This window comes from Glycine max, chromosome 12 (assembly GCF_000004515.6).
Source record: "Glycine max cultivar Williams 82 chromosome 12, Glycine_max_v4.0, whole genome shotgun sequence".
Lineage (NCBI taxonomy): Eukaryota > Viridiplantae > Streptophyta > Magnoliopsida > Fabales > Fabaceae > Glycine > Glycine max.
The window spans coordinates 35,350,007-35,417,863 of record NC_038248.2 but is presented as its reverse complement, the minus strand read 5'-3'; the positions used below and the strand labels follow the sequence as shown (position 1 = coordinate 35,417,863).

General features: G+C 31.1%; 4 protein-coding genes and 1 pseudogene across 21 annotated transcripts; 2 read left to right on the top strand and 3 right to left on the bottom strand.

The window, feature by feature from the left end:
- Positions 1 to 17,206: 17,206 nt before the first annotated feature.
- On the bottom strand, positions 17,207 to 22,659 carry LOC100804887 (uncharacterized). Of its 15 annotated transcripts, none has more exons than XR_005887619.1 (10): positions 22,490 to 22,659; positions 21,955 to 21,998; positions 21,017 to 21,834; positions 20,431 to 20,549; positions 18,820 to 19,692; positions 18,421 to 18,730; positions 18,121 to 18,286; positions 17,880 to 17,985; positions 17,601 to 17,791; positions 17,207 to 17,383 (listed from the first exon to the last, which is right to left on the bottom strand). XR_005887619.1 is itself a non-coding variant. In XM_014764995.3 (10 exons), exons 4-10 carry the CDS (start codon positions 21,839 to 21,841, stop codon positions 17,674 to 17,676), a joined length of 2,589 nt encoding a protein of 862 aa, XP_014620481.1. In that variant the 5' UTR covers positions 21,842 to 21,843; positions 21,955 to 21,998; positions 22,111 to 22,116; positions 22,490 to 22,595; the 3' UTR covers positions 17,207 to 17,673. The 15 variants fall into 15 exon arrangements, 9 of the variants coding, with proteins under 9 accessions (XP_014620481.1, XP_006592731.1, XP_006592727.1 ...); XR_005887618.1 differs by having other exon boundaries at positions 18,379 to 18,730; positions 22,490 to 22,630; XM_014764995.3 differs by adding an exon at positions 22,111 to 22,116 and having other exon boundaries at positions 17,207 to 17,791; positions 17,880 to 18,015; positions 18,379 to 18,730; positions 21,017 to 21,843; positions 22,490 to 22,595.
- Positions 22,660 to 40,475: 17,816 nt separating this feature from the next.
- LOC100803825 (uncharacterized) lies at positions 40,476 to 47,349 on the top strand. The gene is made up of 17 exons (XM_006592660.4): positions 40,476 to 41,702; positions 41,813 to 41,902; positions 42,013 to 42,232; positions 42,351 to 42,456; positions 42,819 to 43,046; positions 43,190 to 43,271; positions 43,359 to 43,471; positions 43,901 to 44,070; positions 45,059 to 45,272; positions 45,516 to 45,570; positions 45,669 to 45,725; positions 45,812 to 46,063; positions 46,205 to 46,269; positions 46,368 to 46,424; positions 46,513 to 46,606; positions 46,745 to 46,885; positions 46,974 to 47,349. Exons 1-17 carry the CDS (start codon positions 40,782 to 40,784, stop codon positions 47,055 to 47,057), a joined length of 2,949 nt encoding a protein of 982 aa, XP_006592723.1. The 5' UTR covers positions 40,476 to 40,781; the 3' UTR covers positions 47,058 to 47,349.
- Positions 47,350 to 52,673: 5,324 nt separating this feature from the next.
- LOC100803291 (uncharacterized isomerase BH0283-like) lies at positions 52,674 to 54,275 on the top strand (annotated as a pseudogene).
- Positions 54,276 to 55,357: 1,082 nt separating this feature from the next.
- On the bottom strand, positions 55,358 to 55,935 carry LOC100789702 (histone H2B.3). Its single transcript, XM_003540159.4, has one exon. It carries the CDS (start codon positions 55,861 to 55,863, stop codon positions 55,459 to 55,461), a length of 405 nt encoding a protein of 134 aa, XP_003540207.1. The 5' UTR covers positions 55,864 to 55,935; the 3' UTR covers positions 55,358 to 55,458.
- An 8,832-nt stretch (positions 55,936 to 64,767) lies between these two features.
- LOC100802769 (protein SENSITIVE TO PROTON RHIZOTOXICITY 2) lies at positions 64,768 to 67,402 on the bottom strand. 4 transcript variants are annotated; one of them, XR_003263664.2, is made up of 2 exons: positions 65,726 to 67,258; positions 64,768 to 65,390 (listed from the first exon to the last, which is right to left on the bottom strand). XR_003263664.2 is itself a non-coding variant. In XM_006592659.4 (2 exons), the coding sequence occupies exon 1, from the start codon at positions 67,018 to 67,020 to the stop codon at positions 65,788 to 65,790; it is 1,233 nt and encodes a 410-aa protein (XP_006592722.1). In that variant the 5' UTR covers positions 67,021 to 67,402; the 3' UTR covers positions 64,768 to 65,390; positions 65,786 to 65,787. The 4 variants fall into 4 exon arrangements, 2 of the variants coding, with proteins under 2 accessions (XP_006592722.1, XP_003539439.1); XR_003263665.2 differs by having other exon boundaries at positions 64,768 to 65,387; positions 65,726 to 67,256; XM_006592659.4 differs by having other exon boundaries at positions 65,786 to 67,402.
- Positions 67,403 to 67,857: the final 455 nt, after the last annotated feature.

Below are 67,857 nucleotides of genomic sequence, written 5' to 3'. Positions count from 1 at the left end.
GACCAAACCCCAGGCCCAATAGAAGCAAACCCTAGTGCCAACCCAACAACAATAACAAAAGCAAAAGAAATAATTGGATTCATGATAATTTTCTCGTAACCTAAATATAAAATTAAAAAAATAGTTAATGATATAATCAACCAACAAATTATGGCTTAATTTTTCAATTATCAAGATTTATTCAGTTTAAATTAATTAATAAGAATTCTGAATTGAAAATAATAATAGTTATTGAACTCTACGAATTATGACTTAATTTTTCAATTATCAAGAAATGATTTAATTAATTACAAAGTAAAATATAAAACTTAGATAAAATTAAAAATAAACTAAAATTATGAATTTTCTAAAATACGAGAACCAAAATTATAGATTTTCTAAAATATGGGGACCAAATGTTTGTATTTTAAAATAGGAGGACAGAAATTACGAATTTTTTAAAGTAAAAGATCAAGTGTCTCAATTTTAAAATAGAATGACCAAATTGTGAATCAAACAAAATAGGAAGATCAAAATTAAACTCAACCCATATATTAATCATACTCAAGATAAAATGAATTATTAATTAAGAATTTTAAACCAAAATCCAAAGAAATTCTTTATTCATATGTTGATACGTATTTGACCAAATTAACTATTGATTGAATTAATCATAAAATTCAAACAATGCATATATATTTTAGTAAGTTATTAAATTGGAGGTTATGAATAAATGAAATCATATTAGGAAAACTTTTGACTAAATATAAAATTTACCAATTTAGATTCAAGAGCAACGGTCTAAAAATTCAGGCATATATAAGGTAAGTTACCCACAAGATTTCGATGTGAAGGTCCTTATAATTACTCAAATAATAGTTTTGGAGGAGTGTCTTTGTTGCCAATGTATTGTTCTCACATGAGTTTGTCCTTTACAACAGTATTGCGTGGTACTATCATTCTTTCAATGTTCAAGCTTTAAAATCAAAAGTGATGGGAAAGTATCAGAAAGTCTTCCTAAAAAAAGGTACACATTACTATTTTGAAAGATTTTAATTATTTTTTAAGAAAATACATTTTATTCAAGATGAATACAAGTTAAAGGATATTCATACTCAATATTTAATTATATATTTTAATTAATTAATATTGAGTATGAGTACTCTTGAATTTTTGTAATTTCACCAAAATTTAGGAGTAATTAGGGTAATTTATTTTAAAATATTATTTAGCATGGGTTGTCGTCGTCGCTAACTTTTTTTGTTTTCCCGATTAAATTTGGGTAATTAAGAACTTAGCCGTGGACTTGGCCACAGCTAAATAAAAAAAATATCTTAAGAAAATAATATTTATGTGGGTCATGGTCACCGAAATTATATGTAACACGTATAGAAACTAAATTATATGTTTAAATTTTTTTAATAATACATGCAATGTTTGCAAATTAAATTGATTCGAAAACCCCATTATTCTATTTATTTTATATAAACAAATATGACTTAATTTATCTGATATATAAATTATTCCAAATATTGTATAATATGTAGGATTTTAAATCCATTTAATTATTTTTTTAATAAATAAAATTCAAGATACTATATTAAACGAATAAAAGAAAAGTACAATAAATAAAATGATTAGATCACATCAACTGTGCTAAGATATAAAAAAATTTTAAGAAAATATTAATACAAATCATAACTTAATTACTTTAAAATATTTTTTATGAATAATACTTAAATATAACTATAATTTATTTAAAATAATAATAAAAGATTGAAATTAGAAGATAAATTATTATTTTATATTTATATATTATATGGATTCATATGAAAGGTCATACTTTCAAATGAATTTATGTATCTTAAAATTATATTATTAAAAATGTAATTATTAATATATATGTATATATATGACAATTTATTAAATTTAGCAAATATATTAAATCTAATCATATATTATATATTACGAAAAAAATATTTATAAATAAGTATATATTAAAGTACTACATTGATACTTCTACTAAAAATTATTTTACCTTTCTGATTTATTTATTTTCAAATATGTTTTATGAACAATAATAATTAAAGATGGAATTTATGAGATAAATTATTATATATATTATTTATGTGTACTAAATTAATATAAATTTAAAATTTCCTATTTTAAAATATTTTTATGAACTTAGTTTTTTACCAAAATAAAAATAATTCATTTTTATGTAAGTATAAAATAATTAATTTTTATTTAATACTTATCCATATCATAATCTTTGTCGTGTTAGTTTTCAATGTAGTACTAATGATTTTTTTCATTAATATTCCTTATAAGTAGGGGTGTAAACCGATCAGACGGAATTTATAAATCTATTCAATCCAATCTAATCCAATTAGATTTTGATAGGTTAGATTAGATTATTGGATTAAATTTAGTTTAGTATAATCAACAACTAAATTTGATTAAATTTAGTTTAGTATAATCAACAACTAAATTTGAATTGGGTGACCAGTTTAAAGTTTTGGACTTGAAAAAAGTTCAATTCAATCTATCTACAATTAACTGAGCGCACCTCATTCTCAAGGTAATATATATCTTAAGGTAATATATTTTTTAGAATTTATATCTTCTATTTATTTTAAGGTAATACATTATTTTATGAATGATATTGTAAGTATACATTTTATGATTTATTTTTTCTTTGTTTATCATATGAATAATATATATATATATATATATATATATATATATATATTATTACTATTTTTTAGTTTGAAATTTTTAAAAAAAATTTTCAAGACCTTGAATAGGTGACAACTTTTTAATGGTCCAACCTTATAACCAACTCAATCTAATCTAATTAAGTTGGATTAGGTTGATAATATCAAAATGGTAAATTCAATTCAACCTTATAAATTTAATTGAATTTGATTGAAAAATAAATAAAACATAATCCAACCTGTGTCACTTATATCCCTGCTTATAAGTGTCACTTTGGTTTTTAAATATAATATTAATAATAAAATTAATTTTGTAAAATTATTATTATTTTATATATTTATTAGTTTTTCTTATATGTGTAAAATAATCCACTTATTTTGAGGCGAAGATAATAAATTTATACATACGGAGAGAGAGGGAAAGACAGAGCAAACGAAAAATCATACATTTTATAAATGCATAATATATTTATTATTAGATTTAATAAATACAATAGTTAATACCATATATGAAAAAAATCTATTTATACATAAGTAAAATATTCAATATTATTAATGTAATATATATATAGAGAGATTCTCTCGTGCAATTTTTGTCTTTCTTAATCCCGAAATATTGTTCCAGTTATCCAGTCTATCTAAGATTTGTTTTAAATTTCTCCTTAATAAACTGTAAATTAAAATAACTAGCATTCGCTCAAGTAATTATCAAGTCCTATTTATCACGAGATCGACATTAAAATTCGTAATCTACTTCTTTTTAAGTCTTGGTATTTTATTTTATTTTATTTATTTATTTTTATCATATTATGCATTTTCTTCATAACAACAACAATATTATTTTTTTGGGTATTCTACAATGACCATTATTTTATAAATAAAAATAATTCTCTACATTATATTAAAAAAACAATTTATATTAGTCTCTATATTGTAGATACAATGCGTTAATATCATTAATTATGTTCATTAACTTATAGATTAAAATAACGTGTGCCTCAATAAAATACTTTTTGGGTAGATTCGTATTGTTTTCGGTACATTCATGCATCTTGCCTCAATATAATGTGATATATTAATCATATTCAAGATAAAAAGAATTATTTATTATGAATTTTAAACCTGAATCCAAATAAATCTTTCATCCTTAATTATATGTGTATTTGACCAAATCAGCTATTGATTGGATTAGTCATGGCATAAAAAATTTCAAACAATGCATGCATATTTTAGGAAGTTATTAAATTGTAGGTTATGAATTAATGAAATCATATTAGGAAAACTTTTGACTAAATATAAGATTTATTATTTCTAATTCAAGAGTAACGGTCTACAAATTCAGACATATATAAGGTAAGTTACCCACAAGTTCCAATTTGAAAGTCTTTAATTACTCAAATAGCTTTGGAGGAGTGGTGTCTTTCTTATCTGCACAAAAGTGTCATTCCTTCAAGGCTTGAAAATCGAGAGACTTGAGAAAGTATTAGAAAGTCTTCCTGCAAGCAAAAAAGGTACACATTAATAGCAAAGAAACTGCCAATTATCTATTCTCTCTTTTGAAAGATTTTAATAAGATACATTTTTTTTTTGAATGAATACAAAGGGTACTCATGCTCAACATTTATATATGATTGTGTAATTTTGTTAAATTTCTATGCTTTGATAGTGAATTTCTCAATGAGTACTGGATCAAGTGAGAGGCAAGGTAGTCCACAAACTGGAGAAAAGGATTATTTGAAGCCAAAGTTGATGATTCAACCACAAAGAGTGATGGAGGAGGAGGAGATAGAAGAATGCAAGACCCCAACTTGGCAATCAGGGAACCAAATAACAACCATGTTGGAGTGCCCACCTGCACCAAGAAAGAAAAAGCCAACTTCACCAAATATGAGAAAATCATCAGCAATTGATGATCATGGTCAATTGAATTTCTTTGAAGAGATAAAGCCAGAGGAGGTAGAGTTCTTCTTCCAATCCATGTATGAGTTTAATAGGACTCACAAAAGATGCAAAAGTTTGTGAAATTAATTCTTATTACTTTAATTTGGTGCATAACTGTGGGTGGATAGGTACAGAATAGCTTCGCATGTATAATTTTCCAATTATGTTAGGATTTTAGTGGTTGCTTATGACTAGGACTATCGTCCATGTAAGATTAACTTCTATGACATAGAAGAACGGGTAGAAATAATATGAATAATACCAATGTTTGAATTTTAATCGATCATATCGTTTTATTGCAATTTTTGAATGTATGAAATTTATTGTCATTCTATTACTCGACCAATACCCACAGATTTTTATTAACTTGTCATGACTCGATTTTGGATGATTTCAAACGATTATTTGTTACAGTCTATTGTAGTTAGAATTAATTTTTATTTGAGTAAATTTGTTTAAAAAATAATATTTTTTTACAATTATGGAAAAGATACGAAGTTGTTGGATACAAAAGTTGAAAGAGAAAAAATGTTGGAAAATTTACGAATAATTTAGAGATAACGTTTATTAAATAATTGTTGATACACTTAAAATTTTAGATACATGAAAACAAATTTTAAAAAATTATAATTGTTAATTGATATTTCAAATACATTAATTATTTTTAAACATCTTTAATTTTTTTTCTAAATAAAAATAACTAAAATCTAATAATTCCATTTATGTGAGTGCGATACTAATTGCAAGTCCCATTTTCAAAGATAAAAGACCAAAAAAAATATGTTTTACAGGAACTCAAGCAATTAATTATTTTTACGATGTGTCTTTTGATTTTCTGCAGGTATCTCTCTCGGAAGCATTCTTGTTCAAAATACAATTCGACACTAAAGATGAACTCTTCTAGCAAGATTCAAACTTTAATTTGCAATGGCATGCGTAGTGTCTAAGATATCAAAATCAAATAAACTACTACAAGATTTTGTACATGGCCTCGATATACTTACAAGCACTATCTATTACAAGATTTTGTACTTCTTCCATGGTGTAGCCTGTTTGAATACAAGCTATAAGGTCTTTTAAGAGCTTCTCTATTGGATATATATTCAACATATGACTTGTATCCAGGACGGTTCCTAAAGGTCCCATAAAATACCCATTCAGCAACCCTCAAATTTGATCAAACAAGTACCTTGCCAGTTTAGTTTAGCTTTAGATTATATTTACATATCTAATGATGAGGGAAATCAAATGAAATGATAGAAAGAAATGGAGAATGCATTATGTTTTATCAGGCATATTGTTTCATTGTATGTTACCATTTATTCATTTTTGTATTGAATATCTTTCTATTTCATAATTTCATTCTACTCTATTATATTTATTTTTTATGTTTACTCTACTCTATATTAATCCTAACATTCCATCCAAAAAAATATTAATCCCAACATAGTTTTGGTATTAAACAGTAAACACAATCTATTCGTATAAGACATCATATTCAAAACGTCTAGTAAGGATGAAAAAAATCAGTTAAAGTGAAGGGGTAGGCTCATGTGTAATCTTTCAAAAATAAAAAAAATGAAGGAATCTTTCAAAATTAATAAATATTCTTCGTTCTCCAAATTTGAAGATTTAGGATTGTACATATTTCCAAAAGAAATCAATCTTATTGCTTAACCTTCCGTCCTTTTCCTTTTTTTTATTTCTTTTCTCTACTAACACTCAATTAAACAAATCCCATAATGAAATTAATGTGAAATGTTTAACTTCAAAACTCTCCTGTGTTTAATTTAGATCAACGATTAGGGTAAAGAAAAAACTACCAAAAAATACCTTCATTTGCGAACATTTTATTGTTTGGTTAGCCTCTATAAAATAAATATTTTCTTTAACAGAAATTAAACTACTAAATACATTAACAGTAAAAAAATAAAGTAATAACATTATTAATATAATATACATTATTTTTTTATACTACCAAAAATAGTTTTTGATATAATGTATCATAATATTAATATCGAGTCATAATATTTATAACAGCTTAATTTTATTAAATAAAAACTATACCGACAAAAATAAATCTAATAACAAATCATTAATAAATGGATTTTTCTTGTTCTTTTTTAATGATTATACAAGGAAAGGAGAAAAGACATACGGTACCCTAATATCTATCAAATAAAATAAATGAATTGGATAAAAACAAAATGTCAAATATATGAGCGAGTATGTATTGGTTTGAATTAAACTCTGATTGATTAAAATAAAAAATTATAATAAACGAATTTATTTCGCTAACTTATAATGTTTTTTTTCATCAAACATTGTGAAAATGAGAAGAGTAAAAATAATAAAAATATTATTTTTGTTTTTTGTTTCTTTTTTTTTTTTGATTTTTTAAACAAACACTATTTTTTAATATTACATTATTTGTTTTAAAAAATTACCCATTAATATTATATTATATTTTAATTATTTCATTATTTCCATTATTTATTTTTATTTTTAATCAAATATTTAGTTTTTAAAAAACAAAAAAAATATAAAATTAACTAAAAATCTTAAAATTATAATTACTAAAGTAACTCAATAATTAATTTTACCAAATACTACTCCAGTTGCTATAATAAGATGTTGTGGAGCTGACATGCTTGCAAAGATTGGGGCTTCATGAGAGGGGAGTTTTATTCTTCATCAAGAACCTCCTCATGCTATGAACGCCGCTTGTAATTCCGTTTTGTTGTTATGAGAGAATATCCTTTTAATTGATATTGTTTAGGATATTCAAAACTAATTAAAAAAATTATTTGTGGAATATTAATTGAATAATAGAATTTTTTTATTTATTTTCAGACCATATTTATTATTAATCTATAATCTTGCTAAAAGAAATAGTAAGTAATAAATAATTAAAATAAAATAAATTTTAACTGCAAATTGAATTATTCTAATTGTTTTTCGTAAAATAAATTTAAATTTTTTTATTTAAAAATAAATAGTTTTAGTAAAAAAATGATGAGGTTTTTATAATTAAATAAATAAAAAGAAATAACTTTATTAATTAAAATAATTGTTTGAAAGAAAATAGAAATAATATTTTATTTATTCATTAATAGGAAATAAAATGAAGTTCTTTTTTATATAAAAAAAATAGGGTAAATAAAAGGTCAAGATTATCCTAGCCATAAATAGAGACCTAATATATTTACTATACTTTTATGCGCTCTCTTTTCTCTTAAATATGTTTTTCCTTCTTCCTTATCCAAAATCTTCTCTTTTTCCTACACACTCAAATTTATCTCAGTAAAATGACGATATTATACTTGTTAACCGTTGAATCATCGTGAAATTTTAAGCCATGATTCGGAACTTACTTTTTCATATACTCACCGTTGGGATTTTTTAGATAATATCTGTGGTGGAAGAAATGTCTCTCGCACTTAGTTATCTTTTTTCTCACAGACACCCAAAATATGTCCAAGTAAAACTACGATCCCAGATTTGTCAACCGTTGGATTATTGTAAAATTTGGATACCACCTTAAAAACCGAATTCCACACGTTCTCATCGTTGGAATTTGTGGAATAATATTTTGGCAATGATAAATTAGTCTCGCATGTTAACAGTAAAATAGAGGCTATAAGCTCCTTCCCTTCTCTCTAACACTTGGAAACTCTGGCATAACAAACATATGAAAAGCTTGAGGAATCTTAGGGAACTATTAGAGACGCCTCTATCACTGTGAGACTACACACGTGAGCCTGCTTAGAGGTAAGATATGAGTTTATCACAATTGGTAATAGAATGAACATGTGTAGGGATCCTTAGGGGATCAAATTGGGATTTATTTTTGGATATTTATTTAATTATAATTTTTCTTTATGATTATAAATATGATATTGTTGTGTTTGACGGACCAACTGATGTCTTAATGCGAATTGGTTGATAAAATTGAGTGTTATTGGTGTTTTCATGTTTTTAACCTAGGATTTTGATTCATTGAATTTGATATGATTGTGCAAAATTATTTGAGGGGTTTTACTCTCCATATTGTGAGAAGATTTTTGTATAAATTATTTGTACTTTGGACAAGATTTGCTAAATTGGCATGATAAATTGTTATATTAAGATTATGAAATTGTGATTAAAATTATGCCTAAGTAATAAACTGAATATGTGATGAATTATGAGATAACATGCTACTTTGAGATCATAACATTGTTATTGGGATTAAGTATAAGTGCAAAGTTGAACATGCGTTGATTTGTGAGATACACATAAACATGTGATGGTGAATTGTGACATTGTGATATATTAAAATTGTGGACATGAAATTTGGTTGTGAATAAGTGTGTGGTTAACACTTGATTGAAAATACTTATGTTATGAGCTGTGAATTATACAATAATCTGACTCGTGTTTACCTTGAGAAAAGTGTTTATACACAGTGTTAAAGGGAAAGTGTAAGATTCCTAATTAGGGACCTAAAGTGTTAAATTAATGTACAATATGTTAAACGTGTTTGAAACACAAGTGTGAGGTCATAGGTATTGTATAATTCATGAGCAGTGTCTGTGTGCAAAAATTGTTTTAGGGGTTAGACTTGAATCAGGAAGGTGAGACCCTAATGGATTCTTCGGAGTCTAAGCCTTGGGGGTAAAGTCACTCGGTTTGAGTGCTCCTTTAAGCCTATATTGTTCTCATATAATTGAAGCATTCTCGCAAAACAGAATGATCCTGATTGGTCACCTTATGATTTTACATAGTAAGAGTGACCTGACATACTCATTGAGTAGTGTGTCTTGTTATGTACTCCTAAGTGTCCCAATGTAGTTTTTCATTGACATGGTACCACATTGCATATAGGCTTTAGTTTTAGTATAACTGCTACATAACGCTTGTTAATTGTCTATTATGAAATTGATGAGTGTTATTACGTCTTGACCCGAGTGTGTGATTCATATGTAATATGATTGGTGATTGAAAAATGAATTTTAAATGATAAAGTGGTGAAATGACGTAGATTGTATTAAGTTGAGTTATGTTATAAATACTTCCATAATTTATTTTGATTACGAATTTATTTATTTGTTTTTTTAGAAATGTGATAACTCACTCCTTGTATGTTATTTGTATTATGATCCTGTGATAATCTTGAACCTTGTGTTTGTGGGAGCAAATGACTAGGTGAATGACTTTAAAAAACCTTGTGCTAGAGGACGCTGAGACACAATGCTCTGATAGGATGTGACATTAGGGATTATTTTAATTGTATGATGTTATTTTATTTTATTTTACCTCACTGATTTAATAAAATTTCATTTGTAAACTTTGACGGCTTTGTTCTGAGCCTGATATACTTTTAATAAGTTTTATTTGATAATATTGAAGTGAATGTAAATCTTTTATCCACGTGAATTTATTTATCTGTATTTTATATTTTTATATTTTTATTTATTTATATGTATATCGGGGTATAGGGTGCCACACTAACATTGTCATTTGACATGCTTGAATTTGGGAATTTTTCTTTTATTTAAGCTATAATTTAAGAAATTCATTAATTATCATTATAAATTATATATACCTCTATTATTCGTTGTTGAAAATATGCAAAAAAAAAATCAATTAATTAATAATTTTAAAAAATAATCAATACTAGAAATTCATTGGTTGAACAAATAATTAAAAATAAAATAAATTTTAACAGAAACTGAATTGCTCTAATATTGTCATTTGACATGGTTGTATTGGTAAAATTTTCTTTTATTTAATTTATTAAAAAATTAATTAAACTAAATGTATATAATTAAGAAATTAATTAATTATCATAACTAATTATATATATATTTCTATTTTTTTATTTGAAAATATGCAAGACGATAAAAAATTCATATTTTAATTAATATTTTTTATAAATAGTTAATTTAAGAAATTCATTGGTTGAATAAATATTTAAAAGACAAAATAAATTTTAACGGCAAACTGAATTATTCTGATATTGTCATTAGGCATGCTTGTATAGGTAAATTTTTCTTTTATTTAATCAATTAAAAAATTAATTAAATTAAATGGCTATAATTTAAGATAAAAATTAATTATATATTTTTATTGAAAATATGCAAAACAATAAAAATAATAATCTATTAATTAATATTTATCATAATTAATTAATACTATAAATTTTATTCACTTTTATTAATTAAGTCAATTAATTTAAAAATTCATTGGTTGACTACCATAAAATATAATTCAGTTTTTCCGACACATCCTTACTAATATTTTAATTCCCTAATTTCAATTATTAGATGCGCTTAGACCCAAATATTGAATTAAATATGCAATATGCAATGCACACATAAGAAATTGTTGTTTTCTAAATTAAACATGTACTCTTGAATCTTAATTTTCAACAAGTGTCGTAAAAAAAATTATCAACAAAGTACATGTTTAAAAGTTGGAATTGAGTAAGTGTTAACAGAGTTTCTATTTTGAAACTAAAATAACAGTGTAAATTACACACATTTTTCCTTAAATTTAAGGAAATTATATATATTTTTTCTCTTCGATAAACATACACATATTTCATATAAGATTTAAGAAAATTATATATGTTTTTTTTAAGTTTAAGGAAATTACATACAATACTATTTTGTTTTTAAAACCTTTGTCTAAGGATTTGATAATAATAAGTCATGTTTGTTGACACTTTGGATTAAAAAAGACTAAAAAAACAATGTAAAAATGTTAAGAAAATCTGACACTCTTTGAATAAAAAGTAACATTTAAATTTTGCTAGCATAAAAAATAGATAAATTTTTTTGCAATGATGGATTTAAAATATTTTTATATTTATAAAGACGAAAAATATATTATAGCATTTTTTTAATCAAAAATGTGAATGTGTATAACTTATTAAATATTTAGATGACATTTAAAAAATTTATGAATATTTTAAAAATAAAAGGAAGATGCTTGTAAATTTTAAAGAAGACATGTGTAAATTTTACAAAAGAAAGAAAAATATGTATAATTTATTCAAAAGAATCAAAGTATGACATGCATATTTATATAAAATAAAATGCATTGTCATATACATAAAACACACATCACTAAGAGCATTTTTAGTGGTTGTTCTTAGGCTGGGTTCTTAAGGTTAAGAATTGTTCTTCTCAAGATCTCCCCCACTACAGAGTCCTATGAGATCTACATGGTGCAAGATCCATGCTTCAAGAAGACCCCCCAAGAACCCGTTCGTTCTTTAAAAAAAAAACATTTTTTAATGTTCAATGTTAACGACTTTGAGAAGGGGAAAACAAACGCAAAGAAGAACACCAAATCAACATCAAACTCAGTCCAAGAAATCAGTTCATTGAAGAACAATTATAAAAATAATTTTAAAAAAAAAAAGATCAGTGGTTATCTATCGTGCCGTTCTTTGAAGAGCACGAATCTGGTTGCATGTCGCCATAGAGAAGGTTTGAAGCTCTTGGAAGAAGCATATCTGTTGATTGCCACCATGGATGAGGGCTCCAAGGTCTTCAATCAGATTTGAACGGGCTTGGGATTGGGGAAAATTAGAGGAAGGAGTGATGGGGAAGAAGGGGAATAGAGAAAAAGAAAAAGAGGAAGAAAGGGGGAAGAAGAACGAACAAGGTGGGAGAAGAAGAGAGGAACCGCGGCAGGGGGGAAGGGGAAGGAAAAAAGAAAGAGAAAGAAGCGTGGGGGAGAGTGAAAGAAAGGGGAGTGATGCACTGTAAAATTTGAATGTTGCTTGTCAATAGCAAGTAAGAAACATAGGTTGATTTAGAGTAGATACACAGAACGTTGCATACAAAATTTTACCCATTTTCTACCTAGTGCATTTGATCATTAAACCAAGCATTTTTTTTACACATTATAATAATAAAATTTAAGCATACAAAATCCTATAAATTGGTAGATTGGCCTTCACAAGAGTCACACAATTTTCAGTTTCTTTGTGATTCTTCATTTCTCTATCTCAATTATTCAATACTCATTTCTCAATATTTTTTCCCAAATGAATCCAAATCAATTTAATCTCATTTTTTTCCCCTTTCCACCACTACCAAATAATTTTATGCCAAATAATTATCAATACCCTTCCACAGAAAATTCACAAAGTTCACAAACTTTTCCTACAATTCCACTACCGCCAAATAACTTCACCGTGTTTCCAAAGCCTCCAACAAGTTCTAGTGGTGCACAATCGTTGAATGATGAAGTTGATACGCAATGTTCTATCCAAATTGGGCTAGAAAATATTACACATGAGGAATGAGGGGAGAGTTTTGCTAAGAAGAAAACACGGATCATATTTACAAATGTGGAGGATACACATCTCATTGGTTTATGACTCAATGTGTTACAAGATCCAATTGTGGGTGATAGTCAAACATTGAAAGGTTTTTGGAAAAGAGTCGTGAAAAATTACAACAAATTTTAAGGCAATTTACGAGAAAAAGGGCTCAATCAGTTGAAATCTCAATGGCAAAAAATAAATCTTGGTGTGCAAAAGTTCAAGGGTCATTACAAGCAAACTGTTGAATTGAGGAAAAACAATTGTTTGGAGAACAATGTCATGCTTGATGCATATGCGATTTGGAAGCAAGACAAACATAGTGATTTTACTTTAGAGCATGCATGGCGACTGTTGAAAGATAAACCTAAAATGGTAGAAACAATGCACAAAAAATTATTCAAAAAGAACAAAGCTTTCTACTTCTAGGGCATACCCATTGTCATCAAATCCAGAGACACTGATTGAAGTTTTAGAAACTGACACACCATCACGAATCCCTTGCCCAAAGGGGCAAAAGGTGGCCAAAAGAAAGAGCAAGGGAAAAGGACTTGCTATGTCTTCTCAAATTGTAGACTTAACTGGCATGGAAATTGTAATCAAGGAAAAAGCTTTTGCCAACACAAAAATAACAGAGGAGAAGGATGGGGAGAATGTCAAGGTATGGTACAAAATTCTAATGAAAGACACGTCAATCATGTCAGAAAGTCAACTCAAAGACCACCAATAAACTTATAGTTATATTAGGCACAAGTTAGGTAATTAGTCGAATGTTGTAATGTTAATTAGGTAATTAATCATTATGTTTTAACCGTATTTTAATTGGTCACTATGTTGTAACGGTCTTTTAAGTCAATGTTTAAATTAGTTTTAATTAATAATTATATATTAGCTATTGTGACATTGACTGTTAAAAAATTAGTCATTGTGAAACTGACCATTAAAAAATTAGTGTACATTTTCTACACATTCTACAATATTTTTCTTTCATTTTCTCTAGCTTCAATCATTCATATAATGGATCCAAACTCTGATTTCGATAGACTTTGGAAACAAATTATTGATGAAACACTTGAAGACAACATTGAAGAAATCATGAGGTACTTTATGCGAGGTGCAACAACAAGCAAAAAATAGCAATCGGCCTAACACAATGAAGAAGAGTCATAAATCGGAATCGTGAAGACAGACAAAATCGATTGTTGAATGACTACTTTGAAAATTCTATATACACAGAGAATCAATTTCGACAAAAGTTCCGAATGAGGAAGCAGTTGTTCCTTCAAATTGTAGACGCTTTTAATAATCATGATGCTATTTCCAAATGAGACTTGATGCAACTGGTAGAATGGATCTGTCACCATTGCAAAAGTGCACTGCAGCTATTTGAATATAGGCATACGAATCATCTGCCAATAGTGTGGATGAGTAAGTTAGAATTGTCGAATACACTACAATTCAATGCTTAGAAGCTTTTGTAACGGGTGTGAACAAGATATTTGGAGATAAGTACTTGGGAAGGCCAACAACAAGGACATCAACCGCTTACTACAAATTGGAGAGGCATGTGGGTTTCTAGGTACGCTGGATTTTATTTATTGCATGCACTAGGAATGAAAAAATTGTCCAGTTGCATGGCAAGACCAATATCATAGAGGTGATCATCGCAAACCCACAATAATACTTGAAGTCGTCGTATCACAAGACTTGTGGGATTTGACATGCATATTTTGAAATTACAGGTTCAAATAATGATATTAATGCGTTAAACTAATCACTCGTATTTGATGACGTTTTACAAGGTCGAGCTCTTCCAGTACAATTTACAATTAATCAAACCTCATATAATATGGGGTACTATCTTGCAGATGACATTTATCGTAATTAGGTCACATTTGTGAAAACTATATCGATGCCACAATGAAATAAAATAAAATTATTTGAAAAATATCAAGAATCATGAAGAAATGATGTGGAACGAGCATTTGTTAGACCTGGAAAAACGGGCCAGTCCGACCCTCCACAGGTTGGCCCAGCACAGGCCGATAGATAAACGGGTCGAGCCAACCCGATTCACCTTCAAGAGTCATAAAAATACCAACCTGGCCTGGGCACCACGGGTTGGTGGGTTAGGTGGGTTGACTCACCAAATTGTTAAAAATAAAGTAATAAAAAAAACTTTAAAAATGTCTTTTTAAAAAAAAAAGTGACATTTTTTCATCAAAAACATTCAAATGATTGAAACAAAATTATGCAAATACAACTAATAGCAAAATGACAAATGTCTCAAATAAAATAACCACCCAAACATCTATATATAATATTATCATTGAAGTAGTCATTCAAATCTCTCAAATACATAAATATCATTCAAAAGTCTTAACAAATCATAGTTTTAAAATAAAATTCAATTATCCAAACATTAGTTATAGTTCAACAATATTAAAGTTTTAAAATTAAAAAATATCAAATTGTCAAGCCAACATACATAATTGAAATTACTAATCACTAAAGAAGTAGAACATTTGATTCTAAATTCCATCATTCAAATTCCAAAATGCCAAAATGAAATTGTAGTTATCCTAATCCTTAAGTAAATAATAAAATTATTGTAAAAAAAAGTAAATAATAATATTATATTTTTAATGTAAGTGGGTTAGGTCAATCAACCCAGCTTGAACCCGTCTAACCTGCGAGTTAACTGAATCGGGTTGAGTTTTCACCAATATTATGAAACTCTTGTTTTTTTTAGCTCAACCCGAACTTGTGGTGAATCGGGTTTGGGATCACTTTCACAGACCTAGCATTTGTTGTGCTCAAACCTCGATTAGCAATTATACGTGGTCCATCGTGTGCTTGGCACATGGATACGATGAAGGATATAATCCTGGCATGCGTTATATTGCATAACATGATTATTGAAGACGAACGAAATGCAAATGATGGTAATGTTGGTGTTGATTATGATCATATAAACGAAGAGATTTCAAACGTTGAGATATCTCGTGGTACTCCTTCCGACTTTGCGACCTAACTACAAACAAGACACTTCATGCATACACGAGAAAATCATCAACAACTTCAAGTAGATTTGATGGAGTATATTTGAGAATGTTTTGGTGACAAGAATGATGAAATTTAGTTTGTTTTTCTCAATGTCAATGTTTGTGTTTCTTTACCAATCAATGTTACATATTAATCGAAAGTTTAAATTATCGCCATAAATAAAAACTTAAATTATTAATATATTTTCTATTTCTTAATATTATTTATTATTTATTTCATAATTAACATATATAATTAATTGATTTTATTTATTTTAATTAAATTTTAAAAGGTAAAATGCATTGTAGGACCTACATAAAATGACTCAAGATCTTAAAGTTAGTTCTACCATTAAAACAAAAATGAAGATGAGTTCTTACATCCTATGAGATACCGTAAGACCTAGAAAAAGATGTCTAGGAACCAAAATGGATTCTATTGCTAAAGCTAACATTAGTATTAATAATATCAATTTGGTTCAATTGCAAAGGCACCAACTAAAAACCAAACAAATTTGTTCTACCAAAAACCAATCCAAAAAAAATCAATTTGTTATAGTATTTAACTTTTTGGATTGGATTTCAGTTTTTTTTATCGGTTTAGATGTGATCACCCTTTTTTATTCTTCATTACATACTCAAGATGAATTATACTTGTAGTCTCCTTTTTGGTTTTTAGGTGTATGATTGTTAGCAGCATGTTTTGGGCTGGCTTCATTGGGTTGGGCTTTTTATTAGGCTTTTTGAAATTATTGCCTCTTGTAGCATAGTGTTTGATGGGAGGGAAACAAAGAAAATGGGAGGGAGGGAAGGATTATTTTAAAATTTTGGTTGTTTGGTTTAACTTTTTGGAGTGGAGGAGAACAATGGAAAACAAAATCTCTCTTCTAATTTTTGCTCTCATCAAATATTGTGGGAATTTAGAAGGGGTGGAAGGGAATTTAAAATTTTCAATTGAAATGACTAAAATATATCTACTCTTATTTTAAAATTTAAAATTTAAAATTATAAGAATACAAAAATAAATTTATTTTAGAATCCCTCCCCCCAACCAAACACAATGTCTAATCAAAATCCGTCCCCTCCCTTTCCGTCTCCTTCCCTCCATTAAAATTTCTCGCATCCCCTGCCCTCTTTTGAACCAAAACAGTTAGTAAGAGTTAACTTCTCAACCTTAAGGAAAAAAAAATCCCAAAACGCACGAGTACCTTGTAAGAAATACTATATGTGGGGAAAAAATGTCAATTCTATACAAAATAATGCCAAATAGTTGTGGGAAAAAATTGTTTTTCTAGATATTACATAACCCAAGCGTGAACTGAGCCATCACTTGTAACGTAAATTCTGCTTATTTCTTCATCAAGAAACCTACACACAATACGCTGAAAACAGAAAATGCAAATTTACATGACAACCGATCTGATTTTGATTCAAATATAGAATTAAAAAAAAACGCAAGCAACCAAATGAAACAAAATACTTTTTTATTCCTTTCAGAATCATGGCCACAAAAAGAGACATCAGGTTTTCTATTGGTGCGCTCGACATAAATACAGTAATCACAGCAAGAACAGAAAAAATTATTAAAAATAAAGGTACCTGGAAACGTCCAGGAGATAGAACTTGTTAGGATCCTGTATTCTGTTATATGTGTGACCCTTTAATGTCAAAACTATTGTATAGAATAAGCTCGTATCACTTCCACCACTGGTGCTTGACACATTGGACACTTTCTTCTACTTTGGAGCAAATCATTGGCACATTTTGAACATGTGCACATGTGCCCACATCTATAAGACAAATAACATAGCAATATGTAAGTGATTAACACCAAGTACAAACAAAATTGCTGATTTTCAAAGTGACACTGAATAGCACCTGTACAACAAAGAATTAATATTGCTTTCGCAGCATATACAACAAAGTCCTTTCCTCACACATTCCCATTTAGATTTATCGTCTGGTGAAACACGGTTTTGTATTCCTGTGATGAATTCCATTTGGTCATCTAAGACTATTAATAGAGGAAAGTTATTTTTCTAAAACAATAATATTACAGATCAGGTAGAAAGGCTGTTGAAAAAGTATATAAAATAAAAAAGGACAAAATTAATCTGACCTGATGAACCAGTTGAGCGATTTAGGGCTGCAGAGACTTCTTGTCTTATTGAGCGTTGCAACTCAAGCTGCATATCCATACAGGCCTCCAGCATTCTCTGCATATTATTCATCCTTTGTTGTAGCCTAACCATGTCAATTCTCAAGTCATTAACAATATCCCACTCCTGACAGAAAAATCCAACCAGAAATTACAAAAATAATGACACGATTGTGAGATGGGAAAAGTAGGCACTTGAATGTCAAGACTAAAGAGTACATCAGCTAAAGAAAAGCAGTTATGTCCGGCAAATGAACGCACAATTCCTAAGCGCTGATTATTTATGTCACTCTGGGACCAATTGTCATGACGTGAGTGCCGATCCCATAAAGGCTGAGGCGGAGGCGTTGGTGGCAAGGGTCTGTTAAGTGAGCTATTAACAGTAGCCTGAGGACCAACAATTGGACCCCTACTCCGTTGCCCCGATACTTGTTCTGCCAAGGGAGAAGAAGGGGTTGTCTCTTGCAGCTCCCATTCAACGTGAGCATGACCTTGCCTTTCAACATATGATTGTATTAATTGATCAAGACTTTCACGAAAACTGCTGCGAAGGAGGTTTGAGACACTTCTCCTGCCAAAGGAAAAGAAATATTTATTCTAATTTACTTGTTTCATTTTACAAAAGAGATTTGTTGAAACTCTCCATTCATATCAACATACCTACTTAGCAATTCCCTGAGTTCAACACTGTATACATTGTCATCTTCAGGAAAATAAAATCCATGAATTCTACCAACTGGAGCTACTTCATTATCAGAAGGTCCTCCTAACCAAATTTCCACAGCCTCTTGAAAGCCACCATCCTCTTGCCACACTTCAGGGACTTCTTGCTCCTGCATACGAGAATTTTCTCCATCTTCACTTCCCAATATGTTTTGGGGCCATTCATTTGTTGTGCTACTGAGCTGAATATCATCCACACTTTGATGCCAGTCACTTCCGTCATTTTCAATAATAACTTCTTCCTGTTGCTCCCCTTCCAGAGCAATAGATTCAATCAAATCTACATCATCAACAATATTGCTGTATACACGATCATCATGATTTGAAAAATTGCTTTCATCATTATTTATATCACCCCGCTGAGATTGCTCAGTATGTACCTCACTAAACTCATGCATATTGTCATGCTCTGTATCTTCAATTTGCAAGCTTAGTTGACTACAGTCATTAGAAGGATTTTCAGTTGGCATCATATCAACATTTCCTCCAGTGCCATCTCCTCTTTCAACCCTGGTACTGAAAGATGATTCCAAATCTCTTGCTTCCACATGAGCAGTAGAGCCTTGCCAATCTAAATTCTCACAAATGGTTCCTTTTGAACAAATCTGATCACCTGATATCTCAAGTCCATCACTTACCCTGTTATTAGGTTCAGATTGTTGAGAATGTACAGTTGGGACTGCTTGTGAGCTGCTAGCTCCAGTGTCTTCAATTGTATTAACATCAATGTCGTTCTCGGATGAGGTATCAGATGTGTTACTGGTTGCATGACTACAACCAAAATTGTCCTTTCTAAAAACGAAACCTTCCCTGTTCAGAAGACAAGTTAACATCTTGAAACATAGCAGATACATAAAACAATTTAACATGGAGGAAGGAAAACACACTGGTAGCTATAAGCAACAAAGAACAGTTACACTTTCATTTGTTTAAGGGGAAATAAGGTAGAGAAGATTGTTTCAACAAATAACAATTTAGATTCATTTGACATAACATCTCTTTCAAATTGATCTTCATGCACTGGTTGCTTTAAGCCCTAGGTCTGTCATTTTCCAGCAAAGTACACACTACCAATATAATATAGTTCACAAAAAGAATCACCTTCATTTCAAAGTATGAAAATATTTAGATGATGCTTACATTATTCTTGCTTTACTGTCTCATTCAGTTAAAACATGCTTATACTAGCTGAAGTTTATCTTTTGTTATATCAAATTCAAGCAACCACATGTTTGAACAAATACAGAAGATGTGTACCAATCTGCCCCTATATTTTTAGGTTGGAAAGTGTAAAGGATATATGTCCAAGAATAAACTCATTAGACATTCAGAAGATAGAAAAAGAATAGCAGAATCTCAGTACACATCAGATATATGGATTCAAAATAGAAAAGAAAGTCAACACAAGATGTTTGACCTATTTAAGTAAAATAAAACAAAATTAGGTGAAAATATAAAAGTTAAGTGAGAAAGAAGGAAATCCAGAAGACTTCACATAAAAACAATATTTAGTTTCTTCTCAACTTAATGCCAATATGAACTGCTTACCTTAGACCTGATACAGTCTGCTTTTGTCTCAATAAGCCTAATTCACTTTCTGCAATGGAAGTGGACCTGTTATTATCAATCGATCTATCATTTCTCAAGAACCTGCCTCTAAGCAAGGCCTGAAAATATTTTAACAAATAATCATCAATGGCAAGAGCAAAGCTCAGATTCAAACCAAGTCCTAGATTTTAGATTCTTTGTTCAAATGGACTCAAATTCATAGTATTTCCCATTTCTTTCCTAGGTTTTCTCAATTATTGGCTTATCGCATTCCAGATTCTAGGATTTTTTCTATTCTATATTGCATACTCAGTTCTCCATTCACTACGCCTGTGATTGAATCATTAAACTTCATGTTCCTCTACAAATTCAGCATAGAAATAAAACCAATAGTTACAAGTTCCCCTAAAATTATTACAGTTCAAATCACTTAAGAGTACCTTCCAACACTCTAACTCAATTGAAGCAAATATTCTACTCATTACATGGGGAGAAAAAAGATCCAACGTTCACACATTGTACACGTATGGTACCGGAAAAGTAAAGAAATATGGCCTAAAATATATGAACCATTTAGTAGACAAACCTGAATGCGATTGCGATGGGGAAAATGAGATACAACTCGATGGTCCAACAGTTCCTGTACTTCTCTTTGTCTTTCCATCTCAGCCTTCTTAAGCATATCAAGAAACACCTGTCGACCCCATAATTTACGGATTCCCCTCCGTGTATGCTCAGTTTGGCATTGGCCCTCGTTCTGATTAACAACAAATCCATCACGAACACATTCAATTTGGGTACCATTTTCAGAAGATTGCTCTTCCCTATTTTCCCCAGAAGAAACACCTCTCTGATGGCTACTCATCTGTACCCACTCCCTTGTGGCACTCACCCTTTCCTGCTCAGTTTCCCCCAGCCATTCTCCCCTTGAATTATTTCCTTGGGAATTATTCGATGCATGACCCCTAGAACCACTATTCATCCATTCCCTGAATATTTGTCTCACTCTTTCCCTTTCAACTACTCCAAAATCAGAGGAGGTTTCACGGCTAGAATTGTTTAATTCCTCCTGTTCATCATGGAACTCATTCTGACTTTGCGACCAGGTTTCAGAATCATTCTCACCCAAAACTGCATCCTCTATCATATGCTCTTCTCTCTGGTTGCTGCTATTGGGCACATTTTCCTGTGAGAGGTCCACAACCAACCCATCACTCCTTTGTACCTCCCCAGGTCTTCCTTGAACTTGTCTCACTACCTGCTCATCTTCAATCTCTCGCCACATTTGCAAGACCGAAGGCGACCGGGTGCCTCCCCTCCCTCCATCTCCCTGCCTCCCAGATGATTGAGAATGGGATTCCCTTAGGAAAGTAGATTGCACAGCCACATTATGCACGCCAGCAACTGCCATTTCTAATTTAGTTTTATAACAAGCACACAGATCTTTTCAACCCATCTGACTCAAATGCACTAAAATTTGCATATCAGATGGGAAAATCAAAGAGACTCAGAAACAGTCCTTACATTTACATGGATTTGAATCACTTTTGCTATCACCATTGCTCTCCCTGCAATCATCATCATCGCAGTCAACAGTATTATTAGCCTCATCAAGGAAAATAATTGCAGACTCCAAATTTCACAAAATTTGCAACTGAATGGAATTACAGCTAACTATACCTTATCCTGCCAAAAAAAAATACTAATAATTAAGGAGTAATAAATCAATCAATTTATTCAGCTTTTATTCTCTAAATATTAGCTTTTCGATGATGAAACAATCAACTTGAGTTTGAGAGTTTCCATATTGGCTAAATATATAGCTATGCTAAGCTAAAATTGTCAAAGAATGAGAATCTCAAACTTTCCAAAAAAAAAAAAAGCAAAACAGCATCGCAGATCATTCAATTATCCGATAGTAAAAAAAAAATAAAGCAAAAGTGAAACAGGAATGTGATTCCACACAATTCAGCACAACTGAGTGTGAAACATTCGAGTATTGGAAGAAAAATCAACACTGAAGCGCGAAACTGAGCGTGGAACATGGCAAGGAACGTACCAGTGAAGTTCTGCCTTTGATTTCTAAGTAAAGAAAAAGTAACCTAATCTAAGAACAAAAATCAGAGAGATAGAGAATGAAAATGGAAGACACAGTAGCGAACAAAACAGCGAGAAGAGAGAAGGAAGAGCTGCGAATTTAGAGAAGTCATAAAAGTGGACACGTCAGCGTCTGCAAGACTTTTTCTTAGAATTTTCTTTTTTTATCATTCCGGTGACACGTGGCGGTTCCTCTTTTGTTCCGGGCAATTGACGAAACGTTCTAAATCTTAAATCGAACGTGAAGTTTGGTGGAAGCCAAATCCTAAACGACATCGTTTCAGTGTGTTATGTTGTACAGTTACACATATACATCGTAAAATCTTTTTCGATGATTCTCCTTTTAACCATAACAATTAATTATATTTTTCTTGTCCTTTTTCTTCACCAAACAAAACACTTATCAATCGGAACGTGTCTCAATAAAGCTCTTATCAATACCGTTTTTTTTTGTATTTTTTGAATTTGCATACTGATTAAATTGTTGAGTTTCTGCGATGTTTTAAAAATAGGTTTATCTATTTTTTTAATGTGGGCAATTAATATTTGACATGTGTTTATTTTATATTCATTGTGCCTAAATGTGATGTATTGCTATGTTTTTACCTTAGAATATCTTCTACTTATGACTATAGATATAAATAATTTATCACTAAAGTTTCACTTAAATGGATTTTTTTATTTTTTTATTTCACGAATATTTCTTTATAGCTTCTCATCATTCAGTCATGCTTACGTGTTATTTTTATATATATGATGATATATGATATCTTCAATTAATTATCAGCATTGAATTATTACCCTTACCCCAGGTCAAATAAAGTTAGGCACCACAAACTAGTGGGGGACTAGGTTAGCTATCAATAGACTAGAAATTTCACTTGTAAAGATATGTTCTACTTCCGGAATAAGAGGAAAAGCTAAGTAATTAATCAACTAGTTTTCAAACAGTAAAAAAGAAATACTATTGTCAATTAATCATGAAAAGAGATAAACGTCAATTGTTTCCGATAATGCATTCTTTAGATAATTGATGTAATCATGTGGTTATTCTTTATACTCCTGTATCGCATCCAATTCTACAACCGGTTTCCTCTTTATGTGGCTACATTGAGCATATAACTGCAAAAAGAGGCAACTTAATCATCACAGGGAGTAGTTACAGCTTAGTAAATGCCTTGTCCAACGTCCAAATTTTGCAAACTTGGTTTGACCTTGACCTATGGCCATTTAAGTTAAAGTTACATTATATACGTGAAAAGAATTATAACTTTTGCATGAGGAGTACATTTGCTTTTAATAGAATTAGAATTTTTAGATTTTTTTTTAATTTTTGCACCCTCCAAGACGGATTGTATTTCGATTCGTGCAATTTAGTTTATATATACTTCATGTTTGAGACTGGAGGTTGTATATCCTTTAAGTCGGATCGTATTTCGATCACTACAATTTAGTTTCTGTATATTTCATATTTGAGATTTGAGTATTTTTTTGAGTTGGATCGTATTTTTATATTTCAACTTAACATCCGTGTACTTTGTGCTTAAGGTTCAAAGACTTTATATCCTCAATATCATATTTCAATCCCTACAATTTATCCCCTCCAAGTTGAACCTTCAGTGATCTTACTAGTTCAATGGATATGTATCCAATCCAATCATCTCCAAAGGACTAAACATGCCATAAGGTTGGCATTGGCACAATCATTCCAAGATTCTCACAATATGATGTAACATTTTAATACAGCCTAGTATCTCAATTAGTCAATATCACAAAAAATACATATAATAGATAATAATAAATAATTCTCTCTTTAACTTAAGACCACAGGTTAAATAATATTTTTTAATTAAGTACTATAAATTAGGTCACCTTCATTTACGAACAAACTTTTTCTACAACAATTTCATATGGATAAGTTTTGTAGGATAATACAATTTTATTATACGTAGAAAAATGTTTAACTAAATGGAGTATATAATAGAATATAAGAAGATAGTTGAAAAATTAACCCTCTACCTCTGGTAGAAGGTATGGTCATGATGATGTTTCACAAAAGGCTGCATCCAACACATGACGCTTTTGTGGACGCAGGCCTCTCGCTTTAATTTATTACATTGGTCATTAATTGGTTCATTTAAGTTCCTAAACTCCATGGATAGATTGGGATGTGTTAATTTAGTATTAACTAGTTGAAGAAAGCCTTATAAAAGATAGAATTGCTAAACATGTCTACCTAAAGGTGCTTGAACGTAATCATCAACTTGGTTTGTACTATAACATATACACAGCAGATTCTGATTGGAAATTAAGGCAAATTGTTGGAAAACTGCCCCTCTCACCCCCCCCCCCCCCCCCCCCCTAAAAAAAACAATAAAAAAGACCACACATCGTCTACTAAATTAAGGTCCCTTGTTTCAGCCCCACCTTTCTGCCTCTGGTTTATGATTGTCTTTGTTGAGTGACAAATTTCCCAACACAATGCATGCATGCTCCGAAAGACGCGGGAATAGGCATGTTCCTTTGTCTTAATGTTTCACTATCGATCACAACTCAAATGAGCTATTTTACTGGTAGATGAAGATCTAATATATAGAGAATTGAAAGAGATTTATACATATCCACATAGGTTTGAATTATAATTATTTCAGTTACTCGTAACTTTAGATATCTTTATGAATTTCTCAAACTCCATGTGCATGGATGATCTACCTTTAATTGGACTTGAAAAAAATGATAAATCATGTGCACAACTGAACAAACTAATTTAAATACCAACTATTAGGGAAGATTGGATCTACTACAAGGGATCATAATATCTCATAAAATATATAGTGTCAATTTTTTAAGTTCCTCAAGTTATTATGATCATCTTTTGAAAAGAAAAGAATAATATTAAAATGAGTGTTATATTTATCTCTTGGTGATCACCAATGATGTAATTAAGCCTGATTTAAAAACGAGTGTTTTGTCTGTATAAAATAATAATATACACAAAATAAATCTCAACAACAACTAGCAAGAGTTGGCATATTTGATCAATTTCCTGCTCACGTTAGTTGTAATTCGAGTTTAAATCTCAAATTTTCTCTATTGATATATAGATGATATATAAATTTCACTATAATTAAATTATTATTAAAGTTATTGGTCTTACCTGATCCTAACCTTAAAAAAATGTGTTTTCTCTTAATCTAAATTTTTCTTTATAAACAAATACTTAAATATATTTTGGTCCCTTAAATTTTAATTATTTATATTTTTATTTCTCTAAATTTAAATTTATTTGTTTTAGTCTCTCAACTACAAAAATTTATTCTTTTCTGTAGTAAAAAATTTACAAATTGTACACTAAACTGTCAAAATGGGCTTAAAATAACAAATTTTAAAATTATAAGACTAAAAGATAAATTTAAATTAAGGAAATAAAAAAAATAACTTAAATTTGAGAGAGAAAAAAAGTATTTAAAAAAACACTCTAACATCTAACAATATATACAAATGCAATGAGATTGGAAAATGGTGTAAAAAGGTTTCTTTGAGTCCTATCCTTTCTTATCTAATCGGCATGCATTAATTGGCCCAATGGATACCGCGAAGATAAATGATTGAAGAAAGAGTCCTGAAAGTCACCACACCAATAACATGCCAAAATTCATATACTATTATTTCAGTATGATCTGGATGTGAAATGATGTAGGCCACGGAGCAGAACCACCACCACCAAGGTTATCATATGCTTTTGCTTCAAAGTTATTGTCTAACGTGGCAACCCTTTTCTCATCACTCTTCTTCACTTTTGAATCGAGTCCCTTCCCTTTTTCCTTTGTATTGTGTGTTTGGATTTCAGTTAGAAATTCTCCGACGGACGTTCAACTCAATTCTTCCTCTCACAAGCTATTTTGTTTAGTGGATTTGGGATGTGTGCAAACGGACGTTCAGGGGAAATCCAAACACATACATTAGTAGTTTTTTTTTATCAACTTCAGCTAGAACTATTTTTAACGGACATCGGTCATGATTGTTTTCGGTTGATCTTGGTTAATATATTTTTGACCTACTTCAATCGGGACAATTTTTTACTGCTAGCAGCCCATACATTTTTTTACCAATGTTGACCAAGAAATTTTTTTAGCTAACGTCGATCAGTGCATTTTTCAATCGATGTTGATCTAGGATGTTTTTGGTTGATCTCAAGTAGGATTATTTTTTGTTGAGGTCAGCTAGGGTTGTTTGGTCAATGTTGATCAATGATATTTTTTTTGTTGATATCGACTAGGGGTTTTTCAGTCGCCGTTGTCCGTGACTATTTTTTGGTCGAGTCGGCTAGGGTTTTTTTGGCTAACATAAGCTATGTTTTTTTTTGCTAACGTCGATCGCTGATGTTTTTATGCCAACATCAATCAAGACTATTTTTTTGTCGATGTCAACTAGGGTTTTTTTTATGTTGGTTGAAACTATTTTTGTTGGCAACGACTAGGATTTTTTCGATAGACATCAGTTGAGGTTATTTTTGTTGACATCAACTAGGGTTTGTTGGCTGACATTGACCATGACTGTTTCTTTTGACCGATGTCGGCTAGGGATATTTTTTGTTGATGTCAGCTAGGGTTATTTCGATCGACATCAATTGAGGAAATATTTTGGCTAATGTCGGTCAAAAAACCCTAGCCAACATCGACAAAAATATATTATCATCTGATGTCAAGCAAAAAAACCTTAGTCGATGTTGGCCAAAAATCCTATCCGACGTTGACAAAAAAATAATCTCAACAAGCATTGACAAAAAAAATTCTAACTGACGTCAACCAAAAAATAACATCAACTGATGTTGACTGAAAAAACTTTGGACGACATTGGCCAAAAAATAGTCTTGACCAATGTTGACAAAAAAAAAACCCTTGTCGACATTAACCAAAAAATAGTCTTGATCGATGACGACTTAAAAAATCATTAGCTGATGTTAGTCGAATAAACTCTAGATGACATTGGCCACAAAACCCCTAATCGTCATTGTCTGAAAAATTAGATTGGATTTAAAAATCCAAACAAATATCTAATTAATTGGATTGAATTTAAAATCTAAAAAATTGGATTTAGATATGAAACCGATCCATTTAAATGAATTTCAAGTGGATTCGAATGGATATGAGTTGATTTTATATATTTGGATTTTTTAGGCAACTCTAATTGGAGATCGAGATTTCTATCCCCTGTTTAAGGATTTAGTAATTTCGAAATTTTACATATTTTTTCCCTTTCCCTTTTCCCGTTTTCATCTTTGCTGGTTGGAAAGATATCTTCGTGCGCAAGATATTACGGGCATGTCTGGTTACACGTCAATTCTTGTAATACATGCATCTATCTTGTACATCTCAATGGAGACTACTTCATATTGTCAATAGAATTAAATGTCACAGCACGGAATTAAATGTCACAGCAAATTGTATTGGATTGCACATTTATTTGTAACAATTACTCTCTTAATTAGGATAATTAGTTGTAATTGTATATATGGCAGTTTAGCTATTTATTGGGCTGAAAATCAGGATAATTAGCTGTAATTGTGTATATGGCAGTTTAGCTATTTATTGGGCTGAAAATCAGCTTGACAAATTGTAATTAAAGTGTATTTATATGAGAAATCTCCATGAGGAGCAGCAGTTTTTGGCCTAACCTTTTCTGAGTTTAACATGGTATCAGCCTAGGTTTCGATCCAAGACCCTAGTCTGCACTTCTTTCCTTGTTCTTTCAGCCTCGTCCAAGTTCCAGTTCTCTCCAAGTCCTTGTTTTTTTTCTGTTTCTTGGTCATTTCTTTCCCAGTCCAGATTACCATCCCTTGTTCCATGTCTACCGAAAAGTATGATGTTCTCTTGGTTCTCCTTAATGGCAAAAACTACTCAGCTTGGGCATTCCAATTCCAGATCTTTGTCACAGGAAAAGACTTATGGGGTCATGTTGGCGACAGCTCTCCCGTCCCTGACAAAGACACGGCTAAGGTTGAACATGCCAAATGGACAGTCAAAGATGCTCAAGTCATGGCCTGGATCCTAGGCTCTGTCAATCCCAACATTGTCCTGAATCTTCGGCCTTACAAGACAGCAGCCACAATGTGGAATTACTTGAAGAAAGTCTACAGTCAGAACAATGAAGCTCGAAGGTTTCAGCTTGAACACGACATTGCTACCTTTAAACAGGATAGTCTCTCCATCTCTGATTTTTACTCTCAATTCATGAATCTTTGGGCTGAATACACTGATATAGTTTATGCGGACTTGCCTTCTGAAGGCCTCAATTCAGTCCAAACAGTTCATGAAACTACTAAACGCGATCAATTTCTTATGAAATTGAGATCTGATTTTGAAGGTATTCGGTCCATCCTCATGCATAGAAATCTTGTGCCATCATTGGATGCATGTTTTAATGCTCTGTTGCGTGAAGAACAGCACCTCCTTACACAGTCCATCATTGAAAATCACAAATCCGCTATTGTTCCAGTGGCATATGTGGCCCGAGGAAAACCAAAAAGCCATGACATGCGTACTGTTCAATGTTTCTGTTGCAAGCAATTTGGACATTATGCTTCTAACTGTCCGAACAAATTCTGCAACTACTGCAAAAAGGATGGACATATTATTAAAGAATGGCCCATAAGGTCACCCAAGCGAAATGTCACAGCTTTTACAGCCTCAGTTGATTCATCTGTTCCTAATAATTCAGTAAATCCAACACCTGTTCAGCAACAAGCTCCTGATCCTGCTCCGACTATGACCCCTGAAATGGTTCAACAAATGATCATTTCAGCATTCTCTGCTTTAGGATTCTCAGGTAAATCTTCTTCCCCTTGGTATTTTGATTCGGGGGCTTCCAACCACATGACCAACAATGCTCAATTTCTTACTAATATCAAAAAATATCTTGGAGACCTCAAGATACACACCGCTGATGGAAATCCTTTGCCTATCACAGCCACTGGTGATATTTCTCCATCTCTCACCAATGTTTTTGTTTCTCCTGGTCTCACTAGTAATCTCATTTCAGTTGGTCAATTAGTTGACAATGATTGTCAAGTACAATTCTCACAGTTTGGTTGTCTTGTGCAGGATCAACACTCAGGGAAGATAATCGCGAAGGGGCCTAAAGTTGGACGCATTTTCCCAATCCATTTCTCATTGCCTTCCAGTCTTTCTTTGCCTTTAGTTTCTTGTAATTCTGCTATTGTTGATTACCAAGTGTGGCATAAGCGTCTTGGACATCCAAACGCAAATGTACTTCATGACTTGCTCAAATCTAATTATCTTGGAAATAAACACAATTCATCTCTCAATGTTGTTCACTTTGATTGTATTCCTTGTAAACTTGGTAAAAGTAAAATTTTGCCTTTTCCAACACATCAGTCTAATGTAACACAACCTTTTGAAATCATCCACAGTGATGTTTGGGGGGTGGCACCGGTTATATCTCATGCTCATTATAAATATTTCATAACTTTTATTGATGATTATAGTCTCTTCACTTGGGTCTATTTTCTGCGATCAAAAGATGAAGTCTTTTCCACTTTCAAATTTTTCCATGCTTTTGTTCAGACCCAATTTTCGTCAAAAATAAAAATCTTTCTCTCTGATAATGGGGGAGAATACATGTCACACTCATTTCAGGACTTCTTGCAATCCAATGGCATTGTATCCCAAAGGTCATGCCCCTCAACTCCACAACAAAATGGGATAGCGGAAAGAAAAAATCGCCATTTGTTTGATGTTGTCTGCACCCTTTTGCTGGAGTCTCATGTGCCATCACGTTTTTTGTGTGAAGCCCTTTCCACTGTAGTTCATCTTATCAACCGATTGCCATCTCCATCAATAGGTAATGAATCCCCTTTCAATCGGTTATATGGTCATCCACCCAATTACTCAAATCTTCGTATCTTTGGTTGTGTGTGTTATGTCCATCTTCCTCCAAGAGAATGCACCAAGCTCACTGCACAATCTATTGGATGTGCCTTTCTTGGATATTCTCCTCATCAAAAGGGCTTTCTATGTTATGATCCTACCATTCGTAGGATTCGAGTATCTAGAAATGTCATTTTCCAAGAAAATGTATACTTTTTTGCATCACATCCTGACCTTACCTCTCCTCCAATTTCTGTTTTGCCATTGTTTTCTAACTCTCATGTAGGAGAACCATCTCCTAAACCTCTCTTGACCTACAACAGACGTAGCACTGCAAACCAAAATCAACAGACAGAACCTCAAAGGCCCCCTCGAGATAATTCCTTGGCTGCTGATCCAGTAGAAGAACCAGAACCAGCTCCTCCAAGACGCAGCTCACGCATTATTAAGCCCCCAGACAGGTATATCCATTCCATGACAGCCTCATTATCCTCTATTCCTATCCCTTCCTCTTATAGCCAGGCCATGAAGAATGCTTGTTGGCAGAAAGCTATTGAAACTGAACTTCTAGCATTGGAAGAAAATCAAACATGGGATATAGTCCCGTGTCCCACATCTGTTAAGCCTTTAAGTAGCAAGTTTGTGTTCTCTATAAAGCTGCGTTCGGATGGATCCATAGATCGTTACAAAGCTCATTTAGTTGTGTTTGGAAATAAGCAACAATATGGACTGGACTATGATGAGACTTTTGCACCGGTCGCCAAGATGACAACTGTGCGCACTATTCTTGCTCTTGCTGCCTTACAATCTTGGCCACTACATCAAATGGATGTCAAAAACGCATTCATTCACGGTGACCTTAAGGAGGAAGTTTACATCAAGCTTCCTAATGGTATGCCTACCCCTTCACCTAATATTATTTGCAATCTGAAACGCTCTTTATATGGATTAAAACAGGCACCAAGAGTATGGTTTGAAAAGTTTTGCTCGACACTACTTGTTTTTGAATTCACTCAAAGTCAGTATGATCCCTCTCTTTTCCTACAAAGGACTTCTAAAGGCATCGTGGTGCTTCTTGTTTATGTGGATGACATTGTGGTCACTGGTTCAAATCAAGATGTTGTTTCTAGAATAAAAAATCAGTTGCATTCAACCTTTCAGATGAAAGACTTAGGCCATCTCACTTATTTCTTGGGTTTAGAGGTGCATTATCTTCACCAAGGCATTTCTCTATGTAAACACAAGTATATTCAAGACTTGGTTCAACTAGTTGGACTCCCAAATGCCACCCCTGTTGACACTCCCATGGAAGTTAATGTTAAATATCAGAGAGATGAAGGTGAACTTCTTGATGATCCCACTCACTATCGCAAGCTCGTGGGAAGTCTCATCTATCTAACTATCATTGGCCCATATATTTCTTTTGTTGTCCACACCGTGAGTAAGTTCATGCAATCTCCGAGGCATTTGCATCTTTCAGCAGTAAAACGGATCATTAGATACCTCCTTGGCACCCCAAAGCATGGTCTTTTTTTCCTGCTGATTCCTCCATACAACTCCAAGCATACAGTGATGCTGATTGGGCTGATTGTCCAAACACAAGAAAATTTACTACTGGCTGGTGTATGTTCCTAGGGAATGCTCCTATTTCATGGAAATGTAAGAAACAAGATTCAGTCTCAAAGTCCTCCACTGAAGCAGAATATCGCGCGATGTCTGCCGCTTGTTCCAAAATAATATGGATGTGTGGTCTCCTCATAGAGCTTGGATTCTCTCAAGCACAACCAACTCCGCTGCATGCTGACAACACCAGTGCCATACAGATTGCAGCAAATCCAGTTTATCATGAACGGACTAAACATATTGAGATTGACTGTCACTCTATTCGCGATGCCTATGATCGAAGAGTCATCAGTCTACCACACATCTCATCTTCCATTCAAATAGCTGACATTTTCACTAAAACATTAACACGTCAACGACACAATTTTCTACTTAGCAAATTGATGCTGGTCGATTTCCGGGCATCAATTTGAGGGGGGATGTCAACGGAATTAAATGTCACAACACGGAATTAAATGTCACAGCAAATTGTATGGGATTGTACATTTATTTGTAACAATTACTCTCTTAATTAGGATAATTAACTGTAATTGTATATATGGCAGTTTAGCTATTTATTGGGCTGAAAATCAGGATAATTAATTGTAATTGTGTATATGGCAGTTTAGCTATTTATTGGGCTGAAAATCAGTTTGACAAATTGCAATTAAAGTGTATTTATATGAGAAATCTCCATGAGCAGCAACAGATTTTGGCCTAACATTTTTCTGAGTTTAACACATATAGCTTCAGATTTTTTATGTTACGTAAATTTAAGACTTTGAAGGTAGAATATACATCTTGTTTTTTTCTTTTTTCTTTAGTCATACAACTTCAATTCGTAGGTGTGGCTTTCAATACTAAAAATATACAAATCAGTATTGAAGAGAGAATGCATTAAAAAGAGTCATTGTTTTCAATAGCAAAAATTCAAATTTAATAGTATATCATCAGAAAAAAGAAAAAGTGATGTTGCTTTTAAAAGTTAATGAGAATAAATAAAGATATATTTATCTTATTTGTACTAAATTTTTTCCTTTCCACAATATTACATTCCGTTCATTTCAAAGCATGGGCACATGGAATTGGTCCATTACACTGGATGCATCTATCGTAAACCCCACGAAACAGTTTGCAACTTGATCATGCAGGGTCTGTAGCTACTGATCGATAAGTGATAACTACACGTACCTCGTCTTTTTTAGGGCGTAAATTTTGCTTGGTGAAACTTCAGGTCCTGGGGGAGCATAAAATCCTAGCTTTGGCTTTAATTTGTCCAATTAATTGAAGCGTGATAAATCAAAACCGTTCTTTTTTCACTTTTCAGTTTGCAATACAATTAATCAATTATTATGATGTGAGACGAAATATGTCACTGTGATTGGGATCGACAAAAGGGGTTACAACATAAACCGTGTTAGGAGATGTCCTACTCCCAAAGTGTCATTTTCCTTGAGGTAATTAGTATTGCTTTGCTTGTGAGGCCTATTTCCTCTAATCATTACATTTTTCATTTTTGATCGGGCCTCTCATCATTACTCCAAAGCTGATAGAATTGAAAGGATTAGTTGTCACAGGTCAAGCCCCACCACCAACTACTCTTCACCGGCAACCGATACAAGTCACCTTGATACTAGGGTTTTTTATGTTTCTACTTTCTATGACATATTTGAGAACCTAGAACTAGATTTGGATTATACATCTTTCTTTTGGTCAATGCCTTAATGGAATATACATACATCTTGGACCACTGTTTGTAAAACAAGACGGAAATTTTTGTATGCACTTTCATTTTTTGTTTGCTGCACTCCCATATTCTTAATATTCTCTTCTTATCCCTTCTCTCCCAAGTAAAACCTAGTTATCTCTGCACCAAATCTTCATGATCACCGCACCCTAACACCACCACCGCAACCACTCAATGCCACCTCCACATAGCAGCAAACACACCACCGCACCACCACCCAAAAATCCACTATTGCCACCCACCATCATGTTGCACCACTCCCATATAGTTTTGGATGGTGCGATACAATGGTGGGTTTGGTGCGACGAGGAGGTTCGAGTCATAGTGATGTGTATGGCGATGACAAGTGATTGGGTTGCGATGCAGTGGTGGGTTTGGTGTTGTAGAGGTGGGGTGCAGTGGTCATGGACATTTAGGGGAGAGGCAGCTAGGGTTTACTTGAGAAAGAAAGGGTAAGAAGGGAATATTAGGAATTTTGGGAATACATAAGCTAAAAATGAGGTGCATAAAGCAATTATGCAAATAGTAAATGGAATTGGCCCAATTTAGTGGACCCCCGTTGAAGCCTAAAACAGAATTGTTATATTCACACTCAAATTAGCTCTTCATAAACAGGATTCTATTGACAATATACAATACAAATGTGTTTTCATTGTGTAAGAGAGAGTGAAAAAATACACACCAAAAAATGGTTTTTGTTATATACTTTATATAATAAAAACATAATTTTGTTGTATATTTTTTTTACGCTCTCTTACACAACAAAAACATATTGACTTATTATTAATTTTTTTAAGAAAAAATTATAATTAAATATAGATATAAATTACTTTTTTTACAATTAATAATATATATTTTTAATTATTCTTGAATTAATTATGATACAAATCATCTTAATGACGACACATATTATCTTTTTGATAGTAATAGAATTAATTGTGATATAAATTAAATTAAGCTTTCTATTTAAATTTGGTTTAATGATGACACAAATTACCTTTTTTAGTTGTTATCAAAATAATTATGATACAAAATAGTATCATAATTAATTCAATTACTATTAATAAAGGTAATTTAATTAATAATTAATTTAGTTACTTTTATAAATTATAACTTCTATTTAATTATTTCAATCTTAATTAAAGAAGATAATTATATGATACTCTGACTGCTATTTTAAAAAGGTAAATTTTATCTTAATAATTTAATTTATATATAAATATATAATTTATATCACCTTTAATTTGGTTAATTTAAAAAAATAACATATCTATAATTGATTAAAAATCATAAAAAAAGTAACACAAGGAAAATCCATTTCTATTGAGAGAAATACACAAAGAATCATATCTTTATTATGTATTTCTTCAACAAAGCACAATTTTGTTGTGTAGAAGTACAAAAAAAGTACACAATAGAAATGTAATTTTGTTGATAAAATACTTAATGAAATTATATTTTTGTTATATATTTTTTCGCACCCTTCCTATACAACAAGAATTTTCCGTTGTGAATTTTGTCAATGGAAATGTGTTTCCTTTCAAAGGGTACTTTTGGAAAAAAAATATAAGATGACGCTTGATTTGATTTTTTTTTCTATTTTCATTTTTAAAGAAAATAGAAAATAAGAGTAAAAATAATTTGTTTTAAATTTAGAAAATATTTTCTTTGAAAATATTTTAAAAAATAAACCTAAAACTGAAAATAACAAATCAACATTTTTCAGCTTTTTCTTTTCTAAATAAATAAAAATGCAATTGCACCTTAAAGTACTTTTTTCTTAATACATATTTTTTAAATCTTAAAAATTTGAAAATGAAAATAGAAAATAAACACTTAAACCAAGCATGACCTAAAGCACACGTGAGGGTGTGAATAGTAAAATTGGAGGTGATAAAACAGGAAAAATGTAAATAGTTCTATTTTTAAATTAGGCCCATTATCACTTACATAGATCTAACAACGAGGCTTTGGTACCCAGTGGTAGACTTTTCTTTTTTCTTCCCCTTTTTACTTTTTGTCCCCAATCTACCCCACACTAAACACACTCTCCTCCTCTTCCTCTCATGTAACTCTCTTCCGGAAAAAAGAAGAAAAACTATCCCGCAGTCTCGTTGCACAACTCTTGCATTCACACATAGTCACATACCATATACTATAAGAATAATAAGTATAAGCAAAATCAGAAAAATCACCCCCCAAGCTGCAATATTACATATTCCAAATTTTCCACTGCTACTTGAAATATTAATGTTTGCATATACATATTCCCCCATCAAAACTCACAGTAGGCCAGTTATACCCTATTTAAATAAAGTTAAATGAAATATTTGTTATTTTATCTTATTTGTTTTTTCTGGTTCATCATTATCTTTTTAAAAGTTTAATATAATCATTTATCTTATTTTTTTGGTTTAGTTTGGTATTTTATCCTTTTAACTAGTTTATCTGATTTTTTATCTTATTTTTTTTATTCAATTAGATCTTTTATCTTATTTGTTTGTTAAATTTGGTTTTTTATTCTATTTAAGATTGACTTTCTTGTTCATTTAAAATGATTTTTTTGTTCAATTTTTTCTCCTTCTCCTCAACTTCATTTTTAACAAAATAAGTTTATTATTAAATTATTAATAATGTCAATCTTAAATGGATGGAAGGACTAAACTAAAAAAAAAATGATTAAAATAAAATTTTAAAAAAATAAAAGACTAAATCGAATAAAAAATAAAAGATTAAATTGAATTAAAATAATAAGATAAAAAATTAAATAAGTCATTTGTAAAAAAATGAATATAATGTTATGTGCAAACAAGATCAAAGCCTCCTCCTAATTATTCTTTAAATGAATATTTGTTGCCATTCGTTTATTTAATTGAATTCAATTTCGTGCAGTGATTATTCTTAGGGTAGTTCATTTGGGTTTTAGATTTTGAATTTTGTCACAGTTGCAAGGGTTAGAATGGATTTTTTTTCCAAATTACACCTTCCTTCTCCTATCTTTTCTCAAATTATATATGTTTTTGAAAAATTTCTCAATATAAACCATTTACATGCTGCATTAGAACCCCGACTTCCATACAAGCCTTTTTTTAAAATTAATTTGTATTTTTAAATTTTTATTTTAATTTAAATTATTAAAATAATATAAATATTATATAAATATATTTTTAATTTATTTTAAAAATACATTTTTATTAAAATAATTTTGTAATAAGAAAATAATATTATTAAATATAATTACGTATCTTGTATTATTTAATTTATATAAGACATTTTATAGGTGAACATTTTGTTTAAATTTGAATTTTTTCTAATAATATATTTGTTTTAGTAAAAAGATTAAAACTTTTAATATTATTAAAATAATATTTTTTATTAAAAAAATTAAAAAATTTAATATTATTAAAATAATATTTTGTTATTAAAAATTAACGGAAAAATACAAAATAATGTAAAATTTGTCGACTACATGATCATAACAGAAATAATTGTCCCAACATGCCTTTATGTTAAGTTTTTTCTAGTCAAAATATAACTGTTTAAATATTTTATTTATAATATAGTCTAATGTTGTTCTATAAATAAATTGTTAAACAAAAGTATTATCATTTTAAAAAAATTTAATGACGTAAACAAAAAAATTATATTTAGTAACATAATAATATTAAAAATTTTAAGTTTTTTACTAAAGCAAATATATTATTAGACAAAATTCAGATTTAAAAAAAATATTCACCTACAAAATGTCTTATATAAATTAAATAATAGTAATTATATTTAATAATATTATTTTCTTATTAAAAAATTATTTTAATAAAAAAGCATTTTTGAAATCAATTAAAAATATATTTATATAATATAATATTTGTATTATTTTAATAATTTAAATTAAAATAAAAATTTAATATACAAATTAATTTTAAAAAAAATCCGTGCGAAAGTCAGGGTGATCAAACCCGATTTCCCAATGCAGCCTGAAAATGGTGCATATCTAAAAAAAATTTCAAAAACATAATGAGATAGGAGAAAAAAGGTGTAGTTTGGAAAAAAAATGTTAGAATGTAATGTTTGGAAAGACATGGGCCAATGAGGGGAATTTGTTTTTTGGAAAGAGTTATGTGGGAGTTGGAGGGTGTGTTTTGTTGTATTTCCGAAAAATAGTTAAATCTGGGACAAGAGAGGACAAGGGGAGAGTGTTTTGCAGGGTAGTTTGGGAAAAGAATGATAAAATGGGAGTGGATTAGTTTAAAAGGGAGGTGTATAGGTGTCTTGTGAGGTGCTTATCATTGGAACCAGTGGGTGGTCATGGTCCTTTATTTAAAGAAATACATGTAACAAACAAAAACAATAATTTTTTCTAAGAAAAAAAAAATAAACAGTTGCTAGAACTTCCTAAACCCCGCTCCAACGCATTAGCTAACAATTAACATTGGTTTTTATGTGAATTTTCAACAACAACAAAAAGTTTTCTATATGAAAATTTTAACTCAGGTGTCCAAATAAAAAAAAAAAGCTTTTTGTGTGCTGAAAATTCATACTAAAATGAGAACCGGACAACCTTCAACAGATAAAGTTTCATACTACGAATTACATTATCAGTCCTCCTTCTTTAGTGGTGTCAACAAACTCAGTCCAAGAACATTGAGAGAAAAACAAATGGGCGTAGCAGGCAGAGGGATAGAATTTTCCTTTTTTTAAAAAAAATATATTTGAATCTCAATATTTGAACATTTTTAACGCCACATGTTATTTGATGGTGAACAAAAATGGAGAAGATCTGAACTCATTGGTTGGAGTATGTTCCAAGCCAATCTAATAATGTCTTGCATAATGCATTGGCTATGCCCAATTTGTCTTCTTTGCACGTTTGAATCTAAAAAAAAAAAACATTTTTACTCAATAAACTCAATATTAAAATATAATAGAACGAAAAAAAAATCGATGTGTGATTGTCAGAATAAAAATTTTTGCTTATAAAAATTTAATGGGTTATGATTTAATTTAGATAAAGCATTCATCCCATACTTAATAAAGTAAATTAAATAAAACATTATAAAAAAAAATTTGTTTAATAAATTTACATAGCATGAACAAGATTGCGTGTGTGCACACACATACCTACACGCGCATGCACTCATACACATCATATAAATATAATTGGAATCAATGTAATAATTAATAATTCATAAAAGTTTTTTTAATATTTCTAGTTAAATAAAACATAATACATTATATAGTTCATGGTAATTAAATGAATAAAAAATAGATCAAATTCATAACATTAATTAAAGTAAATGTATATCAAATTCCTTGATAAAATTTTAATAATTTAATTTAAAAAATATTAAATATAATACCATTCAATATTATAAATTAAAATAATTTAAATTCAATGATAAATTTAATTTTTGTGATTTCAATTAATGATGACAATAAAGTTGATAAATTTAAATAAAGAAATAATAATTATCCTCATGATGATAAGAGAAAAGATAATGATAAATTATTATCTCCAACAAATAAGAAATAATTTTCATTATAAATCCAAAATAAGAGGAACAAGATAGTTTAAAACATGTGAACGATAGAGAAATTTAAATGAGATAATAGATAAAAGAAATTAAACCTGTATAGAAGGTAGAAGAGTTAAGGATAAATGAAGGAGATACAGATAACTTATCTCAGAAAATCAGAAAAAAAATCCATGTGAAATCAAACATGAGAGGGGGAAATTAATTTAAATTAGGAGAGATGAAAGAATAAAGGAATATGCATAAGTTTAAATTAGGAGATAAATTGAAAATTAGAAAACATATTAAATATTTAATGATGACAGTAAACTTTGAAATTTAAACAGAAAATGATAATAAAAAAAGATAATGTATTCTTAAAGTAAAGAAAAAGAGATAATTTATTTCAAGGTGATGATCATAAAACTACCTAGTTGAAAGCTAGAAAGATAATTGGTAGTTGAAAAACTAATTTATTAAATTATAAATGTTTGATAAAATTAATAAAGTAACTGAAAAGTGAAAAATGATAAAATTATAATTTATTAAAAATGATAATTAAGAAATTGGATAAATATATTAAGAATAAAAATGAAAGAAAATATAAAAATTACAAACTAAAGTTTTTTTTAGAAAATACTAAAAAAAATTATTTATAAAAAAAGTCAACCAAAATTTTCAACTAACAAAAAAAAAATAACTAAAAATTAACTTAACTTAAATATAATATGAAACATAACCAATAAATTATTAAAAATAAATTATTTATCAAACAAACAAACTTTTTAATTAATAAGAAAACTAAAAATTAATTAAATATTTTGTAAAACATATCCTAAATTAAATATATCAATAATTTAATAAACAAGTTAAAAAAAAGAATATATCCAATAATATAATGTATTAATTTATAACGCTTTTTTCTATCAAAATATAATTTTATTTTAAAACATTTTTTATCTCTATTTTCACAACTAACTTTTTGTTAATTATATATATTTTTTATACATTATGTGTCCCATTAAAAAATTGGCACAACATTCAAAATAGTCATCAGACACCTCATGATAGAAAAATTTGAAAATGGTGCATGAGATGAGAGGCCCGCATATTTTTTATTTCAAAATCGTCAAACAATAGTTTTAAGCATTGGCTTAGGATTTAATATTTATTATGGGGCACTTATAAGAAAGCAGAAACTAGAAAATCACGAAACACAAGGCGAAATGGAAAATCAAAATCTGGAAGAGAAAACGCATCCCCAACGCAGGGTTAGTTTTGGCATTAAGATCCCTTCTTCAACCAAACCCACCCTGTCTTTTCTTTTACGACCCCAAATCCCAAATCAAATCATTCACTCTTTCCCTTTTTTTCAAACCCTAACTTTCCTTTCCCTTCCAAACCCAACAATCCCCCACGCGCTAGTGCAATCCACGCAGTTTCTCGAATCTTCCGTAATTGATTTCGTCTTATCGTGATTTTTTGTATCATCAATAGGTCCATTCAATGGCGAAGGGCGCCGATTCCGACGAGTTCGTTGTGCTTTCTAGGGTTCGTACGGGTCTCAAGAGGGAGTTCGCATTCGCCATGAAGGCCCAATCTGAGATCTGCGGCGGCTCTCTGGGCCGAACGCGGGCCAGCAAGAACCGGGTCGAGGCCCCGGTTCAGCCCCCCTCGGCCCGGAAAAGGTCGAGGAAGTCCGAGGAGGCGAAAACCTTGGAGGATGCTATGAGCGAGGAAGAGGTCAAGAGCGACGTGGTGGATCTTCAGAGCGATGATGAACCTAAGAATAATAATCACGTGGGAGAATCAGAATCCGCGGCAATGCAGGTTTGTGAGGAGGAACCCAAGAGTGACGTGGTGCTAGAGACTCTTATCAGCGAAGAGCAACCGAAGATGTTAGAACCTGAATCTGTTATCAGCGAAGAGGAACCGAAGGTGTTGGATGATGTTATCAATGAAGAGGAAGCGATTGTGGCCGAGACGTTGAAGGAACAGGAACCTATTGTGCCTGAGACATTGAAGGAAGAGGTTGTGGATGAGATGGCAGAACAACCCCTTTGTATAGAGGAATCGGAGGAGAAAGATTCTAATGGGGTTGCCCTAGCTTTGGTTAATGATGGTGCTAAGGGGAAGAAGAGCATGAAGAAGCGGTTGGAGAGACCTCAATCGGAGAGAAGGTTTACGCGGTCGGCATTGAAGGTAAAATCCGAGGAAACAAACGATGGGGAACATGTTGGTGTGGCTGGAATTAGTGATGGTGTTAAGAGGGAAACTGAAGCTGGGGCTTCGTTGGTAATGACTACTCCTAGTTCGGTGAAGTTTTCGAATAGAGGGAAACTGAAGAAGTTTCCTGCCAAGTTGAGGGATCTTCTGGCAACAGGGATTCTTGAGGGGCTGCCAGTGATGTACATGAAGGGAGTGAAGGTATTGTTTGGTTCTATTTAATAATCATGGTTTTTGAGTGTTAATATTAGAAAATTAGGGAATTTCTGCTTGAAATATGAGTTTGATGTGTTTGAGGATTTTGTTTGTAGGCAGGTTGGAAAGACGGGGAAAAGGGGCTTCAAGGAGTGATTCAAGACTCTGGTGTTTTGTGCTTTTGTAAGATTTGTAAGGGGGTTGAGGTGAGTAAGAATGTAAGATATCATAGGTTCTTTTTTTTGTGTTTTTAGTGTCTGAGATTATTATGGGTTGTAATGGGTTTTCCTTTGTATCTGATTTTTGGTGAGAATAGGTTGTCACACCCACTGTGTTTGAGCTGCATGCTGGCAGTGCAAACAAGCGGCCCCCTGAGTATATTTACATCCATGATGGGAATAGTGGAAAAACCCTCCGTGATGTCATGAATGCCTGCTGCTGTTGCGATTTTCCATTGGAGTCCATGGATGAGGCTGTCCAAAAGCTCCTTGGTGACTTCACTATGAAGAAATCTTCCATCTGTTTGAACTGCAGAGGTTTGAAATGCATATGTTTGATTTCCACCGTTGACTCCCCCCAATGTGTTTGCAGCTTTGCATACTATTTCCAGGCCATGTAACAAGTAATATTGATGAATTTTAGTGTTTATTTTAGGGGCATGCAAGGGTGTGTCAAGGCTAGTATGTGATTCATGCTTAGTAAGCCCCGCTCAAACAGCCGTGGCTAGCAACAAAGGAATTTCACAACCAGTTCAACCCAGGTATCATTTTATTTGTTAAACATAATGACTACTTAACTGTACATTATTAAAAATAAGAAATTAGGATAAGTTTGGGAACATTTCCTTCATTAAAATTTATGTGAAATAATTGTTAATTGTAATAGTTGTCAACCGATTTACACTTCCTGTTTATACTATGCTAAAAAGTGATCAGCCTATTATAGTATAGGATGGCAAGTTATTTTGTTTAATGTCATTTTCACTTTTGCTCCAAACTACAGATGAACAATGCATTGCATGTTTTCATTCGAGTAAACATATAGCACATGTGGTGTGATAGTGATATTATCAAAATTTACTGCATATGATTATTGAATGCATGCACATTCCATCTATCTCAGATCACCAGAACCAGTTGTGATTCAAAAATCATTAGACAATGAAGTGCAGCCAAATTCATTACACAATGAGGTGCAGCCAAATAAATTAGACACTGGGATGCAGCCAAACTCATTAGACAATGGCATGGAGCCAGATTCACTAAACAATAGTATGAAGCCAAAATCGTTTAGCAATGGGATGAAGCACAGTGCATCTCGTGGTAAGAGTCAGGGAAGACTAACTAGGAAGTAAGTGTGTTTGTAAAGCACTTATCTAAAACATTTGCTTGACTTAGAATTTAGAAATGAATATTTTTACATGCTTTAACATGTCATGTTTTAGTCTTATCAGGGATTTAATTCTTGTCCATCTATTTTTAAAATTTTTAAAGGGATTTGCGCTTGCATAAGTTGGTATTTGAAGCAGATGTTTTGCCAGATGGAACTGAACTAGCCTACTATGCTCATGGACAGGTTGCTTTGATTGAAATGGGTTATGTTTTTCCTATTATTTATGACTGTTACCTTTCCTGATCGTATTTGTTTTGTGGTTGTGGTCAGAAACTGTTGGTTGGTTACAAAAAGGGATATGGAATTTTTTGTACCTGCTGCAATGAGCAGGTCAGTGCCTCTCAGTTTGAAGCTCATGCTGGCTGGGCATCTCGACGCAAACCGTGAGTTATTGTTTAATTTGTTATTGGATGTCAGGTTTACCTGCATTGTCTATCAAGATTTGCATTAAATTGCTTGTCATGAGTTTATTTTTTCATGCCCTTCATATGTGTTTAACTTGTTTTTATTTTTTATTTCTGCATTGTATTTATATTTTCAAGATCTGGTACAATATGAAAACATAATTAAATTTTAAATCTGAACATAAAGTATTTGAGAGGAAAAATATTAAAATTATGATGTCATATTTAAGGGAAAATAGAAAACAAACTAGACTACTTTCTTATATTTTTTTTCCTTTTCCTTTTCTTGTTTTCCAATTTCTTAGGGCTGCCTGAGTTTTCCATTGATTCATGATTTGAAGGATAGTGTTTTGTACAATTGACCATCAATCATATTTTCTTGTTTAATATTGAGTTATTGTATTGCAGTTACCTGCACATATACACATCTAATGGAATCTCTCTCCATGAGTTGTCCATCTCTTTATCAAAAGATCATAGGAGGTTTTCCAACAATGACAATGATGATCTCTGCATCATATGTGAAGATGGAGGGGATCTTCTGTGTTGTGATGGATGCCCTAGAGCTTTTCACATAGGTGAAATGTTTGTTTGCTTTTTGTTGTATAAATATTGTTCTGTATTAACACATGTTAACTTTATAGCCTTTCTTCAAATTGTGGCATATAACTTGCTAGTGTTAAGTTGCATGAAGTGAACATGACAAGCAAACTTGATACAAAAACAGAACCAGCAACTGGATGGCAAGTCAGTAATGAGTTGGCATCTTCCCAGCCTAAAATATTAAATAAAAACAAGTGAACAAACATCTTTCAAGATTGTAGATCTCTATAAAATTTCTTATAGCTGAGGCCATAGAGTAATTCAAAGCATGTTTATTGACATACCATATATATATAATATGTTTTTTAGTGATGTCGAGTCTCCAACATTGATTATTTGTTTTCCTTACAAATTCCATTGGTTTCTTTGTTATACTTTGTTTCTTGTTTCTAGTTTGATTATTTTTTCATGCTATTCTTAATAGCTTGAAGTGTAGAAAAGTTAGCAGCTACATTAAAATAATAACTAAATAACTTCCAAGTAATGCTAAGCATTATGTTGGGTGAACAGAGCATATAGAAAAGAAATAGGCAAATGGTTGAGAACTGCTTTATGGGCTAACTTGCACTATTAAACTATGGAGATAAATAATAAATTTGGGTTTGGTTTTTTATGGTTATCCTTCATTGATAAGTCATCTGTCAGATCTTCTTTAAACCCTGCTAGTGCTTGTGGCAGGGCACTTCCTTGGCTATGGAATTGGACAATCCCCTCTCCCTCCTAAAACTTACCAAAAAAAGTTTATCTTGTAAAGCTTTCTAAATATGAGATTCTTAACTTCAAGTCTGCTAACCGTCTGGGATTTATGGTGATTGTGTTTGAATCTTTCATGAAATTGTTTGTGGAATTTAATTCTTGGTTATCTTGTGCTTCATGTAAAAGTAATTCTTTTCCTCTGCAATTTGAACTTGATGCTGGTGTTTTTAGTCAAGGTTCCCACTGTTTCATATTTTACAATTTCAGATTGTGTCCCTTTACCATGCATTCCTAGTGGTACTTGGTATTGTAAGTATTGCCAGAATGTTTTCCAGAAAGACAGGCATGGGCAACACGAGGTGAATGCTCTGGCAGCTGCAGGAAGGATTGCAGGCCCTGATATTTTGGAACTGATGAACAAAAGATGCATTCGTGTTGTCAGAACTTTAGAAGTTGACCATGGTGGATGTGCCTTGTGCAGGTATTTCTGTGCTATTTATTTATTTATTGTCAAGTCAGGCAAGCTGTATATTGATTCAAGGTATATTATGTATAAATTTGAGTTCCTCTTGTATGGGTTGATGCATGAAATTTGAGATACTTCTTTTGGATTGAATCTTGTGTTACTTCTGTTTTCTTCTTTAATAGTTTCTATATAAGTGGTTTAGTATGCCTGCTTTAAGACATTATTTTTACCTTCTTGATGTTTTGATGTAATGTACAGTCGTCCCAATTTCAGTAAAAGCTTTGGTCCTCAGACAGTAATTATTTGTGATCAGGTACTGCTTTATCAGAATTTTAAATAGCCAAGCCTTACTAGTTAGTAGCTTTTATTGATATCATAATGTTTAAAGCTCTGATTTTTATGTCCTTGCAGTGTGAGAAAGAATATCATGTTGGATGTTTGAAGGATCATAACATGGAGAACCTAGAGGTACCGTAGTTTCTTTTCTTTTTTCCCCTTGTTGAAACTTAGTTTGTCTATTGTGTAATATTTTTTTGATGGAGATTGTTTTACAGGAATTGCCTGTTGGAAATTGGTTCTGTAGTGGAAATTGCAGTCAAATTCATACTGCTCTGATGGATCTGGTGGCTTCTAAGGAGAAGGATGTCCCAGATCCCCTTCTAAATTTGATTAAAAAGAAGCATGAAGAGAAAAGTTTAGACATTGGAGCTGGTCTTGATGTTAAATGGAGGGTTATAAACTGGAAGTTAGATTCCGATTCTGTTGAAACTAGGAAATTGCTTTCAAAAGCTGTTGCCATTTTCCATGTGAGTGTCCAAGTGTTTCGGCTTTATCCAGTCTTTGATTTGTATCAGTTGCTGTCTTTAGTAATGAAATTTTGAAGACGTCATTTATTTTAATGTTGATGGATGTGCACTTTTAATCAGTATTAAAAAATTGTTTTCCAGGAGAGGTTTGATCCTATAGTTGATTCAACATCTGGCCGTGATTTCATTCCTGCAATGTTATTTGGGTAAGCGTTGTCTATTTTTCTCTGTATTGTTATATTAGATATATGTGTGTGTCTGGATGTCAATGAATTTTCCTTACTTGTTGGTTTCATTTCTATAGAAGGAACATTCGTGGTCAGGATTTTAGTGGAATATACTGTGCAGTGCTTACTGTCAAGTAAGTATGAAGGTGGAATGATTTATTTATAGAAGTGCAAATTTGGTTGGAAGGATTACCTGATTTTGTTTATTTAATTGTTTTGCAGTGGGGATATCGTGTCTGCTGGAGTATTTCGTGTCTTTGGGTTAGAAATAGCTGAGCTTCCATTGGTGGCGACAACTGCTGATCATCAAGGACAGGTTATTTGATTTTTTTGTCTCCTACTTGAGTGATTAATATACAGTACCCTCCCAAGTGTTTTTGATTAATTATTTAAAGTAAATAAAGATTTTGTGAATGCCAGGAAATATTCTAACTGAAATCTATATTCTTTTCAGGGTTATTTTCAGTGCCTGTTTTCTTGTATTGAGACGCTACTTGGATCTTTAAATGTGAAAAACCTTGTCCTACCAGCTGCTGATGAAGCTGAATCAATATGGACTGGTAAATTTGGCTTTACAAAGCTACCTCAAGATGAGGTGTGTAGCAGCTTCATTTATCTTTTGCTTTAGATTTTCATTGTTTGCTACTCTGATTATATTAGACTAACTGCTGTCCTCGTTACAGATAAACAAATATAAGAAATTTTATCGCATGATGATATTTCAAGGGACCTCAGTGTTACAGAAGCCTGTTGCTGAAGCACTCTGAAGTACTTTCTAGCTGGAGTTTGTGTAAAGTTTTTTGGAGGGCCCCGTATGCAATAGACTTCTTTTTCTTGGTTGTTTTGATGGGTGCAGATCACAGGCGGTTTAGTATGTACAGGGATCTGCCTTTTTTGGTGTACAGAAAAACTGACAACCACCTCTAGCTGTTATTTGTTTTCTTAGCAAAGGAATGAAAGGGGGATAGAGTTGAAAATAGAGGAAAGCTAGGACAAGGGGATTTTGTGAAACTAGCCAAAATTTTGGTTAATGTTATAATTCATTTATTATTGACCAAATTGGTTTTAACCTCCTGTTTATAGTGTAGTGATTTTCCTTTTCCTTGCATTATTTATCGTTTAATTGGATGTTTTTCTCGGTAATTCTCGCGGTTGCTTTTACGACTTACGCAAGTGAGAGATGTACGTATTAAACTTTCGTTTTGAGCACTAACTGGAGGAGCAAAATATTTTGGTATTTTGGACGCATTTTAGATTTTTATTATTTTGGTACAAATTTGCATGTCATGAAGAAAGATAATATCTATATGATCGGCATCTATAAAAGAATTACCGGGAGTTTGGCTTCTTGTAGATTTGTGAGAATAAAGCATCAATTTTAGTTCTTAATATTAACTTTATGTCCCTTTTAAGAGGATGGGTAATACTTCAGAGATCAATTTGGCGGGTGTGAACGATCGTGTGAAAAATTCCAAAGCGGAGTTTTGCACCATTATTGGTAGTTCAATATTAACCTGTAGATATAATAGAAAGTAAATGAACGATTAAGATAGTATTTTACTGTACAAGATACATTAGCATTATTATATTCTATTTGAGGATTAGGAAGTACGATAATGCGGTACCGGTACCCGTGCATCTGGTGATGGAATTCTGCCACAAGCACGGGGTGGGTCATTAGCTTCAAACTAATTTCTCGTTGGGTCTCGCTAATAAATACTCCTAGGTTATTGATTAAAGAATTAAAAAAATATATATTTATTATATAAATCATAAGAGGGTGTAAAAAATATTTTGGATGACACAGTTTTCTGTATTGATTAACATTTTTCTTTGTTATTCGCCTCTCGAAGCTATTGATTTTTTTGGCTCTCCATATTCATTAAGCTTGCTAGCTAGGGCCTAGGGGATTAAGGAAGATATATCGTGAACGGTTTGGAAATTGGAAGTACTACCAGCACTGAACTATTTATTGCCTGTCCCTCTTGGTTACCGGGTTTAGCTTGAAATTTGAAATTGTAGCTACTTCTTTGTTCACATTAAAATTTGTTCTTTTACCAATAAAGAGCCTTGGAATTGTGTAAAATTATTCTTTGAACAACCCTATTGGTCCGCTACTGTTTGGGATGCACGCGATGGCTATTGAATTTAGCCGTTGTGTATAACATCCCCAACTCCAACTTCTCAAGCACTTTTATGTAATGTTCCGTTTGATGCTTAAAAATATCATTTGGAAAGTCAGTAGTATTAATCTTGAAATTCGATGTGTTGGACTAAATTATACTACCTTTTGAATTGTAACATCAGCAAACCATTAAAAGTTTGAGAACCATATGAAATAATGTAAGTTTACCTTCAATGTTCGAGGTACTTGGAAGTCCTTTAGATTAACATTTGCAATTCAAGAAACAGCAAAAAAAAAAGAGATAGTTGAACTGTGGCATACGTGTGGTGTATCATTTTTTAAATGTGTGCTATCATTAATTTCTAATGAAGCAACTTTTCGTTGCCTTTCCTTATTATAGTTGGAAACAATATTAAACTTATAAATGTTATTTTATTCAGTTATTAGTTCCTTTAGTTTGGTAGAGCTGTATATAACTTGTAAACCTTCTCCCATAGGTACATACGGTTGTAGATTCGTAAGAGAGCCAGGAATGTTATCCTTTCAAATGAAAATATTTCATCAAGTTACTGAAATATAATTTTTTAGTTTTAACTTCCAGTTAGTGAATGAGAAAATGTTCATACTCATCAACACTTCTTCAGTGTGTTTACACTAGAAAGAAGGAAAGACAGCATATGAAAAATGCATGTATAGAGACCATTGCTTTTAAAACTGGCCAGATTTGTGCATCGTTGATTAGATGACTTGAATGTGTTGAAGCTTATTAGAAGGCGAGAAAAAGTGAAATAGAGAATTTGAGTGAAAAACTAGGAGAGAGATCTTTGAATCCAATATTCAATTGTTTCTGCAACAATTAGCTATATAGTTGTAGCAAGCTTACTGAAATGCAGACTAGGCAAGATACAATTAGGTGACCAATATTGTATTTATATTATTGGCTAAATTGTTAGAGATTTATGTTGATTGATTGAGAGACTGATGCGTTATGTCTCAAGATTATGGTGCCCAATGTATGTCATTTTGTCACATTTACTGTCTTTTGTATATTTTAGATCTACAATGATTTAAACACTACCAATACCATAATCCATTACTATCTCAGCATAGATTTCTAATTAAGATATTAATTATTATTTTGATCAATAATGTTTTAGAAATTTCATGATTCATTTTAATAAGTACTCAGAAAAAAAGAAAAAAAAAAGCAAATAATCAAATTTATTTTATAAGTTAAAATCATTTTATGTACCTCAACTTTAGAAAAAGTTAGATAAAAAAAAACTTCTCTAAAAGTGGAAGTACTTAAGTTAAAGGTAAAATTGCACTTTGGATCCCTCAATTTATTTTCAATTTCGGATTTAGTCTCCCTATAATTTAATTTACAAATTTGGTCCACCAGTTTTATAAATCCCTGCAAAATTGGTCCTAAAAGTCTGATTTGGACGTTGATCGTTAGTCTCAGACGTTGACTGCCACGTGTTAATGCTACGTGTCAACGTCTGAGTGGTTTCCTGTAAAGGTTTCATTTTTTGTAAGTAAAATTGCAATTTTGATCTCCCAATTTTACTCCAATTTCGATTTTGGTCCCCTTATAATTTAATTCACACATTTGGTCCCCCAATTTTATAAATCTCTTTATAAATTCAGCCAAATTTCATTACCAGAGAAGTTGTATTTCAAATTTCAAACACAAATACCATTGTCATACATAAGCCACTTAAGTAGTCGTATACACATAATATCGCATGGGGGAGCAAAAAAAAGAAAAAAAAAGAGTTATTACAGAACCTGTTAAAGTAAGAGATCTGAAAATTTCAGACCTAGGTTAGGATTCATGCGCCACTTTCCCAAGTTGAATTACCCCGAAAGTGGGAGAGAGACAAATAATGATTTTTCTCTGGGTTCCAAGTGAGTGAAAAACTTGCGATGAAAAAGAAGCACGAGATTTATCAAGACCTACGATGTCTCTAGCACCAGTGGCTAAACCATTCAAAAGACCAATTTTGCAGGAACAATTTATAAAGGGATTTATAAAACTGGGGGACCAAATGTGTGAATTAAACTGTAGGGGGACCAAAATCGAAATTGGAGTAAAACTGAGGGACCAAAAATACAATTTTACCGACAAAAAAATGAAGCATTTACGGGAAACCACTTAGACGTTGACACGTGGCATTGACACGTGACTGTCAACGTCTGAAGTTAACGGTCAACGTCCAAATCAGACTTTCAGGACCAATTTTGCAGGAATTTATAAAACTAGGAAACTAAATTTATGAATTAAATTATAGGCGGATCAAATCCGTAATTAAAGATAAAGTGAGGACTAATTTTGCAATTTTACCTAAGTTAAAATATGGCTTTGACTGCAAAATAGTAGCTGATGTAGTTAATAATGTCCCTCGATCGTCGTGGCTCTCTTTGATTTTCATTGTATTTTAATTAAGTATAGTCTTTTTTTCTTATTTTTCAAACTCTTCAGTGACTTTTAATAAGAGGCAAACTAATTTTGTTGTTCACACTTTGACTAGAGCGACACAATTTCATGCTAGCATCAAGACTTTTGAGTACAAACCAACATGTATCTATTCTTATATTATGACTGCAATGAAGTGATCTTATTTTTCTAAAGAAAAGTTAAATATAGCTTATAGGAAAAAATTAATTTACTGAGAAATTAATCCAAATTGTACCTTGTTGCTAAGTCTAGCTTGTTTGTATTATTTTATTATACTTAATTTGCTTATAAAAGAAAGGGTTGTATTGACGTTTTCTATCATTAAAAAAGTGATCAAGTTTATGGAGACCTTTCCTTTTTATCTCCCAAGAAGTGTGTGTGTGTGTGCAGTGTATGCGTGTTGAGTTCTATCTACTCTCCCTTCCTATATTCTTCATTTCTAATGAAAGAAGCCGTATTAACATAATGCCCAAATAAGTTTTTGGTTAAATTTGAAAGAGATCTCTGTTGTGTTTTGTTTTTTATTACTTCATAAGCTATGAGATAATCTCTAATACGATGTACCTTTATTTTTAAAGTATTAGTGTTCTTAAATTCAAACCCCTAAATACATAATAGCATTCAAATTTTGAAAAGAGAATTGAGGTCTATAATAATTTTCAGTCTAGAACCTCAATATGTTTAACATTGGATAATGTTACTTCGTTAAAAAAATCGTAGTCCCTCCATTCTATTTTATATATTTTATAACATATAAATGTTTGACATAAATATAAAAAATATAATAGATATTTTGTATTTTATAAAATATAGTATGTAACTTTCTAATATATTATTTATTTTATAAATAATTATTTTTTTCATTAAGTATAAAATATTTTCTCTGATTTTTTTATTAGTTATCCTTATTAAATATTGAAGTATTTATATTTTTTTATTGATAATGATACATAATAATTTTTTTGAATTTTAATATTTTTATATTATTCATAATAAGTTAATGGTTATTAATAATAACATAATTAATATATTGGTAATATTTTTTAAAATTAATAAATTAACTGAATTTAATTATTTTTATTAACGTGTGTGATTGATGTAATTTTTTTTAAAAAATTAGCATGATGATAAATTTTTAAAAAAATTACAACAATGAATAAATCATATTTTAAAATATATTTTTACCTTGAAAAAACCATACTTTAAAGCACGATTTTACAGAAGATTTTTTACATTAAAATTATATTTTAAGATATAATTTCAATTTTTTAAATTTGAAATCATATATCCACGTGAGATTTCAACATTTTTTTAGTTATTTTAAAAAAAGTTGAAATCGTATATTGATATACGATTTCAACATTTAATAATAAAAAAATTAAATCATAGGTTAAAATATGATTTTAATTCTTAAAAAATATATTTTAATCAAATAAAAAGTAAAATTGTGTTTTGATATACCATTTTATTGTAAAATCATATATGAAAGTATGATTCACCTATTTTTGTATTTTAAAAAAATTACCCATTATGATAATTTTGAGATTAAGCTAGTTTCAAATTAAAATTTTAGAATGATATCAGAATCTATCCTAATTAATTTTGTTGAATTTATTGGCACACTTGTTATTAGACCTTTATCAAACAACTAACATATGTTTAGTTTTGTAAACTTCACCTTATGAGTTTTCTTAGAGTTGAGTTAGAACCCAACATTAAAAATGTTGACTTATCAGATAAAATTGGATCTTTGAGCTCCATGACTTATTAAATCACTAATCTAACATTATCTTGAACCACCTTCTGCAGGTTAAACTTTGTGGTCATGCCACATTAGCTGCTGCGCACACACTATTTTCATCTGGTTTGGTGGATACCAATGTTATTGAATTTGTGACGATATCTGGAGTATTAACTGCCAAAAAGATCCCAGCGATCCATATCACCAGTGCTTCACTTGCAAAATGGTGAAGCTCAGGATGAATTTTATATTGAATTGGATTTTCCTGTTGATCCTGTTACAGAATTCAGATTTGATGAGAGTGCTTCACAACTTTCCGGGGCATTGAACGGTGCTTCCATAATTGATTTAAAGAGGACACAAATCAGAGATGACTTACTTGTAAGTCCTATATCTGTCATGTTTCATTTCTATTATTGTCTAGTGCACATCACTTACAACTTGGTTATTACCTTAGAAGCAACATAACCTAGTGATATTGCTATATGGTGAAGACCATTTTTCATCACTTATTTTTGGATGCATCCTCCATATCTGATAACCTGCTTGATTCTTGGAATGATAACAATATATATCTATGCAGCTATGCTACTTTACTCTTACCTGTAAAATAACATGTGTTTTGACCAATTTGTGCACATTCAACATTATGAAACTTGCAATTTTTCCTAGGTTGTAGTCACATCTGGAAAAGCTGTCTCAGAACTACAGCCAAAACTTGATGCAATAGTTAAATGTCCTGAAAGGGGGGTAATGGTTTCAGCAATTGCTCCTCCAGGCTCGGGATTTGACTTCTATATTCGATTCTTCATTCTTCTGCCCAAAATTTGGAATCAATGAGGTAAGTGACTGATAATTATTTCTATAATGTTCCTCCAAATGCCTTGGCAATGTCTCCTTTGTTATGTCACAAATAAAAACAGACGGTCCAAGCAAGGTATGGTTTAGAATTTGATTTTTGAGGTCATCAATGTTGATGCAATTTTGGAACTGCATAATCCCTTTGAAAATGCTACTTCTACTCTTTCCTTTTGTTTTAACCTACAATCTACAGATCTGAGGTCTAGTCTTAAAGCAAGCAGTTCACTATTTTAAATTATATTAGAAATAAACTTTAACTGAAACATATAGTATGTTTGGTAACATGTTGATTTGCACTGAACATGGTTTCCCAAAGCAACAAATTTAACATGTTTTTACAGTAAATGTGGATCCCCTACATGTTACCAAACACCTACATAATATCAGTATTACCACCTAATATTTTACGAAGTCCATTGATCGATCATTTAGAAGAATGCGGAGGGTATTATAGAAAGCAAGTCCAATCTTCCATTTCACTTAAATATATGAATGTAGAATTACAGGGGTAATGTTAATTCCTTTCAGGATCCTGTTTGTGGGAGTGCACATTGTGCATTGGCATCCTATTGGAGCAAGAAGCTAGGGAAGTGTGATTTCAATGCTTATCAGGTACTCTTGTTCCTGTCATTGGCATTAAGAATTATCTTTGTCACTGTCATACTAATATGTAGATTACATCTGAGCAGGCATCTCCCAGAGGGGGAGTTCTCAATATTCATCTTGACGAGCAGATCCAATGAGTGCTTTTGCGTGGGAAGGCTGTTACGGTGATGGAAGGGTGTGTTCTGGTCTAGTCATGTTCTTGGCATTGTGGAATATGTAATTGCACCAAAGTATCTTTCAGATGGCCAGAATTGTTATTGAGAAATACTGAACTATTACAATCACATAAAATGAACCTGAGCATTATGCGTTTGACATACACAAACATGAATGTTGAATAGTTTCAATTTGAAAACCATGTATGTTCAATAGTGTGTTTGGAAACGATTTTAGGACGTACTTTTTCATATCCGAAAATAAAGACGCACAAGTAAGAGCTAGTTGCTTTGGAAATGATGTGACTTTTCACGTCAAGTATGTTTTTCAAAGCATATCCAAACACCAAGTTTTTCACGTCAAGTCGTTGCAGAAGACACAGAAGCCAGCAATTTTAGCTTCAACACCATGTGCATCAGTTTAGTGCAAATGGGCATCCAATCACTTCGATAAAAAAATTTAACAATTGCAAACTCAACAATGTGGATTCCCCCAAAATTAGTGTTCACCAAAGAAAAATACTCAACAATGCATCATTTCATTGGTCTCTTTTCTTTTTTCCCTCTAATTTTAGTTTTGGGCTCGTTGCCCCAGTATTCCCAAAAAGATAAAAAAGAATACAAAATCAGAAACTCAGTCTCACCAATCTTTTTGACACCACACAGGGCAAGGAATTGTCTGCAGCCAATTTCATTAACCTCATAAAGTAATAGCGGAGTGCTGCGCTGTGGCAACTCGTCTAACTAAGGAAATAAGTCAAGAAAAAAGTGATCAGAGAATGAAACAGTTGAATATGTGCCTTAAACAAACACCCCAACAATTTCTGGCTGTGGTCTCACGTATCATCTGAATCTCTGTTTTCACTTAGGAGCGAAAAAGAAAAAAAAACACAAATTCGTCCAATGTTTTGAAATTACTTAAACCAAATAGACCATATTCCTTTCACTGGTGTATAGCAAGATGAAGAAAGTGGAGAAAGCAAAGAACGACAAAGCTAGAATGTGATGGTTTAATTCATTCGTTAACGTGGTAATGCGTAAGAACGCCACCTAATGCTATTCGTGTTATGCGAGCATTATTCACTTGTCAAATCAACTAAGTCAGGAGGCACGAATACTTTTAAATAAAAATTTTCATTAGCATATAGAATACCAAATGAAGCCACTAACTACGACTAAGCTTTACAAAAAAAATACCTAAACGAAAAAACCCCTAACCCTAAGAGCTAGTGAACTTTGTAACAGCCTTGGTTCCTTCCGAAACAGCGTGCTTGGCAAGTTCCCCGGGCAGCACCAACCTGACAGCGGTCTGGATCTCCCTGGATGTAATGGTCGGCTTCTTGTTATACCTCGCGAGACGCGCTGCTTCCTGCGCAAGCTTCTCGAATATATCGTTGATGAAGCTGTTCATGATCCCCATGGCCTTGCTCGAAATGCCGATGTCAGGATGTACCTGCTTCAGCACCTTGAATATGTAGATCTTGTACGTTTCCACGCTCTTCTTCGACCTCTTCTTCTTCTTCTCTCCGCCGCTGCCTTCCTTTGGAACCTTCTTCTCCGCCTTTGGCTTTTTCTCCGCCGGAGCCTTCTCGGCCGCAGGCTTTTTCTCCGCAGCCTTCGCCATTCTCAGGAAATTTAGTTTGAAGAAATGGAGGGAGTGAATAGAATAAAGAGAGATTGTCAATAGTTGCGTTGTGAGATGAAACGATTTGAGTGTATTGTATTTATTGGTTGTTGTGATGAGATTTGATTGGACAAAAGGGATAGGTGTGGATCGATGACGTGTACCGTTGGATCTTGGTTTTGAGTGATTGACGGAGTGGATTTATTTTTGCGTTGAGCGGGCCCGGTTTCACTTTTCAAGTTTTCCCTTGATGGCGCAGTAAGCAAAAATTTAAAAGGACGAAAAGTTCCTCAATGAAAAAATACTACGAGGTTAATTGTCACGTTCAAAATTTTTTAAAACTCACAGAAAGTAGAAAGCCAAATGGTTTGGATGACAAAGACTAGGGTGAGTATGTCATACTCCTTTCGCATCCAATGTAAATTTACAAAAAAGAATTTTAATTATTTGGGTTTGTCTGATTTAATATCAAAAAAACTGAATGAATTGGATTTGATGAGTAATAAATGTCTCCCTATGTAATAGAGTTCTCCCTTTTGGTGTAACGTTGTTCTAGTCCCTTCTTCGTAGAAGGTTGTGCAACATAGAGGTCACGGCTAAACAATTGAAACAGAGGGGTCTCCAGTTTGCCACAATTGAAATAGAGGACGAAAGAAGGGTCGTTTAGCCTGACATTTTGGTGTTCGTCCTTGTTCCCCGATTTGGTGATGTTGAGGCTCAATACTTGACTGATATTAGTAACGATGGTATGTTGAGGTATGATTTTTGTGTCGTTGTTGTTGTTGGTTCCCTTTTATGTTTTTCTATTACATATGGGTGACTGACTTTGGCCATTTGTTGTGTTTGATTGTTAGCTTCGTAGAAGGTTGTGCGACACAGAAGTCTCTACCACAATTGAAACAGAGGGTTCTTCAATCTGTCGCGACCAAAACAGAGGATGAAACCAGGGTCGTTTAGCCTGACATTGAGATGTTCAGCCCTATTCCCCAAGTTGGTGTTGTTGAGCCTCGATATTGGATTGATATTAACAACGGTGGTTTGTTGAGGTATGATTTTTGTAAGACTTATTGATAGTGAAAAACATGTTATAGTTATTGGCTACTTGTTACCTTTGTTATGCAAAATTTGGCTAAGTTATGAAACTTATGTATAATTTCAATGAACTTGTCTCAAGAGAAGTAGAAGAGGCCATTCAAAAGCAATCAAAATGTGGACTAAAAAATTTGAGAAGTTGATTGTGTCATCGAAAGGAGATATTTCGATTAGAATTGACGGTTTCGATAACTTCATTAAGGCATGTGGGATTGGAAAACGCTCAGAAGCAAGATGTTTTCGAAAATTGAAATATCGGTTGAAGCGGTTACAAAGAAGTTACATGAAGACATCAAATAGTATTAGATCAATGTATTTAGGAATATCGTTGTATACTTGTCGAAATCATACAATTTAACCGTTAGTATTAGAAGTCTATAAATAAAATTGCTAACTGTCAATTTTTAGGGGGTTGAAACACTATTACTTAATTCTTCAAACACCGACCATGCCTACCATTGAAAATTGGCTACAGGTTCAATAGATCATTGTGTATATATTCAATTCACATCTTTTGTGAATTTTTGTTTCTTTACTTTATTGCATCTTTCTAAACCCTTTACTCTTTCTAATTTTCATTTTTTCTCAAAACTTTACTTTCTCAATCTCGACTTCTTATTGCTTATAGGATCATTATCGAAAATCGAAATTATTATAAAAGTAATATGTAAATCGAAAACACTATTATCAAGTTTCCTCACTGGTCATCTTATAAACTATTATATTACTATAATAAAAATGGATGTCTTTATCAAAATTATTATTATTGTATGTATTAAGTATTAAACAATTTTATGATAAGTTAAAAACTATGAATTTGCTTGTTTGATGAAAAAGAACTTACAATCAAGAACAAATTCTATGTTTCATCTTTAAACCTTTATTTGTGAATAGAATCATTTAGTGAAAATTACTTTGCTTATTTGAAAATGTATTCCTTTCAAGGGATAAGTACAATTTTCTTGATTAACACTACTACTATTAGATAGCTAATATTGCAAGCTGTAGTTGTTGCTTTTTTTTTTCTTTAGAAAACTTAATGACATAGTTGTTTATACACAACTTTTCCTCTTTTAATTAGGGTAAATAGTCATTTTTATCCTTGAATGTGTAGAGCACTGACAAAATTGTTTCCGAAAGATGAAAATTTAAAATTTAGTCCCTCCGTGAAAAAAGTATGACAAATTCATCCGTCCCTTAATTTCTGTTCATTATCGTTAATGAAAGAACCTACGTGGCGATGAACAAAAATGTCACAAAAGTGATTGCCAACATGATTGTTTAATAGATTGAACCAAAATGTCAGTAAGTTTCCATTGAACTAATTTGTCAGATCCCAAATTTTGTTTCATTTAAGGGCAAAATATAATTGAATCTTCATGCTGCCCCTCCTTTTTTTTTATCATTGTAAACATAATATTACAATAAACACTTAAAAAATAGGAAAGCAAGCATAAATTAGAACAAATAATAATAACCATAATATTGATTAATAAACACTTACAATATTGATCTAAATTATAAAAAATGAGAAATTAAGTTAATCCTTACAAAAAATAAGACCCAACATTATGCTTATTAATCAATATTATACTTATTATTATGTTTATTCTAATTTATGTTAGCTTTTCTATTTTTTTAAGTATTCATTGTAATGTTATGCTTACAACGATAAAAAAGGGAGAAAAGATGAAAATTAAATTATATTTTTGTCCTTATATGAAATAAATTTGGAGTCTGACAAATTAGTCCAATGGAAACTCATTGACATTTTGATTCAATCTATTCAGTAGCCATGCTGACAATCATTTTTGTGACATTTTCGTCTTTTTGTGTCATGTAGGTTCTTTCATTAATGATAATAGATGAAAGTTAATGAATGAATTAATTTATCACACTTTTTCACTTTCGAGGACTAAAATTTAAATTTCCATCTTTCGGGGACAAATTTGTCAGTGCTTTAAATATTCAGAGACAAAAATAAATATTTATCCTTTTAATTATTTTTAACATTATGATGTTTTTATCATTAATCTTGAAATATGTTCCGATCCAAACCAAATCAAATCATATTGGATTGATTTGATTCAGGTTTTGATAAAAAAAATAAGCAAAACAAAACTAAACAAAAATGATTGGTTTGGATCGAAAAATCATCTAAAATTTAACTAAATCGACTTGGAGTCATTGACCCCTATTCTTTATTGTTAATTAAAATTTATTGAATGAGAATTTGACACACTAAAATTTATAATTTTTAATAAATTTCAGTCAATAATAATAAAAATATTAAAAAGAGAAGGCTAAACAAAATATTACTAACTAATTAGATGCAAAAATGTGATAGTGAATACAAACAATTGTTGCATAGGACACACAGTCGGAGAGGAGCCACATGTTTGAGTTATATTATCTTATAATTTCTCTCAAGTGTCACAATTGATTGAGCTAATTCACTTAACTAGTAAGATCCCTTCTTGTATATAATACAAAATTTTATAAAAGACATTATAATAGTATTTTTTTTTAAAAAAGTACTGAAATATCTTATGACTTCCTCCAAGCATGACAACTGAATGGGGCAATTTACTTAGGTTGTGTTCGTTTCATACCAAAAAAAATGAAACAAAATAACTCCAGCGAGGAAAGAGGATGAAATACAAATTTTCACTTGTTCAGTTGAGTTCAATGTTACAGTGAAATGTGTACAATTATGATGAGGTCCACGCATGCAAATTTCTTTAAAAAAAACTGAGATGAAAGGGAGAGGAAACCTTACAGTAAAAATGTGATCAGGTGATTTTTCAAATATAACGATGTTAACCTGTGGGACATGCAAATGATGATGAAATTTTTTAGGTTTAATTGCAAAATCCATCTCCCTATTTTTTTTATTACATTAAATTAGTTTAATATATTTTAAAATACATTATCTTAATCCTTAAAGTTAATTTTAACTTTTGACTAACCATTGGTCGTTAAATTTTAAATGTTCACTAGACTAAAAAGTTAGATCAATATTTTCTTTAAAAAAAATTTTAAAAAAATATTTAAGAAATGACTAAAATCATGATCACTGAAATAAAAAATACACTCTTTTACTACTACACTCAAGTACCCATTTAAATATTTGGTACAAAATAAAGTATTAATATAAATTTTATACGAAAATAGTTTAAAATTAAAATTTTATTCTTTATTAATTTATTATATTTTTATAATCTTATATATTATCTTTTAAAATATAATATATAAGATTAAATTCTATTTTCACATTATTCAAAACTTATTTTATAAAGTAAATATATAATATAAATTTTAACATTAATGTATATTTTTTTATATAAATTATAATTTCATAAAATGATAATATTTTATTATCTTTTTAATATTTATATATGTGATTTAATGAATTTTTTTACCTATATTAAAATATTCTTGTTATTTATTATAATAATATTTTTATTTATATTTAACTTTATTTAATCAGATACGAAATATTTTTAAAGAATTAAATTATATAGTAAAAATGCATAATTAAATAAAATGATAATATTTTCTATTTTTAAAAAATATCTATGTAGATAATTTATTGACATTATTTTTTTATCTATATTATAACAAATAACATGAATGTCTTAATATAGATAAAAAATAATGTCACCAAATGATAAGCTAATATAAATATAATATATAAAATAAAATAAAATTTATATAAATATATATTTTTTAATTAATGTGAAAATAGAATTTAATATTATATATTATATTTTAAAAGATAATATATAAGATTATAAAAATATAATAAATTAAAAAAAAAATTTAAACTATTTTGGTATAAAACTTAAATAACTTTACAGAAGTCCATGAAGAGTGGAAAGTCCCTCCAAGCCGTGGCCAATCATTCTCTGGCTGCAGGGAGGACCGGTATGTATTTTTCAGAGTACAGCCAATTATCCTGAAATTAGTCCTAATGGAATAAATGTCACGTGTGGATTGCATAGTAATACACCAAATTAATTTTTGAAATTATAAATACTAGTAGTAAATTAAATCTATGACATTAGTTTTAGTCCATGACTTTCATAATTGTCAATGAATTTTGTCTTTAAAATTTGTTTCCATGAATTAATTTAGACCAAGATGACTATAATTGTCAAAGTCGGATGTTAAATTGATATCTCTTGAAAATTATTATTTTATATTCTGATTTTTCTTTTTCGATGTCAACTGCATATTTAGTAAAAAAAAATGGTATAAGATGTAATCATGAACAAGTGTGTAGATTATTCTCATTCTAAAAAAAATGGTATAAGATAAGATTACTTATTTTTAATTACTTTAAAAGAACTAATAATTCCTTTAAAAAATAGTTACAAATGGTTTTGATCTACACAGAGTCACTAGTGCCAAGCTCATCTTCATCATTTAGAAAGACATCCAGAGGGTTTAACTTCTGTTTCTTTTAATTTATCTATTAATTAATAAATGCTTTTTTTTTTATTAAAAATATAACTCAAACGAGTGGCTCATAAGAATGATCATAACGGATTAAGTGGAATGTTGCTACTTAATTGTGGCTTTAGAATTCAAGTTAATTTTAGGAGTAAAACTATATGAAAATGAGGTTAATTTGTGAAAACATCAGGCGTGTCTTTGATTTTCTTCTTTTGTCTCAGTAATTTATTCGATTAATTACTCGGCTGCTGCTGCTGCAGGTACCTACTGATGAGCCATGCGTAGCACTGGACATGGTGGGTGCAATTATACAGTCACTGGCTGCTTGAAGATAATATGCACCGAATGAAATAAAATTAAAAATTGTACCATAAAGAGAATGACAAATAAAGCACCAAATAGTAAACTAGCAAACTAAAATAAAATCAGCCAGATAATGGCTGAGGTTTATAACCTGAGTTTTATCGGCTGTTTGTAATATTTATTTATTTATTGACAAATGTTAGTTGTTAGCATGATTTTAAATAGCGTTTCGCAATTACAATTACAGTCACAATGTCAAGATATTTTGACTCACCGCAACACAATTGCAAATGCTGTCACATAAGTCATATTATTTTCCTGTAATTACTCGTAATGTAAAGGTTTTCTGAATTACTGTAATGCAACCATGACGGTAATTTAAAATCATAGTTGTTAGTATTGTTAGTTTTTATTAACAGTGAAGATTTGAAACGAACCTGCGATCTCTTCTCTCCTTTCACTGCTAGACTAATTTTATATCTCCATGTAATACTTGTTTCTAATTAGGGCATATCTTTGAATATTAATTTGAGGATGCTGAAGTTCAGTTTCTGTGATACCACAAGAGGTTTGCTGACTGGGAGGTTTTTTAATCTTGTAAACATTTTTTAGCTTCATTTTGTTTACTTTGGTCTTGGCTTTGTTTACAAGCTGCAACAATATTCGTATCTGGTTTCTTATAGCTCAGGCACGTCTTGTGCATTGCGCTTCTTAATATAATGTCATTTGCATTTAGAAAAAAGACAAAATCGACAAAAGCTTAAATCAGTGGAATTAATGTTGATGCAACTTGGCGGTGGTGTTGATGTCAAATTAGATGTGGTTGCACCCCTTTTTTATATTTGCAATTGAAAAGATGTGGATGGTTTAGAGATCGAACGACAATTATTAACTAATAATCATTAGATCAGATATGTCTCTGAATATATGACGAATATTACATCGTAGGATACACTATATTAGCATTATTTTTCTCTTTCCTAGGTCAGGGAAATTGGACAAACACTCCGAGAAGTAAAAGAAGAAAAAGAAAACTGACTATAAACAAGGTCTTTTTGAGTAGATTTAATAAGAATTTCGAAGAACTTATAATTTTTTGATTAATTTATAAATTATTTTGACTAAAATAAGTTTGCTTATATAAGAACTTATTTTTCATAACTTATTTTCATATAAACAATAACATAAAAATACATCTGTAAGAATAAGTAACAATATATTTCAACGTGATGAGATGAAGTGTTTAGAATTAGAGTGTATTTTGAATAATTAATCATATATAATGGATTATAATCAAAATCATTTTTTTAAAAAGTTTGTTGAAAAACGATTTTAAAATAGTTAATTTTGTTTGGATATAATTAAAAATTTAGTTTTTTATATATGAAAAAAACCTATATGGTGATGATAGTTTAAAATTTAGGTTTAAAGAACACTAATGATAGAATGAAAATAAGACTAACAAACATGAGTATAAGATAAGTTTTTATAATCTTTTTTTATATTTCTCATCAATCATCTCAATTCTTAAATGATATTTTATTAAAAATATATACATAATCCAGAAGTATATTTCTAGAATTATGATTCATAGTTTTGGAGATACATTTCCAAAATAGGTATATGTAATTCTGGAAAATTATTTCCATAAAGCAAAATGGGTGTACTTTAAGAAAAAGGGTATAATGGATAATTGGGAGGTAGAAAGGGGGTACAGGGTGTACTTAGGAAGTTTGGGTGTAAATAGAAGGAGCCGAAAGGTTATTGCAATGCTTTTTATTCCAATTAATGACTTTTGATGTGGGCTGCTTTACTGGGCTGGCTCCTTGCTTTTGGTTGCTTCTGTGTAATGTGTTCTGGTACAACCTCTACATGAAACTTTTTTATAACCAATGCCACTAACGTACGTGATAATTATTTATTTCAAAAGAGTTTTTTTCTTCTGAAAATAAACAGTTGATATAAGTGGATTTTAGTTGTCCCAAACACTCTTATGATGCTTTGTTTGGATGAGAAGTGAAATATAAAGAAATAGGAGTGATAGACGAGAAATACAATGAAATACATACATACACACACTGACAGATCTATAATTTTTTTGTTAGTGGAAACAAGATATAATTTAGAGTTATGTTTTTGTACTAACTTTTTTATAAATTTCACTTTTAATCCCTAAATATTTTTTTTTGCATTTTTGGTCTTTATACTTTTACTTTTTCTATGGTAATGATTTTAGTTCTTAGTATTAAGTAACAATGCTAATTGATGATGTAATATCCACACTAGTAGTCTAGTGACTTGTTACATTGTCAAGGAATTTGATAGGACAACTAAATATTTTTTTTTTATAGATTATATTTTTAATCCCTTATAAACTTATTTAACATCATCAATTAATATGAATAGATGAGATATTGAAAACACAACTTATTAAACAAAAAAATACATGTGATTGCCCCTTTGATAGATGACATGACAAGTTATTAAACAGTTAACATAATTAGTTATGTTATTAATTAATATTGTTACTCGATAATAAAAACTAGAACTATTAACGGAAGAAAATTATAAGAACCAAATATGTTAAAAAATTATTTAAGGACTCCAAGTAAATTTTACAAAAAAAATTTAGGGAACAAAACATAATTAATTCAATAGTTTATAATGTTTTTTCCCAAAAAAAATCCCAAAATTTTAGGATATACATAATGTCATGATAAAATAAATTTAAAATATTTAATTCTTAACAAATTACAATTGTTTTGCACTTTCATACTTTGAATAGAGTAGAAAGAAATGTATATGAATTATATGAAATAAAATTCTTATTATAGTTAAAAATGTAATTTTTATATAATTATCTTCCTTAACATAAAATTATTTTTTATTAAAAAATTGAAAAAAAAGTTAAAAAAATAAGAGAAATCATTTCCCTCAATATAAGACTTATTGGATACACAATTATCACGAGCAAACACTAGACCGATAGCAATGGCATTTCATGAACTATTTTTTCATGTCAAATGTTATAGTTTATGCACAGACTTCATATACGACATTATTAATTAGTCCCATGGATATTGGTTTAAAGTTATAATTCTTCCATACAGTGTACGATGTTAGACATTAACACCAAGGAATTCCGACAAAAACTGATCTAATGAGATTGTCTTAAGTGTGTGTTCACCTTTAAATAAGTATATCGCTTCACTGAAAAAAGTTCTATATATGAAAAGTTAGTCCTTTATCTTGTCTCCGCTGCTATAAATTTTTTTAACAAAATATTTAGGTTACAATATATATTAAACTATTAAATTAGTATAAGTATTATAATTTTACCTAACAATATGACTTATCATATATAGAACTTTTTCTTTCTTTTTGAAGGATCATATGTAGAACTTTTTCAGTGAAGTCTTACTATAAGGATTTTATAGTGTTCACTAAACAATTTAATGGTACATCACACTTATGTACTCTCTTTAAAAGAAATCGATTAAAGAAAAACCGCTCAGGAAGGAAATGCAAGACAAAATACTCTCCAATCTTCATACCAAATTTCCAAGATCCAAGAGCCCTGTGCCATCGCCATTCGCCATTCGCCAGTCTATTGGGGCAAACTGTATGTAGCGTTGTAGCGAGACCAAGTGGTAGAAATATAGAAGCTGCACCTGCTATATGATGAAAATCTAAAGGAGATTAATTATCTAGGTAGTTTTTCTTGTCAACTATATATATATATATATACATAATAATGTATGAAAGAAAGTTTCTATATTGATATATAACATGCAATTTTAATTCATCAAACACAGAAAAAGTATGAAGGAAATACTCTGATAAAACTTGTTTGTAAGAATATATAAATGAAGAAAAACAAAAATAAAATGAATTAAACTTTTGTAAGATAAAATTAACTTATACATCTTATTTTTTGAAAAACTTAATAACAGAACTTGTATAATAACATTTGCCATAGTAGCATTAGTGTGTGAAGTTGGGGGAGAACCTCTTTATGATCAATCAATCATGATAGATAGAGACATAAACATCATCTTGAGCTATATACCATCAATCTGCATTTGCAATGTGTGGTGCTGCTCTAATTAATTTTCCCGAATATGAGAGACCATTGTTGTTGATAGCTGGTTGGTGCCCCACGAACAAAGCCACATGACCCATAAGCTTGTCTTTTCTAGAAAACGAGGTGCCACACGAGCACAGCCACTTGAGATCCCCACAGTGCTTCTCATGTGTCCTCAGATCAGAGAGCACCGAGAACTGCTTCTGGTTGCACCTCTTGCACACGTACATTTTGGGGCAGTGGCTTCTCTTGTAATGGTTCTTGGCACAAATCATTGACTTCAGTGGCTGGAACTTGGCATGCCTCTGGTTCCACCTACACCCCTCTTGAGGACACGAATACCTCTTTGGCTTCACACTCATCAAACACTCTAGATCTCTTTGGTTCTTAATTGGGTTACTCAAAGCAGCATTGGTCTTGTACTCATCCCCGTGAGCCCTCATGTGCATCCTCAAATTCGCATCACGCTTGAACCCTTTGCCACAAACTTGGCAATAGTGTGTGTACTTAGCTAACAGATTCGCAGCATCTAATTCAATAATTATATCATCACTATTCATCTTTGGTGAAAGCCCTTCTTCATTAGGTTCATCCCTTGGAGACAGTACTCCTCCTCCTCCTCCTCCTCTAGTAATAATATTGTTTTCACTGATCGCAACCTTACTAATAATATTGCTATTGCTATTATCATCGTTATTGTTATAGCTTTCACTAAACCAGTCAAGTGTCTCTGACTCAGTACTGGAAAATAAACCATGATGGTCACTGATATTATCTGTTCCTATGTTATTACCAAGTACACAGCTTCCATTTGTGGCAAAATTAATATTTGATGAGTGAGGCAACGACTTGTTCTGGTGGTGGTGCAATTTGTTAGTATTATTATTAGTACCTGGAGGGGCAGTGAGAGCCATCTGTTGGCAGGTGAACATCATTGATGTGGCAGTCACTACGATTTCTTGGATTGTGGAGTTCATGCTGGATATGGCCATGGAAGTTGACTCGGGTAGGCTTTGATTTGGGGAGAGAATAACACCTACCAGGGTCTGCACCTCACTAAGCTTGTCCTTCAGAATAGAGAGATTGAAGAGGAGGGAACTAGAGTGTGAAGTACCTGAGCCTGATTCCACAGAGGGTGACACAAAATCTTCCGCGTCAGGGAACATCTGAAGCCCTTGATGATGAACACTTTGAAAGCTAGATGTGGCCCTTGAAATCATTGCTTCTTTAAATTATCTTCTTCCAATAGCTGTTTTCTAAAGATTGGTTCTGATGAGTTTCTTGATTGAAAGAAAGATACTACATATTGAGAGCATATATATATATATATATATATATATGCTTGATTTGTTTCCTTAATATGAAGTTGCAGAAGCAAATTAAGCACCATAACATATATGTATATATCATGGTATTATGATAGGGTGAAAAATAAGAGAAAGAGAGAGAGAAGTCAACTGGGAGATATAGCATGAAGTTCTTTCTTCCCCACTTACGACCTCCCTTGCATGTACCCAATCGGGCCAATTCTTTATTCAAAATTAAAAAGAAATTGCAAGTGACAGACACTAATCAATGGGGTATAACTTTATTGGACTTCCCGGCATTAAGTTTAACATGTTTTATTTTTATATTATAGGCTGCTTAGATCTGTAAACCCTATATGCTTCTGTCTGTCTTCACTCCTTCATATGAAAGAAATATTATTCTCGTCTATTTAAATATAATTTTGGATTGTGAATTTAGCTAGATTTAATTTTAATTTTATAATTTTTTTTTATTAATCTTAGTCGCTTTAAATTTTAAATTTCTTAAAAGTAATTTATGCCATTATCTAATAATAGCATGACATATGTTTTATTGGCCGGAGAACCATGAAGTCTCATGGAGCATATAAAGACAAGCAAAAGTTAAATTTGTTTGAAATTTTAGGATAATACACGTCCTGTGTATTATTGGTACAATATAGAAGAAAAAACAATAATACATTGTGGATCTTGCTTATGTCTGGATAAATTGGATGTACACATCTTGATCTTCATGGGACATGTCTTAAG

Coding starts and splice junctions, on each gene's coding strand:
- LOC100804887 (XM_006592662.3), bottom strand. CDS start 21,841: ATGGCAGTTGCTGGCGTGCATAATGTGGCTGTGCAATCTACTTTCCTA. Junction 18,287..18,378: donor ACTGCTTTTCTTTAGCTGAT/GTACTCTTTAGT, acceptor TTTTTCTGTCAG/GAGTGGGATATTGTTAATGA. Junction 17,792..17,879: donor ATTAATTCTTTGTTGTACAG/GTGCTATTCAGT, acceptor TTTGTCTTATAG/ATGTGGGCACATGTGCACAT.
- LOC100803825 (XM_006592660.4), top strand. CDS start 40,782: ATGGCGAAGGGCGCCGATTCCGACGAGTTCGTTGTGCTTTCTAGGGTT. Junction 43,047..43,189: donor CAGGGAAGACTAACTAGGAA/GTAAGTGTGTTT, acceptor AAATTTTTAAAG/GGATTTGCGCTTGCATAAGT. Junction 44,071..45,058: donor CCCTAGAGCTTTTCACATAG/GTGAAATGTTTG, acceptor TTACAATTTCAG/ATTGTGTCCCTTTACCATGC.
- LOC100789702 (XM_003540159.4), bottom strand. CDS start 55,863: ATGGCGAAGGCTGCGGAGAAAAAGCCTGCGGCCGAGAAGGCTCCGGCG.
- LOC100802769 (XM_006592659.4), bottom strand. CDS start 67,020: ATGATTTCAAGGGCCACATCTAGCTTTCAAAGTGTTCATCATCAAGGG.